The sequence below is a fragment of the Dendropsophus ebraccatus genome, chromosome 5 (genome assembly GCF_027789765.1).
Source record: "Dendropsophus ebraccatus isolate aDenEbr1 chromosome 5, aDenEbr1.pat, whole genome shotgun sequence".
Classification (NCBI taxonomy): domain Eukaryota; kingdom Metazoa; phylum Chordata; class Amphibia; order Anura; family Hylidae; genus Dendropsophus; species Dendropsophus ebraccatus.
In genome coordinates this window covers 14,177,052-14,249,140 of record NC_091458.1, presented here as the reverse complement: position 1 = coordinate 14,249,140, position 72,089 = coordinate 14,177,052, and the positions used below count along the sequence as shown (strand labels likewise).

The 72,089-nt window shown below is 45.6% G+C and overlaps 1 protein-coding gene across 3 annotated transcripts; it reads left to right on the top strand.

The window, feature by feature from the left end:
- Positions 1-15,453: 15,453 nt before the first annotated feature.
- On the top strand, positions 15,454-41,016 carry TSKU (tsukushi, small leucine rich proteoglycan). 3 transcript variants are annotated; one of them, XM_069971945.1, is made up of 2 exons: positions 15,454-15,607; positions 39,849-41,016. In XM_069971945.1, the coding sequence occupies exon 2, from the start codon at positions 39,857-39,859 to the stop codon at positions 40,910-40,912; it is 1,056 nt and encodes a 351-aa protein (XP_069828046.1). In that variant the 5' UTR covers positions 15,454-15,607; positions 39,849-39,856; the 3' UTR covers positions 40,913-41,016. The 3 variants fall into 3 exon arrangements, with proteins under 3 accessions (XP_069828046.1, XP_069828047.1, XP_069828045.1); XM_069971946.1 differs by lacking the exon at positions 15,454-15,607 and adding an exon at positions 18,941-18,983; XM_069971944.1 differs by lacking the exon at positions 15,454-15,607 and adding an exon at positions 29,472-29,578.
- The last annotated feature ends 31,073 nt before the right edge of the window (positions 41,017-72,089 follow it).

Below are 72,089 nucleotides of genomic sequence, written 5' to 3'. Positions count from 1 at the left end.
TCTATATACTACTGGGGAAGCGCACAGGTTGGCTATATACCACTGGGGAGCACAAAGCCGGGGTCTATTTACTACTGGGAGAGCGCACAGGGGGGCTATATACTACTGGGGAGCACAAAGCGGGGGTCTATATACTACTGCGAGAGCGCACAGGGGGGCTATATGGGAGGGGGAGCACACAGGGGGTCTATATCCTCCTGGGGAGCACAAAGCGGGGGTCTATATACTACTGGGGGAGCGCACAGCGGGGCTATATACTAAAGGGGAGTGTACAGGGGTCTATATACTACTGGGGGAGCGCAAGGGGGGCTATATACTACTGGGGGAGCGCACAGGGGGGCTATATACTTGTGGGGGAGCACACAGGGGGGCTATATACTACTGGGGGAGCGCACAGGGGGACTTTATACTACTGGGAGAGCACACAGGGGGGCTATATACTACTGGTTGAGCGCACAGGGGGACTTTATACTACTGGGAGAGTGCAACATAGATAGTAAAATCTTATGAAGGTGCCTCAATACTAATACTTCACTGTCAGGATTGGTAGTAGTTCCACAGAAAACTCCTTTCAAGGGGTTAAAAACAAAGGAGAGCTACAGTAATGCAAAAACAGCTCCACCCCTGTCCCAGGTTGTGTGTGGTATTACAACTCCATTCACGTCAATGAAACCGAGATGCAAAATCATACCAAAATGGGTATAATCTGTTTAAAGGGAACCTGTCACCAAGACAACGTTATATCATCTATCGGCATCATGTTATAGAGCAGGAAAAACTGAGCAGATTGATATATAACTTCGTAGGAAAATATCTAGTATAACTTTATAAATTGTTGACTGAAATCCCTGCTCATTCAGTGTTAAGGAGTCCAGTGGGCGGGTCCCTCAATGGACGGGACTCTTTAGCATGGAAACATCAGAGATTTCAATCAATATAATATAAGTTATACTGAATCTTTTCCCATAAACATATATATATCATTCTGCTCAGCTCTTCCTGCTCTATAACATGATGCTGACAGATTAGGTAGCATTTTCATGGTGATGGGTTCCCTTTAAGAACTGTAGATAATGCATTGAGAGAATTGAAGATACAATTCTGTCTGCCTGCTGCCACCACTAGGGGGAGCTAACCGCAGATTTGTTTTTAATTGAATTAAAATGGGGCAGCATAATGTAGCGACTAACTGATGGCTCTCTAAGTGCTGCAAAACTCTGCAAAACTACAACTCCCAGCATGCCCTGACAGCCTGCGGCTGTCAGGGCATGCTGGGAGTTGTAGTTTTGCAACAGTTGGAAAGCAAAAGGCTGAAAATCACTCCCATAGTGGTAAGCCAGCTCTCTTCTCATGCATCATATTAGTGCCCCTATGGTTGGTATACCCCTCCACTCCCACTATATCCACCTCTGCTCCCCCACACTAAGTATATAGATTATCCCAAGCCCCTCATACGTATACACAACGTTTCTTATAACCTTGGCGAGCTGAGGTGAATGCATTCCTGTCGTCTATTAATAAAAGGATAATGTTCTATGAGATTCTGGCTGTTACAGTCGGCGGGGAAGACGCTTTTCGCCAGGGAACTGCATTAGGCCCATTTACCTCCATTGTTTCTAATTAAAAGGAAGTTAATGGGATTCTGTCATAAATGGACACCGGATGTCTGCGCAGCCGAGGAATTCTGAACATTTAAAGGGACAAGAAACTGCAAAAAGTAAGAAAACTTTAACCTAGTAGGTATTTGTGCAAAGTCTGGAAAGAAACTGACACAGGTCCTTCTGCATCTTCTACTGGAGACCATAGGCATGGAGCTCAGCTAAGGGGGGGGAGATTATTTTAAGGCATGAAGATTAGATAAAGGGGTGGGGCATATTTAAAGGGATCAATGTTAAAGGGTTGGGGCTGATTTAAAATGATGGACGATAAAGGGGTGGGGCTTATTTAAAAGGATGGATGTTAAAGGGGTGGGGCTTATTTTAAAGGATGATGTTGAAGGGGTGGAGCTTATTTTAAGGAATAGAGCTTATTTAGAGGGTTGAGACTTATTTAAAGGTCTTTAGATTAGTTAAAGATGTGGAAGAAATGTGGGAGATTAGTTATTGGGGTGGAGCCTTTTTAAAGGAGTGGAGATTAGTTGAAGGGGTATTCCACTCAGACATAACTTTTGATATGTTGCTGCCCATGGTGCAACTAACAATTCCTTCCATACTTGTTATTATCTATTCAGTCTCCTTCTCCCAGTTCTGAGTTGCTGCTTTCTGCTGAAGACACAAAAATCAATGTGTGAGCTTTTCTCTCTGTCTCCCCCTCCTCTCCCACCTCTCTTCTAAGAGGGCTGATGTAAACAAGTCCCTGGCTGGCTGTATCTGCAACATTGTAGCTTCTCTGTAATGCTGGGAGGATTAATCTACAAAGAAGCTACAAAGTTGCAGATAAAGCCTGCCATGGACTTGTTAACATCAGCCATCTCAGAAGGGAGGTGGGGGAGACAGAGAGAAAAGCTCACACATTGATTTTTGTGTCTTCAGCAGAAAGCAGCAGGAGGAAAAGCTTAAGCACTGATTTTTATGTCTTCAGCAGAAAGCAGCAACTCAGAACTGGGGGAAGAAGACTGAATAGATAATAACAAGTATGGAAGGAATTGATAGTCTCACCATGGGCAGCAACATATCAGAAGTTCTGTTTGAGTGGAATGCCCCTTTAAAGGGGTAGAGCTTATTTAAAGGCTTGTAGCTTAGTTAAAGGGATGAACCTTATTTAAAGGGATGTAGATTACTTAAAGGGGTGGAGCTTATTTAAAGTCTTGGAGCTTAGTTAAAGGTGTAGAACATAGCTCATCTGTCCGCAGACATGGAGGGGAGGATGGATAACACTAATTCTTAAGCTGTGTACTCACATGCATAGGAACACATACGTTTACAACCACGCCCCCTAGTGCTCCCCAGCAACATCATGTGGCTACCGGTAAAGAAGTGGGGGTGTGGTTTCAGCATGTGGGAACACAGTCGCATACATTCAGGCCACACCCCCTTTCAGCAGAGCCACTCCCCTTTCTTAATAAACCACACCTTTTATGGGACAAGACACAAAACACATAATAGTTGATAAATGTGACAATGGTATGGTCCTATTGGGGCTACACTGAGGCATCCTGGGAGTTCCCTGCAGTCCAGGGTGAAAGGTCAAGCACTAGAGGTCCTCCTGGACCAGGCGATCAGTTTAGTCCTTGTTGGTGCATAATGCAATGATAGTTTTTTGTCTGCCACCAGTCACCACTAGGGGGAGCTCACTGTACGCATGTTTACATATCTCCTATTAGAGTGAATGAGAGCCATGTAAACATACAGTATGCTGCGAGCTCCGCCTAAGGGCAGCTGCCAGGATCCTTCGTCCTGTATTAAAGAGCCACAGCGGCTTACCCCTTTAAGTGACTGCGACTTTACTATTCCGTGATGACAGTCGTCAGACATGTGGGCGTTTTAGTAATCTTCCTAACACGTGAGGAGCGCAGCTCTGGGAGACAACATCATAGCGCAGCCTTCATCTATGCTAATGGATCCACTTATTAAATTGATGCATTTTCTGAGCAGAAATTCAGACATAAATGGCGTCTAGAGATGTGAGGTGGCGTCTCTGGGGGACGGGGATTGTTTCTTCTCAGGCACCCGGCTTCTGGAATGGGATTGCTGGATCCGTCAGCCGTGTCACCTCACACACGCTGCACCCTGTATTCTCCGCTATCTGCTCATTCTGTGTACTTGTGGGATTATTCTCCTGCCAGATGGGATGTATGGTGATAGAGCAGGTCTGTGTGATGTATGGTGATAGAGCAGGTCTGTGTGATGTATGGTGATAGAGCAGGTCTGTGTGATGTATGGTGATAGAGCAGGTCTGTGTGATGTATGGTGATAGAGCAGGTCTGTGTGATGTATGGTGATAGAGCAGGTCTGTGTGATGTAAGGTGATAGAGCAGGTCTGAGTGATGTATGGTGATAGAGCAGGTCTGTGTGATGTATGGTGATAAAGCAGGTCTGTGTGATGTATGGTGATAGAGCAGGTCTGTGTGATGTATGGTGATAGAGCAGGTCTGTGTGATGTATGGTGATAGAGAAGGTGAGTGTACTATTGTGTAAGGTATGGTGATAGAGCAGGTCTGTGTGATGTATGGTGATAGAGCAGGTCTGTGTGATGTATGGTGATAGAGCAGGTCTGTGTGATGTATGGTGATAGAGCAGGTCGGTGTGATGTATGGTGATAGAGCAGGTCTGTGTGGTGTATGGTGATAAAGCAGGTCTGTGTGATGTATGGTGATAGAGCAGGACTGTGTGATGTATGGTGATAGAGCAGGTTTATGTGATGTAAGGTGATAGAGCAGGTCTGTGTGATGTATGGTGATAGAGCAGGTCTGTGTGATGTATGGTGATAGAGCAGGTCTGTGTGATGTATGGTGATAAAGCAGGTCTGTGTGATGTATGGTGATAGAGCAGGACTGTGTGATGTATGGTGATAGAGCAGGTCTATGTGATGTAAGGTGATAGAGCAGGTCTGTGTGATGTATGGTGATAGAGCAGGTCTGTGTGATGTATGGTGATAGAGCAGGTCTGTGTGATGTATGGTGATAAAGCAGGTCTGTGTGATGTATGGTGATAGAGCAGGACTGTGTGATGTATGGTGATAGAGCAGGTCTGTGTGATATATGGTGATAGAGCAGGTCTGTGTGATGTATGGTGATAGAGCAGGACTGTGTGATGTATGGTGATAGAGCAGGTCTGTGTGATGTAAGGTGATAGAGCAGGTCTGTGTGATGTATGGTGATAGAGCAGGTCTGTGTGATGTAAGGTGATAGAGCAGGTCTGTGTGATGTATGGTGATAGAGCAGGTCTGTGTGATGTATGGTGATAGAGCAGGTCTGTGTGATGTATGGTGATAGAGCAGGTCTGTGTGATGTAAGGTGATAGAGCAGGTCTGTGTGGTGTATGGTGATAGAGCAGGTCTGTGTGATGTATGGTGATAGAGCAGGTCTGTGTGATGTATGGTGATAGAGCAGGTCTGTGTGATGTAAGGTGATAGAGCAGGTCTGTGTGATGTATGGTGATAGAGCAGGTCTGTGTGATGTATGGTGATAGAGCAGGTCTGTGTGATGTATGGTGATAGAGCAGGTCTGTGTGATGTATGGTGATAGAGCAGGTCTGTGTGATGTAAGGTGATAGAGCAGGTCTGTGTGATGTATGGTGATAGAGCAGGTCTGTGTGATGTATGGTGATAGAGCAGGTCTGTGTGATGTATGGTGATAGAGAAGGTGAGTGTACTATTGTGTAAGGTATGGTGATAGAGCAGGTCTGTGTGATGTATGGTGATAGAGCAGGTCTGTGTGATGTATGGTGATAAAGCAGGTCTGTGTGATGTATGGTGATAGAGCAGGACTGTGTGATGTATGGTGATAGAGCAGGTCTGTGTGATGTAAGGTGATAGAGCAGGTCTGTGTGATGTATGGTGATAGAGCAGGTCTGTGTGATGTAAGGTGATAGAGCAGGTCTGTGTGATGTATGGTGATAGAGCAGGTCTGTGTGATGTATGGTGATAGAGCAGGTCTGTGTGATGTAAGGTGATAGAGCAGGTCTGTGTGATGTATGGTGATAGAGCAGGTCTGTGTGATGTAAGGTGATAGAGCAGGTCTGTGTGATGTATGGTGATAGAGCAGGTCTGTGTGATGTATGGTGATAGAGCAGGTCTGTGTGATGTATGGTGATAGAGCAGGTCTGTGTGATGTATGGTGATAGAGAAGGTGAGTGTACTATTGTGTAAGGTATGGTGATAGAGCAGGTCTGTGTGATGTATGGTGACAGAGCAGGTCTGTGTGATGTATGGTGATAAAGCAGGTCTGTGTGATGTATGGTGATAGAGCAGGACTGTGTGATGTATGGTGATAGAGCAGGTCTGTGTGATGTAAGGTGATAGAGCAGGTCTGTGTGATGTATGGTGATAGAGCAGGTCTGTGTGATGTATGGTGATAGAGCAGGTCTGTGTGATGTATGGTGATAGAGCAGGTCTGTGTGATGTATGGTGATAGAGCAGGTCTGTGTGATGTATGGTGATAGAGCAGGTCTGTGTGATGTATGGTGATAGAGCAGGTCTGTATACTTCTGTGTGATGTATGGTGATAGAGCAGATGTGTGTGATGTATGGTGATAGAGCAGGTCTGTATACTTCTGTGTGATGTATGGTGATAGAGCAGATGTGTGTGATGTATGATGATAGAGCAGGTATGTATACTACTGTGTGATGTATGGGGATAGAGCAGATCTGATACACTACTTTATCACTATAGACCCCAGACTGGATAACAGCGCACCCTCTGGCTGTTTTCTCCTAAAGAATAAATAGATCTCTGTTTGCTGTCAGTGGATGAAACTATCCGGATAATGTATAGTCTATTCCTGCTCTAGTCTTATCTGAAGGTTGTCTACATTTGTATAGAGTCTAGACAATGCTCTGTGAGCTCTACAGCCTGGACCCCAGACTGATACATTGTACATAGCTAGTCCTGCTCTCAGCTGTATCCAGTGTAGACAATGCTCTGTGAGCTCTACAGCCTGTACCCCAGACTGGTACATTGTACATAGCTAGTCCTGTCTATAGACAATGCTCTGTGAGCTCTACAGCCTGGAGCCCAGACTAATACATTGTACATATCTAGTTCTGCTCTCAGCTGTATCCAGTGTAGACAATGCTCTGTGAGCTCTACAGCCTGGACCCCAGACTGATACATTGTACATAGCTAGTCCTGTCTACAGACAATGCTCTGTGAGCTCTACAGCCTGGACCCCAGACTGATACATTGTACATAGCTAGTCCTGTCTATAGACAATGCTCTGTGAGCTCTACAGCCTGGAGCCCAGACTGCAGCAATAATATGTACATTTGATCCCTGTGCCCCATCTGCCCCAGAATGCCCACACATAAACCAGACACGCCTACTTTGGGGCATACAGTACCTGCATAGACCCGACATTTAGATATATTTTCAGGCTGAGATGTATATATTACTGATTCGATGGACTGGAGCTGGTGGCGCTGTTGCACTTGTGTCTATGGAAAGGATTTGCTGCCACAGTGGTGAAGAGTGGTACTGCAAGTCATAGTAAATGCCAGTGTAGTGATTGGCAGCTCATACAGGATCTATAACAATAACTGTGGAAACCAGCAAAACAATAACAAATAGTACTGGTGGTGACAACACCCACTCACATGATTACAGTGGGATTGTGCTGGTCTACATCCTAAATTAAGGGCAGCTGCCTAGATTAGTATAATGGGGCTCACATGTCTATGCCTCATTATATGGCAGTCAGTAGGGCAGGGGTGCGGTACTATTATATAGCAGTCAGTAGGGCGGGGGTGCGGTACTATTATATGGCAGTCAGTAGGGCAGGGGTGCAGTACTATTATATGGCAGTCAGTAAGGCAGGGGTGCAGGACTATTATATGGCAGTCAGTAGGGCGGGGGTGCAGTACTATTATATGGCAGTCAGTAGGGCAGGGGTGGGGTACTATTATATGGCAGTCAGTAGGGTAGGGGTGGGGTACTATTATATGGCAGTCAGTAGGGCAGGGGTGGGGTACTATTATATGGCAGTCAGTAGGGCAGGGGTGCAGTACTATTATATGGCAGTCAGTAGGATAGGGGTGCAGTACTATTATATGGCAGTCAGTAGGGCAGGGGTGCAGTACTATTATATGGCAGTCAGTAGGGTAGGGGTGCGGTACTATTATATGGCAGTCAGTAGGGCAGGGGTGCGGTACTATTATATGGCAGTCAGTAGGGCGGGGGTGCAGTACTATTATATGGTAGTCAGTAGGGTTGGGGTGCAGAACTAGTATATGGCAGTCAGTAGGGTAGGGGTGCAGTACTATTATATGGCAGTCAGTAGGGCGGGGGTGCGGTACTATTATATGGCAGTCAGTAGGGTAGGGGTGCAGTACTATTATATGGCAGTCAGTAGGGCAGGGGTGGGGTACTATTATATGGCAGTCAGTAGGGTAGGGGTGGGGTACTATTATATGGCAGTCAGTAGGGTGGGGGTGCAGTACTATTATATGGCAGTCAGTAGGGCAGGGGTGGGGTACTATTATATGGCAGTCAGTAGGGCAGGGGTGGGGTACTATTATATTGCAGTCAGTAGGGTAGGGGTGGGGTACTATTATATGGCAGTCAGTAGGGTGGGGGTGCAGTACTAGTATATGGCAGTCAGTAGGGTATGGGGTGGAGTACTATTATATGGCAGTCAGTAGGGTGGGGGTGCAGTACTATTATATGGCAGTCAGTAGGGCAGGGGTGGGGTACTATTATATGGCAGTCAGTAGGGTAGGGGTGGGGTACTATTATATGGCAGTCAGTAGGGCAGGGGTGCAGGACTATTATATGGCAGTCAGTAGGGCAGGGGTGCAGTACTATTATATGGCAGTCAGTAGGTCTTGGGTGCAGTACTATTATATGGCAGTCAGTAGGGCAGGGGTGGGGTACTATTATATTGCAGTCAGTAGGGTAGGGGTGGGGTACTATTATATGGCAGTCAGTAGGGCGGGGGTGCGGTACTATTATATGGCAGTCAGTAGGGCGGGGGTGCGGTACTATTATATGGCAGTCAGTAGGGCAGGGGTGCAGTACTATTATATGGCAGTCAGTAGGGTGGGGGTGCAGTACTATTATATGGCAGTCAGTAGGGCAGGGGTGCAGTACTATTATATGGCAGTCAGTAGGGTGGGGGTGCAGTACTTGTATATGGCAGTCAGTAGGGCAGGGGTGCAGTACTATTATATGGCAGTCAGTAGGGCAGGGGTGGGGTACTATTATATGGCAGTCAGTAGGGCGGGGGTGCAGTACTATCATATGGCAGTCAGTAGGGCAGGGGTGGGGTACTATTATATGGCAGTCAGTAGGATTGGGGTGCGGTACTATTATATGGCAGTCAGTAGGGCGGGGGTGGGGTACTATTATATGGCAGTAAGTAGGGCGGGGGTGGGGTACTATTATATGGCAGTCAGTAGGGTGGGGTTGCAGTACTATTATATGGCAGTCAGTAGGGCAGGGGTGGGGTACTATTATATGGCAGTCAGTAGGATTGGGGTGCGGTACTATTATATGGCAGTCAGTAGGGCAGGGGTGGGGTACTATTATATGGCAGTCAGTAGGGCGGGGGTGGGGTACTATTATATGGCAGTCAATAGGACAGGGGTGGGGTACTATTATATGGCAGTCAGTAGGGCGGGGGTGCAGTATTATTATATGGCAGTCAATAGGGTTGGGTGGGGTACTATTATATGGCAGTCAGTAGGGCAGGGATGCAGGACTATTATATGGCAGTAAGTAGGGCGGGGGTGGGGTACTATTATATGGCAGTCAGTAGGGTGGGGTTGCAGTACTATTATATGGCAGTCAGTAGGGCGGGGGTGGGGTACTATTATATGGCAGTCAATAGGACAGGGGTGGGGTACTATTATATGGCAGTCAGTAGGGCGGGGGTGCAGTACTATTATATGGCAGTCAATAGGGTTGGGTGGGGTACTATTATATGGCAGTCAGTAGGGCAGGGATGCAGGACTATTATATGGCAGTCAGTAGGGTTGGGGTGGGGTACTATTATATGGCAGTCAGTAGGACAGGGGTGGGGTACTATTATATGGCAGTCAGTAGGGCGGGGGTGCAGTACTATTATATGGCAGTCAGTAGGGCGGGGGTGCAGTACTATTATATGGCAGTCAGTAGGGCAGGGGTGCAGTACTATTATATGGCAGTCAGTAGGGCAGGGGTGGGGTACTATTATATGGCAGTCAGTAGGACAGGGGTGGGGTACTATTATATGGCAGTCAGTAGGGCGGGGGTGGGGTACTATTATATGGCAGTCAGTAGGGCAGGGGTGGGGTACTATTATATGGCAGTCAGTAGGGTAGGGGTGGGGTACTATTATATGGCAGTCAGTAGGGCGGGGGTGGGGTACTATTATATGGCAGTCAGTAGGGCAGGGGTGCAGGACTATTATATGGCAGTCAGTAGGGTTGGGGTGGGGTACTATTATATGGCAGTCAGTAGGGCGGGGGTGCAGTACTATTATATGGCAGTCAGTAGGGTTAGGGTGGGGTACTATTATATGGCAGTCAGTAGGACAGGGGTGGGGTACTATTATATGGCAGTCAGTAGGGCGGGGGTGCAGTACTATTATATGGCAGTCAGTAGGGCGGGGGTGCAGTACTATTATATGGCAGTCAGTAGGGCGGGGGTGCAGTACTATTATATGGCAGTCAGTAGGGTTGGGGTGGGGTACTATTATATGGCAGTCAGTAGGACAGGGGTGGGGTACTATTATATGGCAGTCAGTAAGGCGGGGGTGCAGTACTAGTATATGGCAGTCAGTAGGGCGGGGGTGGGGTACTATTATATGGCAGTCAGTAGGGTAGGGGTGCGGTACTATTATATGGCAGTCAGTAGGGCGGGGTGGGGTACTATTATATGGCAGTCAGTAGGACAGGGGTGGGGTACTATTATATGGCAGTCAGTAGGGCGGGGGTGCAGTACTAGTATATGGCAGTCAGTAGGGCGGGGGTGCAGTACTATTATATGGCAGTCAGTAGGGCGGGGGTGGGGTACTATTATATGGCAGTCAGTAGGGCGGGGGTGGGTTACTATTATATGGCAGTCAGTAGGGCAGGGGTGGGGTACTATTATATGGCAGTCAGTAGGGCGGGGGTGGGGTACTATTATATGGCAGTCAGTAGGGCGGGGGTGCGGTACTATTATATGGCAGTCAGTAGGGCGGGGGTGCAGTACTATTATATGGCAGTCAGTAGGGCAGGGGTGGGGTACTATTATATGGCAGTCAGTAGGGCAGGGGTGGGGTACTATTATAGGGCAGTCAGTAGGGCGGGGGTGCGGTACTATTATATGGCAGTCAGTAGGGTAGGGGTGCGGTACTATTATATGGCAGTCAGTAGGGCAGGGTTGGGGTACTATTATATGGCAGTCATTAGGGCGGGGGTGCAGGACTATTATATGGCAGTCAGTAGGGCGGGGGTGGGGTACTATTATATGGCAGTCAGTAGGGCGGGGGTGCGGTACTATTATATGGCAGTCAGTAGGGCGGGGGTGCAGGACTATTATATGGCAGTCAGTAGGGCGGGGGTGGGGTACTATTATATGGCAGTCAGTAGGGCGGGGGTGCGGTTCTTTTATATGGCAGTCAGTAGGGCGGGGGTGCGGTACTATTATATGGCAGTCAGTAGGGCGGGGGTGCGGTACTATTATATGGCAGTCAGTAGGGCGGGGGTGCGGTACTATTATATGGCAGTCAGTAGGGCGGGGGTGGGGTACTATTATATGGCAGTCAGTAGGGCGGGGGTGGGGTACTATTATATGGCAGTCAGTATGGCGGGGGTGCAGTACTATTATATGGCAGTCAGTAGGGCGGGGGTGCGGTACTATTATATGGCAGTCAGTAGGGCGGGGGTGCGGTACTATTATATGGCAGTCAGTAGGGCGGGGGTGGGGTACTAATATATGGCAGTCAGTAGGGCGGGGGTGCGGTACTATTATATGGCAGTCAGTAGGGCGGGGTGCAGTACTATTATATGGCAGTCAGTAGGGCGGGGGTGGGGTACTATTATATGGCAGTCAGTAGGGCGGGGGTGCGGTACTATTATATGGCAGTCAGTAGGGTAGGGGTGCGGTACTATTATATGGCAGTCAGTAGGGCAGGGTTGGGGTACTATTATATGGCAGTCAGTAGGGCAGGGGTGGGGTACTATTATATGGCAGTCAGTAGGGCGGGGGTGCGGGACTATTATATGGCAGTCAGTAGGGCGGGGGTGGGGTACTATTATATGGCAGTCAGTAGGGTATGGGGTGGAGTACTATTATATGGCAGTCAGTAGGGCGGGGGTGCAGTACTATTATATGGCAATCAGTAGGGCAGGGGTGGGGTACTATTATATGGCAGTCAGTAGGGCGGGGGTGCAGTACCATTATATGGCAGTCAGTAGGGCGGGGGTGGGGTACTATTATATGGCAGTCAGTAGGGCAGGGGTACTATTATATGGCAGTCAGTAGGGCGGGGGTGGGGTACTATTATATGGCAGTCAGTAGGGCGGGGGTGGGGTACTTTTATATGGCAGTCAGTAGGGCGGGGGTGGGGTACTATTATATGGCAGTCAGTAGGGCGGGGGTGGGGTACTATTATATGGCAGTCAGTAGGGCGGGGGTGGGGTACTATTATATGGCAGTCAGTAGGGCGTGGGTGGGGTACTATTATATGGCAGTCAGTAGGGCAGGGGTGGGGTACTATTATATGGCAGTCAGTAGGGCAAGGGTTCGGTACTATTATATGGCAGTCAGTAGGGTTGGGGTGCGGTACTAGTATATGGCAGTCAGTAGGGTTGGGGTGCGGTACTATTATATGGCAGTCAGTAGGGCGGGGGTGGGGTACTATTATATGGCAGTCAGTAGGGCGGGGGTGGGGTACTATTATATGGCAGTCAGTAGGGTTGGGGTGCGGTACTAGTATATGGCAGTCAGTAGGGTAGGGGTGCGGTACTATTATATGGCAGTCAGTAGGGCGGGGGTGGGGTACTATTATATGGCAGTCAGTAGGGCGGGGGTGGGGTACTATTATATGGCAGTCAGTAGGGAAAGGGTGGGGTACTATTATATGGCAGTCAGTAGGGCGGGGGTGGGGTACTATTATATGGCAGTCAGTAGGGCGGGGGTGCAGGACTATTATATGGCAGTCAGTAGGGCGGGGGTGGGGTACTATTATATGGCAGTCAGTAGGGCGGGGGTGGGGTACTATTATATGGCAGTCAGTAGGGCGGGGGTGCAGTACTATTATATGGCAGTCAGTAGGGCGGGGGTGGGGTACTATTATATGGCAGTCAGTAGGGTGGGGGTGGGGTACTATTATTCGGCAGTCAGTAGGGCGGGGGTGGGGTACTATTATATGGCAGTCAGTAGGGCGGGGGTGCAGGACTATTATATGGCAGTCAGTAGGGCGGGGGTGGGGTACTATTATATGGCAGTCAGTAGGGTAGGGGTGCGGTACTATTATATGGCAGTCAGTAGGGCAGGGTTGGGGTACTATTATATGGCAGTCAGTAGGGCAGGGGTGGGGTACTATTATATGGCAGTCAGTAGGGCGGGGGTGCGGGACTATTATATGGCAGTCAGTAGGGCGGGGGTGGGGTACTATTATATGGCAGTCAGTAGGGTATGGGGTGGAGTACTATTATATGGCAGTCAGTAGGGCGGGGGTGCAGTACTATTATATGGCAATCAGTAGGGCAGGGGTGGGGTACTATTATATGGCAGTCAGTAGGGCGGGGGTGCAGTACCATTATATGGCAGTCAGTAGGGCGGGGGTGGGGTACTATTATATGGCAGTCAGTAGGGCAGGGGTACTATTATATGGCAGTCAGTAGGGCGGGGGTGGGGTACTATTATATGGCAGTCAGTAGGGCGGGGGTGGGGTACTTTTATATGGCAGTCAGTAGGGCGGGGGTGGGGTACTATTATATGGCAGTCAGTAGGGCGGGGGTGGGGTACTATTATATGGCAGTCAGTAGGGCGGGGGTGGGGTACTATTATATGGCAGTCAGTAGGGCGTGGGTGGGGTACTATTATATGGCAGTCAGTAGGGCAGGGGTGGGGTACTATTATATGGCAGTCAGTAGGGCAAGGGTTCGGTACTATTATATGGCAGTCAGTAGGGTTGGGGTGCGGTACTAGTATATGGCAGTCAGTAGGGTTGGGGTGCGGTACTATTATATGGCAGTCAGTAGGGCGGGGGTGGGGTACTATTATATGGCAGTCAGTAGGGCGGGGGTGGGGTACTATTATATGGCAGTCAGTAGGGTTGGGGTGCGGTACTAGTATATGGCAGTCAGTAGGGTAGGGGTGCGGTACTATTATATGGCAGTCAGTAGGGCGGGGGTGGGGTACTATTATATGGCAGTCAGTAGGGCGGGGGTGGGGTACTATTATATGGCAGTCAGTAGGGAAAGGGTGGGGTACTATTATATGGCAGTCAGTAGGGCGGGGGTGGGGTACTATTATATGGCAGTCAGTAGGGCGGGGGTGCAGGACTATTATATGGCAGTCAGTAGGGCGGGGGTGGGGTACTATTATATGGCAGTCAGTAGGGCGGGGGTGGGGTACTATTATATGGCAGTCAGTAGGGCGGGGGTGCAGTACTATTATATGGCAGTCAGTAGGGCGGGGGTGGGGTACTATTATATGGCAGTCAGTAGGGTGGGGGTGGGGTACTATTATTCGGCAGTCAGTAGGGCGGGGGTGGGGTACTATTATATGGCAGTCAGTAGGGCGGGGGTGCAGGACTATTATATGGCAGTCAGTAGGGCGGGGGTGGGGTACTATTATATGGCAGTCAGTAGGGCAGGGGTGGGGTACTATTATATGGCAGTCAGTAGGGCGGGGGTGGGGTACTATTATATGGCAGTCAGTAGGGCGGGGGTGGGGTACTATTATATGGCAGTCAGTAGGGCGGGGGTGCAGGACTATTATATGGCAGTCAGTAGGGCGGGGGTGGGGTACTATCATATGGCAGTCAGTAGGGCGGGGGTGCAGGACTATTATATGGCAGTCAGTAGGGCGGGGGTGCAGTACTATTATATGGCGGTCAGTAGGGCGGGGGTGGGGTACTATTATTCGGCAGTCAGTAGGGCGGGGGTGGGGTACTATTATATGGCAGTCAGTAGGGCGGGGGTGGGGTACTATTATATGGCAGTCAGTAGGGCGGGGGTGCAGGACTATTATATGGCAGTCAGTAGGGCGGGGATGGGGTACTATTATATGGCAGTCAGTAGGGCGGGGGTGGGGTACTATTATATGGCAGTCAGTAGGGCGGGGGTGGGGTACTATTATATGGCAGTCAGTAGGGCGGGGGTGTGGTACTATTATATGGCAGTCAGTAGGGCAGGGGTGGGGTACTATTACATGGCAGTCAGTAGGGCGGGGGTGCGGTACTATTATATGGCAGTCAGTAGGGGGTCCCCCAGGTATGACTATATTAGCTGAGGTGGGATTATCCCTATAAGGTTGTATAGTGAGGGGGGCCCTGTAATAATGGGGGCCCATATTGCCGCCTGCTCCCGCCTCACTGGGGTTGATGGGAGTTTTTATTGCATTTATAGGAAACATTTCCTCATTTTTAGGAAGAGATTTAAAGGGATTTTCTCTGCTTGGGGATTTCTATTGAAACCTCCTTCTTCTTTGTCTAAGGATTCCAGGCAGCTAAAGGAATTCACCAAAAAGCCTCAAAGAACATAAAAAGCTCCTGAGTGTGAGGGGTTAATGCGGGCCTCCCGTGTGAGGCGGCGTCCAATAGGAGCACGATCCCTTGGTGACGGTGCCTGGGCTGTGTGCGCTGCTCCCCGGCCCCGCGCTTGGTAGACGCTCCCTGAGTCAGGCTGCTGAGGAGCAGGAGAATGCAGGGCTGGCGGCAGGGCAGCGTTCACACTCACATCCATGAGAGCCGCATGTGCTGAGGATGAGCCCGGACTGTCCGCCCTGATGACCCGGAGCCCGCTGATCCCTCTGCAGGTAAGAGGAGCGGGGCTGGGAGGACTACAAGCCCCAGGAAGTTCTCTGCACGGCGGGCACGGCTCTGCTAACTTCACTGCACGATCCTATAGGAGGATTAACCCCTGGATAGCCGGCACAGACCCACATACAGTGTATACAGCCCCCATACAGTGTATACAGCCCCCTATACAGTGTATACAGCCCCCTATACAGTGTATACAGCCTCCCATACAGTGTATACAGCCCCCCATACAGTGTATACAGCCCCCTATACAGTGTATACAGCCCCCCATACAGTGTATACAGCCCCCCATACAGTGTATACAGCCCCCATACAGTGTATACAGCCCCCTATACAGTGTATACAGCCCCCTATACAGTGTATACAGACCCCTATACAGTGTATACAGCCCCCCATACAGTGTATACAGCCCCCATACAGTGTATACAGCCCCCTATACAGTGTATACAGCCCCCTATACAGTGTATACAGACCCCTATACAGTGTATACAGCCCCCCATACAGTGTATACAGCCCCCTATACAGTGTATACAGCCCCCCATACAGTGTATACAGCCCCCTATACAGTGTATACAGCCCCCTATACAGTGTATACAGCCTCCTATACAGTGTATACAGCCCCCCATACAGTGTATACAGCCCCCTATACAGTGTATACAGCCCCCCATACAGTGTATACAGCCCCCTATACAGTGTATACAGCCCCCTATACAGTGTATACAGCCCCCCATACAGTGTATACAGCCCCCCATACAGTGTATACAGCCCCCCATACAGTGTATACAGCCCCCCATACAGTGTATACAGCCCCCCATACAGTGTATACAGCCCCCTATACAGTGTATACAGCCCCCCATACAGTGTATACAGCCCCCCATACAGTGTATACAGCCCCCCATACAGTGTATACAGCCCCCTATACAGTGTATACAGCCTCCTATACAGTGTATACAGCCCCCCATACAGTGTATACAGCCCCCTATACAGTGTATACAGAGCTCACACCGCACAGTACAGTGTATACAGCCCCCCATACAGTGTATACAGCCCCCTATACAGTGTATACAGCCCCCCATACAGTGTATACAGCCCCCTATACAGTGTATACAGCCCTCACACCACACAGTATAGTGTATACAGCCTGATCACTGCCATACATACTTTGTATAAATCTATATACTCTGCCTGATCTCTGCCATTACATACTGTGTATACACCTATATACCCCACCTATATACTCTGCCTGATCACTGCCGTACATACTGTGTATACCTCTATATACTCTGCCTGATCGCTGCCATGCATACTGTGTATACCCCTATATACTCTGCCTGATCGCTGCCATTACATACTGTATATACACCTATATACCCCGCACATGGCTGCTCTAACTTCCTATACATTATATGATGCTTCCCTACAACTCTTTCTAGGCATAGTGTTAACCCCTTGATGACCCTCACACATTCCTCTGCTAATACTGTGCTCTTCTTATACATCGCATTAACCCCTTAGTGCCTGACATTCCTCAACTCTCGGCATTGGGCTTATACACTGCCTGCTATTCCCTGCACCTCCCTCAGGCCGTGTTCACACTATGTGGTTAAATAATGGGTTTTTTGCAGCTGTTAGTCGGACATTGTAGCTGTCTGGCTGCACCGTGTGATTGATGTGTCGTGGTGTTACTTACAGATGCTACATAGCGTACCAGGGGGGTTACATAGTGTACCGGGGTTATCCCCAGAAGTGGCCATACTATGGGGGTGGGGGGGGAGGCTCCGGATAGTCAGTCTCCTTCCTCTTCTTACAGCTGCACATGAAGTCTCCTCAGCCTTACCTGCATATAGTGCCCCCCAATGGTGGCGACTGAGCGCGTAGGCCCGCCCAATGGTGACGACTGAGCGCGTGCGCCCGCCCAATGGTGGCGACTGAGCGCGTAGGCCCGCCCAATGGTGGCGAATGAGCGCGTGCGCCCGCCCAATGGTGGCGACTGAGCGCGTAGGCCCGCCCAATGGTGGCGACTGAGCGCGTGCGCCCGCCCAATGGTGGCGACTGAGCGCGTGCGCCCGCCCAATGGAGGCGACTGAGCGCGTGCGCCTGCCCAATGGTGGCGACTGAGCGCGTGCGCCCGCCCAATGGAGGCGACTGAGCACGTGCGCCTGCCCAATGGTGGCGACTGAGCGCGTGCGCCCGCCAATGGTGGCGACTGAGCGCGTGCGCCCGCCCAATGGTGGCGACTGAGCGCCTGCGCCCTTCCAATGATGGCGACTGAGCGCGTGCGCCTGCCCAATGGTGGCGACTGAGCGCGTGCACCTGCCCAATGGTGGCGACTGAGCGCGTGCACCTGCCCAATGTTGGCGACTGAGCGCGTAGGCCCGCTCAATGGTGGCGACTGAGCGCGTGCGCCCGTCCAATGGTGGCGACTGAGCGCGTGCGCCCGCCAATGGTGGCGACTGAGCGTGTGCGCCCGCCCAATGATGGCGACTGAGCGCCTGCGCCCTTCCAATGATGGCGACTGAGCGCGTGCACCCTCTTAATGATGGCAACTGAGCGTATGTGTCCCCTTATGAGGTGGTCGTGCGCATTGCTATACACTGTGAACACCAGGTGGCGCCGTACTAATACAGAATGTGTTGGAATAATTCAGTATACAACCTGTGTGATTTATTTATTCTATATTAGGTCTCCATAGGGTATCCCCCCCCCCCCTGCATGGCACAGCCCCCACATATTCCTCTGCTATCTCGGCCCCTCTCCCGCACTCTCAGCACCGCCCCCTATAGATCTGGAGAGTTCGGAGTGTTTGTAAATATCTTTTGCATCTTTGTTTCCAGTTCACGCTCTGAATGTTACAGTGTTTATTCTTGTTTCATAATAACTGCAACCTCGGTGTTGGGTGTGCCTGGCCGGGAATCACATGTGGTCACCCCCAGTAGAGTGGTTTTGGGGTTGCCATTAGATTATATTATGAGGAACCTTGGGCCCTCCAGCTGTCCAGGCATAATGGGAATTGTAGTTCTCCGACAACTGGAGAGCCCAAGATTCCCCAAGCAGGACGTTCCAAATCTTTGGAGTTAAATGTGTGGAGTTATGTGTCTGGTTACTGACCCCATCTATTATAGGTCCAAGTCTGTGACAAGCTTAAAGGGGGTCTCCATGATCAGTAAAAGGGGGTTCCCCTAGGATGAACATAAGCATTGTACCTGCCTATAGCAGTGCTGGGCCGCCGCCTTCTGCCTGTCCCCTTGGTCCGCAGCCATGTCAGGTGACCAGGCGGGTGAGGTGTCCACCCATAGTGACCCCCTGGGGTTATTACATGACTCCAGACATTGGGACAGCACACACACAGAGGCGGCACAGGAACCGGATTAGGTGCGTGGGTTGTTTTGTGCACTGTTTTTGGTATTTTTTTTATGTCTCATGGACTCCCCCTTTTAAAGAACTTTGAATACTTTGCTGCTTTTCTGGAACCTTCCTTGCCTCAGGCTGGTTTTTCCCAATTTTTTGAAGCTCTTGCCCTAAAGGATAAAAAACTGAAGGGTCAGGGAGTGGTTGGGAGGGCTCGCCCTGCAGTCAGGTGTCGGCCGCTGTGGGGGAGGCTGGAGTGGTTTGTATGGTTTATACTGGGGGGGAGGGAGGTTGTTTTTGTTATATTTGCAACTTTGTTTCCAGTTTTTGCAACTTAGTAACAGTGACCCCAGGACTGTCTGACAAATCGAAGGGCAGTGTGGTATATAGGGTGGCCTGTGGGCTGTATATAAAAAATGGTCTATATAGGCTGTGTATAGAGTGGTCTGGTGTATAGGAGTGTATATAGGGTGGTCTATGGGCTGTATATATGGTGGTCTATGGGCTGTGTATAGGAGGGTATATATGGCGGTCTATGGGCTGTATATAGGGTGGTCAATGGGCTGTATATAGGGTGGTCTATGGGCTGTATATAGGGTGGTCTATGGGCTGTATATAGGGTGGTCTATGGGCTGTATATAGGGTGGTCTATGGGCTGTATATAGGGTGGTCTATGGGCTGTATATAGGGTGGTCTATGGGCTGTATATAGGGTGGTCTATGGGCTGTATATAGGGTGGTCTATGGGCTGTATATAGGGTGGTCTATGGGCTGTATATAGGGTGGTCTGGGCTGTATATAAGGTGGTCTATGGGCTGTGTATGTGAGGGTATATAGGGTGGTCTATGGGTTGTATATAGGGTGGTCTATGGGCTGTGTATAGGAGTGTATATAGGGTGGTCTATGGACTGTATATAGGGTGGTCTATGGGCTGTATATAGGGTGGTCTATGGGCTGTATATAGGGTGGTCTATGGGCTGTATATAGGGTGGTTTATGGGCTGTATATAGGGTGGTCTATGGGCTGTATATAGGGTGGTCTGGGCTGTATATAAGGTGGTCTATGGGCTGTGTATGTGAGGGTATATAGGGTGGTCTATGGGCTGTGTATAGGAGTGTATATAGGGTGGTCTATGGACTGTATATATGGCGGTCTATGGACTGTGTATAGGAGGGTATATAGGGTTGTCTATGGGTTGTATATAGGGTGGTCTATGGGCTGTGTATAGGAGGGTATATATGGCGGTCTATGGGCTGTATATAGGGTGGTCTATGGGCTGTGTATGTGAGGGTATATAGGGTGGTCTATGGGTTGTATATAGGGTGGTCTATGGGCTGTGTATAGGAGTGTATATAGGGTGGTCTATGGACTGTATATATGGCGGTCTATGGACTGTGTATAGGAGGGTATATAGGGTTGTCTATGGGTTGTATATAGGGTGGTCTATGGGCTGTGTATAGGAGGGTATATAGGGTGGTCTTTGGGTTGTATATAGGGTGTACTTCTGGCTGTATATAGGGTGGTCTATGGGTTGTACATAGGGGGGGTCTCAGAGTTGTGGGCACTGTGTGAGTTTTGCCTCTTATTAGAAGTGTATATAGGGTAGTCTTTGTATAAAGGATGGTCTCTGGGCTGTATATAGGGTGGTCTGTGGGCTGTGTATATAGGATGGTCTTTGGGCTGTATATAGGATGGTCTCTGGGCTGTATATAGGGTGGTCTGTGGGCTGTGTATATAGGATGGTCTTTGGGCTGTATATAGGATGGTCTATGGTTTGTATATAGGGTGGTCTCTGTTGTGGGCACTGTGGGAGTTTTGCCTCTTGCTAAGACTGTGTATAGGAGTGTATATATGGTGGTCTATGGGCTGTGTATAGGAGTGTATATATGGTGGTCTATGGGCTGTGTATAGGAGTGTATATAGGGTGGTCTATGGGCTGTGTATAGGAGTGTATATATGGTGGTCTATGGGCTGTGTATAGGAGTGTATATATGGTGGTCTATGGGCTGTGTATAGGAGTGTATATAGGGTGGTCTATGGGCTATGTATAGGAGTGTATATAGGGTGGTCTATGGGCTGTGTGTAGGAGTGTATATAGGGTGGTCTATGGGCTGTGTGTAGGAGTGTATATAGGGTGGTCTATGGGCTGTGTATAGGAGTGTATATAGGGTGGTCTAAGGGTTGTATATAGGGTGGTCTCTGGGCTGTATATAGGGTGGTTTATGGGTTGTATATAGGGTGGTCTCAGAGTTGTAAGCACTGTGGGAGGACTGTGTATATAGGGTGGTCTATGGGTTGTATATACTGTAGGGTGGCCTCTTGCTAGGACTGTGTATATAGGGTGGTCTATGGGCTGTATATAGGGTGGTCTATGGGTTGTATATAGGGTGGTCTATGGGTTGTATATAGGGTGGTCTCTGGGCTGTATATAGGGTGGTCTCTGGGCTGTATATAGGATGGTCTATGGGCTGTATATAGGATGGTCTATGGGCTGTATATAGGATGGTCTATGGGCTGTATATAGGATGGTCTATGGGTTGTATATAGGGTGGTCTATGGGCTGTATATAGGGTGGTCTATGGGCTGTATATAGGATGGTCTATGGGCTGTATATAGGATGGTCTATGGGTTGTATATAGGGTGGTCTCTGGGCTGTATATAGGATGGTCTATGGGCTGTATATAGGATGGTCTATGGGCTGTATATAGGATGGTCTATGGGTTGTATATAGGGTGGTCTATGGGCTGTATATAGGATGGTCTATGGGCTGTATATAGGATGGTCTATGGGTTGTATATAGGGTGGTCTCTTGCTAGGAGTGTGTATAGAGAAGAACTTTGTGGTTTCGTTTTTTTTTCTCCCCATTTCTCGAGTGGAGTTGAATCTGCCACGGCTGCAAGTAATTTGATCAGTAGCTGCACATCCCTCCTCCTCCTCGGCTGCCCGGCGACTGCCCATAGCTGCCCAGCTGGTCTATGGCAAAACTTTGGAGGAGTCGGACGGCTCCACAACTTTGCCAAATCTCCTGTTTTGGAAGGTTGGACGGAGCTCTTTAAGGTGTTGTTCAGATTATGCTGATGTCGCAGAGCTGAAGCTTCCAGAATATCATAATGCATCAATGTAACCTGGGGACGTTTCTTGTATCTGTATTGCGGGTCTCAATGGACTGATGTCGGTTCCTGTCATCAGACCCCCAGTTAGGTTGGGATTTGTGGCTAGTGTGAACCCAGCCTAACTCGGCTCTACTACATTTGTATTTGGTTTGGTGTAAAGCGTATTTGTCATTGTAAGCATAAGTAATAAAAGGTGAAATGTCGGCCCTGGTCTCAAGAGCTGACAATCTAAGTATGGATGATACCACAGCGAATCCTGGGTGGACAAACCCTTTAAATGTTTTCTCAAGTTGACCTGTTAATCCCTAATTATATACCTGCTGCTTTTAGCTGTATAGACCTGTTACTTCTCACGACTGAGGGTTTGTTACAGTTGTCTCCAGTCTAGACACATCACCAGTCTGGGACTGAGCTCATACACTGTACTGTATCCTCAGCTGTGTGAGTAGTGCAAATGGCCGTGTCACGTGGATGATCCAGCAGGGGTTGGATGGACTACCCCTTTAAATTCTTACTTTTAGTATACAGGGTTTGGGACAGTAGCGTAGTCTCTCTTCTGTCTTGGACCTCAGGCTGACGGCTCTTATATACTGTGATTCTTTGTACCAAACCCTCAGCAGTGCAACAGACATCACATTTTTAACTTATTAGATTCTTACAAAAAAAAAAATTGTAGCAAAGTGGTAAAATGAGGAATCAGCAAAACTGAATCAGCACATGGGCTGAGAGTGTCAGTGTAGTATAGAGGAGAGACATACAGAGAGGGGAGAGAGAGGCGGGGGGGGGGGGGGGGGGGGGGGGAGAGAAAGGAGAGACACACTGGAGAGGAAGGGAAAGAGGCAGGGGGTAGAGAGAGAAAGGAGAGCAACACTTTTGGGGCAGGGAGAGAGACATGCACACAGAAAAGAGAGGAGAGACACAGGGGTCATGGGGGGGGGGAGGAGAGACCCACACAGGAAAGCGGAGAGATACAGAGAGAAGAGAGATGGAGGGGAAGAGAGAATCACATGCACACAGAGGTAAGAGAGGAGAGAGACAGAGAGTTGGGGGGTAGGCAGAGAGGGTGGGGAGAAAGAGACAAAGTGAGACCAGGCGGGTGGGGGGAGAGAGGGACAGAAACACAACAGGGGGACATAGAGAGACGGGACTGTCCAGCCTGCATCCTCTTGCCCTCTGCTCTGCAGTTCTCGGTTTCCACCTTCTCATTCACTGTCAGTAAGCAGAGATATTGCAGGTGGAGAGGATGGCGTCACATATGGTGCACACAGGACATGTATGGCTCAGGCCTCACTCATCAGATTTCACAGCACAACTTTTCTTTCCCTCCATGTAGGAGTCAGTGTGTGTGTGTGGGGGGGGGGTTATACTCCCTGCAGTCCCCCTCCCCCATTAGTCACCAAGTGGTTAACGGTTACATTGTACTTCACCTCTGATCCTCAATTACAGCGATTTCTTGATGACGAACCCTCTAATTTTCCCCCATTGCATAATTCTGCAGCAGCCTCCGTCATCCCATTTTCCAGGCTGGAGCGGTGGTTTCTGCACGCTCCGCCTCATTGGTCGCCTTAGCCGGGAGCACGTTCCCACAGCTGCCATCCCCAGAGCATACTTCTACTATTACAATATCCCCCAAAAATCCACTTGTTTCCGGATAGCGGTGGCCACTAAACAGGGGGGGGAACTACATCTCCCAGGGAAGACCTCCCTATTGTCTTTATTACATAGAACACAGTTTGTTCTCTACGAAGTTACTACCCAACTTTTCCAGAGTCCTGATAGGGATATAATGCTGCAGCATCAATTGAAAATAGTCATGAATTGATATTAAAAGTTTGTTAGAAAGTTGTTGAACTGTATCTACATGAAAGTGGACAATCCCTTTAAGGATTTTTGTTATCCTTTTTATCTTAAAGGGGACGTCTACATTGCACTACTCCTTTTTAGTATATTTCTTCACAGGTAAGCAGCCCTCGCCCCATTACCACCATACACCCTATGCACACCCTAATCTCTGAGGCCTCCAGGCCTGGCTTCCTGTGTCTGTCCTCTCCTTATCCCGTTCACCATCTCTGCCTCCCCCCAGGGTGGGAAATTCTAGTCCTGTAGTTGAGGATGTGATTGACGGGCTGTATACCCAGGAGATGTGACGGCCATTGGATAGGGTTGCAGTGACTCATTGATGTGGTGATGGATTGTGGAAGTGTCGGCTCCGAGTAATCCCTGCTGACCGCCATGATCTGATCTATGCTAAAAATAAGCCGGGACCTCTGTGTTTTCAGTGTATTATTGGGGCTCTTTGCTGTCGCTAGGCGAGGTTTGGGTGGGGTCGTAATAAAGGAGCGGGGTGACTCACATGGGGCTGAATATTGGTTCATGTAATGGTTCATATCTATAGGACCTGCTGAAGCCGACCATAGACATGCAACACCTGTCAGCAGAAAAGCAGTTCCCCCTGATATCTATGCCCTCTTTCCCTTTTCATACATAAATATCGTTGTAATGTAATGAAGTGAGGGGAATCGGCCGCTGCCAGACATCTCTATTCCCATAGGAGACGTCCAACATGACTGGACCCTCCTCCTCCAAATATCCCATAGACCACAGGTGTCAAACTCAGGCCCTCCAGCTGTTGCAAAACTACAATTCCCATTATGCCTGGACAGCCAAAGCTTTAGCTTTGGCTGTCCAGGCATCATGGGAATTGTAGTTTTGCAACAGCTGGAGGGCCTGAGTTTGACATCCTTGCCATAGACCTTAGACACGTGTCGGCTGAATGTTTCTGTTTCAGTAGGATCGGCCCACCATCTAATGTGTATCGGGGCCTTCTGGGTTAAATTTCATCCGCCTGATCCTTTTGGTCTCAGGGGAGACAAGCCACCGAAAGAGCCTGGCAGCGGCTTATCCCATTGCCTCATTCCAAATATATGAACCCTTGGCCAACAGCAATCTTATGTGTATGGCTTCTTCTAAACTATTGGCCAGTCAAACAATATCGGCAGGTTTTACCATCTATTAGTTGGCCATACACCTTAGATCGGACATTGGGACCCATTGGCCTACAGCTGTGGCAAAACTACAATTCCCATCATGCCTGGAGGGCCAAAGGGTCCCCATCCCTGCATTAGATGAACATGGGCCCCTTGAGTGTTATAATGTAAACCAGCCCTAGTTGCCCCTAGCAACCAATCACAGTCCAGCTTTTACAATGAAAAGTGAAAGCAGGCCCCTGATTGGTTGCTATAGACAACAGTTTCCTAAGTCTCCATGTTTATCTAGTCTGTCGCTCGTCGTTTTAGCGTTCCCTAGCTTTTCATAGTTTATACTGACATATCATTTCTACACATGATCTGGCTGGTGTTGTGCTCCGTCCAGAAATGTGGCGTCATCTGACGACTTTGACAAAGCCCTAACTTTATATCCAGGCTTGTGCTATATATATCGGTGAACTGCCGGACCTTGTGGCGTATCAGGGGTTAAGCGTTATACCGCAGTGGGCTGTGGCGGGCGCCGGGCCGTTATTGAGGTTGTTACGTAAGATCAGCATGATCGGGGAGACGGATCTGTCCTGACTGATTAGATCACAGGACGTCTTGTAACTCTCTAGTTAGTGAAATTTAAAGGCGTATCCCCTGAAGATGTCTGTCCGCTGAACATGCATCATGTTTTTGGGTTCCCTCGTACTTGTGGAAGGTCAGCCGTCAGTCATCAGGAGGTATGATGCTCCTCTAACACATAAAGACATGAGTGACATCATCATAACCGAGAATGATGTCACAAATAGGCGTGGTCAAGGACAGTAAATGGAAACTGAATACCGTAAAGGGGAGCGGTTCTTTTAATTGACGTTATTATATCATCCATTGTGGTGCGAAGAAAACGCAATTGGATCATTGTACTGTAGATAGGATGGGAATCCATAAGTGTATGGGGCCGTACATTATCTCTGTATGCCTCCATTCCTTATGGATTAAACATGGCAGGCTCCATCTACAGGTGTCTATGGCCTTATGCAAGGCTTCTGTATCTGGATAGCCCAGTATGGAACTGGTCTTGGGTCCCTGTTGTCTTCACAGGAGCCCCCTTCAGCCTCTATTCCAGGGGTCCACACTAGAGATGAGCGAGTCTCGAGCAGGAGCGGGCCCATCTGAGCCCCAGCGTGCGGCATTTGGTTACCGCTGGATGTCGCTCTGGGGAGTCCTGGGTTCAGATGGACCTGAGCGTGCTCAGGATTCTCTCATCATTTAGAATTTTTTTTTTTCTTTCACAGAGAATTTCACTTTTTGTCCCATAGGACCCATAGGCTATACTGGTGCCACTAGGCCTTGGTGGGACCCGACCATAGATCTGCTTACATTGTCTGGGGAGTTGGCTTGATTCTGTGAACCCCACTTCACTATGCTCCCCACAATCTCTTAGGACCACACGCTACATAATTGGCCTATTAATACCTCCCCAAGCTGTATACCATCAGCGGGCTTGCCCCCTCCCTGCTGTATACCAATGGTGGGCTTGCCCCCTTCTCTGTTTTATACCATCAGCAGGCTTGCCCCCTCCCTGCCGTATACCATCAGCAGGCTTGCCCCCTCCCTGCCGTATACAATCGGTGGGATTGCCCCCCTCCCTGCCATATACAATTGGTGGGATTGCCCCCCTCCCTGCCGTATACAATCGGTGGGATTGCCCCCCTCCCTGTCATATACAATTGGTGGGATTGCCCACCTCCCTGCCGTATACAATTGGTGGGCTTGTCCCATTGCTAGGCTCTTTCGGGGCCTATACCAGCACCTGCACCTCCCCCTGTGGCAGGAGCCCCTAGACTTCCATGGGCCACAAGGATCCAACACCTCTACCCCCCCCTCCTGCAATAAAACAACATCATCACAAAGAAGTGCAAATAAAAGCATGGCGGTAGCAGCCAGCCCCTCGGATGCAGAGTTTATAGAAAGTGACTATATACAGTGGGTACACTTCTCAGGTTTACTGGACAGCACTTTCCCCCGGTTCTCCGCTCCTCGCACCATCCCGGCCGCTGCGGCTCATGTTGGATCTTGTCCTGTTTGCACAATGCCGGAGTGTCTGGCAGCTTCCAGCCTTGGCTCCCGATCCGTTCTCCTGCTGGGGGAGTGTGGGCCGGAATACTAAGTGCCCCTGCTGTTTATGGCCCCTGTTCAGTATGTAAGATCCTGTTTTATGGTGGGCGACAACTTGTAAAACAGTTGCCAGTGTTTAGTAGACTATAGGGGGACGGCGCTGAATAGGTCTCCACTATTGTGGGAAATGGCCACATCCTTCAAGTGGTGACTACTGATTAATAGACCCTCCGGCGGGCGTCCTCTCTGACCCTCACTGCACACGTTTAGGGTGCGTTCACACGTACAGGATCTGCAGCAGATGTGTGACAACCAATATGGCTGCTGTGGGTGTTATCACCCAGCTTTCCTATTCTACTGAGAGGTAACACTGACTACTAAAGCATTGACATATCCTCCACTCCAGTCTAGATAACCCAATAAACAAGCCATACCCCATATCTCTGCCCGGTGTGAAGGGGTGCCCTCTGATGCAATCATTTCAGTGGGCTTCATGTAATACTTTATTTCCCCAGTGGTGGCGCTGCAGGTAAATTGAACACTTGCTGTCAGGCTTCTTCCCAGATTACAGCTGATCACTGGAGATCAGTGTTTGGCTACCTTTTGGGGGACTCCTTGTTAGGTAAGAGTAGAGAACCCCTTTAAATTTTTTCCTGGTCATAGCGGTGATGTAATTCTAGCCATAACATTACATGTAACCTGGTACCCCGCCCTGACAATTACACCCACTCATCCTAGTAAACCTGACGCTGCCTCTTCCATCTCAAGCATTTTTTTTTCCATTTGAAGGTTTTAATAGAATGGGCTCGATTTTTCTCAGGGTAGACGGCGTCTAACATAGTCCATGACCCTATAGGGCTACTGAACTGGAGGGATCCTTTAAAGGGGTCCTCCAGCGCTACAAAAACATGGCCACTTTCTTTCAGAGACAACACGACTATTGTCTCCAGTTCAGGTGCGGTTTGCAATTAAGCTCCATTCACTTCAATGGAACTGAGCAGCAACACCCCTCCCAATCTGGAGACCAGAGTGGGGCTGTCTCTGGAAGAAAGTGGCCGTTTTTGTGTAGCGCTGGATAACCCCTTTAATATTCCCAGAAACATAGAAGATTGTGGGCAGGTAAAGCCCCCTGGGTCCATCTAGCCTGGCCTCTTAGTATTTCCCTTCTTATCTTAGAATAGATATATGTATATCCCAGGCAGGTTTACATTCAGTAAGGCTGCACAGACGGACGTCACACGGACGTGGAGTGCCTGTAACGACATTTGAAAGAAGTTCAGTTTTTTTTATTAAAAACACTTCCCTCCTGAACCTTGTTTAGTCCTTTAACATATTTGATAACCTGATGGTACATTCGCTTTAAGTCCTGTCCATGGATAGAAGCCGGTGCCACAGTCCTTTGTTTGAAGTGCGAACTGGTTCCCGTGTACAGCGCCATTCTGTTGATGGGCACCGGCCGGGAGTGAAGCACTGGAGGTGCCAGTGGGAGGACCCCCCCCCCCCCTATGATGCGACTCATTAGAATCATAGAGGGGCGGGCCCGCCTTCAGTGCTTCACCCCTGGCCGGTGGCCGTGAATACAACGGCGCTGTACTCGGGATGCAGTCACGGTTCAAAAAAGGACAGTGGCACCGGCTTCCCCACGACGGCGCCATTCTGATCTTCGGGCGAATGTTTCTAAGGAGTTGTCTAGGATCAGTAAAACATGGCTGCTTTCTTCCTGCGCCACTCTTATCCTCAGGTTGTGTGCAGTATTGCAGCTCTGTTCCATTGAAGTAAATGAAACCAAGTTGTAATACCACACACAGCCTGAGAACAGGGGTGGTGCTGTTTCTGTAACTAAGCAGCTGTGTTTTTCTAATCTGGATAACATAATATTTTTTTATAAATATATATATATAATTTTTTTTTTTATTATTATTTATTTTAACCCATTTCTGATGGGAAGGGAAGCCTTATGATGATGGCAGATTCCAGTAATTTTTGTCGTTGTGTCTTGTGGTCCGTTGTTTCCGTGAATCCATCTGGACTGTAATAGATGCCGGGTGGATGGTGGAGACAGAGGAAGAAATCATTTGTATTCAGTGCAGAGTAAGGGAATTAAAGGGCCCCCTCCCGGGCCGCCCCCTCCCCGCTCCTGGTGGCACACAGGGGGCTTTTGTCTCATTGGTGCAGGAGACCTAAGTGACTCCTTCTTCCACTTTCACAAGTTTGTGTCACTTTGCCTTTTGTTCCTGGGCTATAAAACAACAGGGTCTTGTTATGTGTGGGGCAGGCGCTGAGCGGACTCTGCTCCACCAGAGACACCACATGACTCACACTGTCTGAACTTTAACCACCCTGCAAACTGGAGGCAGATGGAGCAGAGCTGGGTTTGTCCTTAGACATGCTGGATGTGGTTTTGCATAGGACTGCAGGTAAATATATTACCTTATCGTTCCTATATGATGCTCCATTGCACCGGTGTCAAACATGCCGCCCACCAACTACAACTCCCATCATGCTTGGACAGCTACAGCTTTGGCTCTCCAGGCATGATGGGAATGGTAGTTGTGCGGGAGCTTGTTTGACACTCCTGCCTATTGTATAGGGATGACTGCAGGAACACAAGGCTGGTCGGGTGATAATGGGAGTTGTAGTTTTTCAATAACTAGAGGGTTGAGTAACGCTGCTATGTAAGAATCTGCGGGGCATGTTGAGTGTTGTAGTTCTGGATAGATGGAGACAGCTTAGGTGCAACTACATTATAGTACTCTGCAGGCTGTTGGGGCATGTTGAGAGTTGTAGTTCTGCAACAGCTGAAGGTCCACAGATTGGGTAACCCTGCTTTATAGTAATCTGCAGTGCATGCTGGGAGTTGTAGTTTTGCAAGAGTTGAAGAGCCACAAGTTTAGATTTGCTTTAGAGCAGAGATGGGGACCCTTCGGCGCTCCATAACTACAATTCCCATCATGCCTAGACAGCCAAAGCTTTAGCATTAGGGGGGTAGCACTATAGATTGTTCTCAGCACCCATTGAGACCCCCAAACAATAGATGATTAATGATTATGGATGATACTAAACCAACCAGGATGGAAATCTTCTCAGCTAAAGCCGATTTTATCCATTAGCTTCCATGAATCAGAGCTGCAATACCGGTCACTACCACTAAACAATAGTGGCGCAGTTTCTGGAAAACCCTTAGTAACCTTGTACAACCCCATCTATGTGCAGTGGATGAGATGGCTGCACCTCCAGGCGTTGCTGTATTTTTTACGTGTCGGTTTTCCCATGCTTTTGTAGCTATTGGAGGATAATCCAGGACAGTCATGTTATCAGGGAGTCACCATAGTCTGTGTGTAACCCCCCCCTCCCCCGCACCTGGATGAGCCCCGGGTGGTCCAGTTGTATCGGCCTAGATGTCTGAATTCTCCCACCAGATACAGATGAGGAATCTCTCTTCCTTCCAGGAACAACAGAGAGGGAAACCTTCCCTTAAAGGCGTTTTATGCCAAATGCAACTTTCTATGATACTTTGCATTTACATTTTTTGCCATTATTTAAAGGGGAACTCTGGTGATTTTTTTTTTTTTTAATCATCTGGTTCCAGAGACTTGTAGTTTACTTCTATTTTAAAAATCTCCAGTCGTCCAGTACTTATCAGCTGCTGTATGTCCTGCAGGAAGTGGTGTATTCTCTCCAGTCTGACACAGTGCTCTGTGCTGCCACCTCTGTCCATGTCAGGAACTGTCCAGAGCAGGAGAGGCTTCAATGGGGATTTGTGGACAGTTCCTGACATGGACAGAGGGGGCAGCAGAGAGCACTGTGTCAGACTGGAAAGAATACACCACTTCCTGCAGGACATACAGCAGCAGATAAGTACTGGATGACTGGAGATTTTTTAATAAAAGTAAATAACATATCTCTGGCACTTTTTGGGACCAGTTGGTTTGAAAGAAAAAACTTTTAAATGGAGATTTTTAAACTGAAGAAATTTACAAATCTGTATAACTTTCTGACACTGGTTGATTTGAAATTTTTTTTCCCCCTCCTTTAAGATCTCTGCTTGCTGTCAGGGAATTGGAAGTTATTTTCTTGGAAAAACAGCGCCACCCTTGTCTCCAGGTTGTGTGCTGTATTGCAGTTTAGCGCCATTTGTTTAAATGGAACTGAGCTGCAAAACTCACACCTAACCTGAGGATAAGAGTGACGCTGTTTCTGGTAGAAAGCTGCCATGTTTTTCTAAGCCTGGATAACCCCTTTAAGCCAAGGAATTGCACGTTACGATGTATGGGTGCAGGTAAAATGTAAAAAAGTATCAGAGCAAGAGAGAATATTGAATCTAGACCAGGGGTGTCCAACCTGCGGCCCTCCAGCTGTTGCAAAACTACAAGCCGAAGGCTGTGCAGGCATGATGGGAGTTGTAGTTTTGCAGACTCAGCAGCTGAGGAGCCCTCCCTATCACATTGCCCTGGGAAGCTGGAGGTTATGGAGTATACAGATTCCCTGTCCTGCAGTGACTGATGCTGGGGAGAGTCGCCCGTCCTGTGTAACTATTTCACTAATTTCCCCATAGGGTTGCAGCTGTCTTGTCTATATCAGATATTAGCGTCATGCACATAGCAGAGCCGTGTGTGCGGAGTCCATAGAACAACACGTGGCCTCCCTGCGGCTCTGCAGTACAGACCTAGAGGCGCTCCAAGTGCTTCTATACAACCAGATATTCTCCACTGCTGCAGGCTATGTAGATGTAGCAGAGCCATGTGCGCGGAGGCCGTATGACAACACACTGTGGCTCTGTAGTATAGAGCCCTCTTGCGTCTCTCTTCATTTTCCACTATGATTTATGAAAATGCAGATGTAGCAGAGTTTGTCATTTGAAGGGGTTCTGCACAACAACAAAAAAATTTTTTAAATCAACTGGTGCCAGGAAGTTATATAGATTTCTAATTTATTTAAAAAAAAATGTCCCATATTCCAGTACTTATCAGCTGCTGTATGTCTTGCAGGAAGGGGTGTATTCTCTCCAGTCTGACACAGTGCTCTCTGCTGCCACCTCTGTCCATGTCAGGAACTGTCCAGAGCAGCAGCAAATCCCCATAAAAAAACCTTTCCTGCTCTGGACAGTTCCTGACATGGACAGAGGTGGCAGCAGGGAGGACTGCGTCAGACTGGAGAGAATACACCACTTCCTGCAGGACATACAGCAGCTGATAAGTACTGGAAAACTGGAGTTTTTTTTAATAGAAGTAAATTACAAATGTCTGCCATTTGATTTGAAAGAAAAAAAAATTGGTGATCTACCCGTTTAAGTAGTAAGGGGCTGTAGAATAATTAATCCGCTTTACCTGCAGATCTAATACCCAGGCGGCAGAGTTTGTTCTTCCCATCTGGAAGTGACGGCGTTTCCTTATGGAATCCTTCCACTATGTCAATAAAGCCTAATCCGCTCATAATGAAACCGTCTGCAGCTGTAATGGACGTCTAATTCCTCATCTATAAGATCTCATTTACACCTCACAGCTGAGGGTTTGGTACAGTTGTATCCAATCTGCTGAGATCTAATACATTGTAACAATCAGGTTATGAGTTCTAGATGTTGCAAAACTACAACTCCCAGCATGCTTGGAGTTTTAGTTTTGCTACATCTGACTAGGAGGCGGTCAGTGGTATAGTACATAGCACTTGCTAAGTAAACAAGTTGCCCCATTGTAATACAGTGATAGCGCCCCCCAGAGGAGGCGTTCCTAGGACACCCACTATCAGTATTTGTTCAGGATTCAGCTGTTCTCACCTCCTGGGGTGACGCTTCCCCTTTAAAAGTGAGCGCATCAGCAACTTCCCAGTATAGACATCTGGCCGACACCTGCGAGAAAACACTGAGCGCTGCTGGCCGTGTCCTCAATACCTGCACAGCTGCTCCCAGACGGAGGAACGCTCCGCAATTACTGAGGGTTATTATATCTCATTTATTTTATTTACCTTGGTGCTTCTTCTTCTTCTTATTATTATTATTATTATTATTTATAATTTTTTTTCTCTTGTTTTTGTATTTTCACTCACTTTGTTTCCTATTTTTATTATGATTATTATAGTATATTATATTTTATTTATTTGTTTATTATTTATTTGTTTTGTTTGGTCTTAGGCAAAATTCACACGTTCAGTAGTTTTTCAGGACCGTATATGATGTCTGCCATCATCTGCAATCCGAAGAAAATTCATCCGTAGTGCATCCGTATTTTTTGCAGAACAGCAAAAAGGGGCAGGTGATTTGTTAAAGGGGTAGTTCATCAACTGGTTATATAGATTTGTCATTTACTTCTATTCAAAAAATCTCCAGTTTTCCAGTACTTATCAGCTGCTGTATGTCCTGCAGGTAGTGGTGTATTTTCCAGTCTAGAGAGCAGGAGGGGTTTTCTATGGGGATTTTCTGCTGCTCTGGACAGTTCCTAACATGGACAGAGGTGGCAGCAGAGAGCACTGTCAGACTGGGGAGAATACACCAGTGCCTGCGGGACTTACAGCAGCTGATAAGTACTGGAAAATTGGAGATTTTTTTTTTTAATGGAAGTAAATTACAAATCTCTTGCACTTTCTGGGAAAGTCTGAGTCATTAGAAGGAGCTGGGAGAAGCACTTGGCTTAGTGCTTCACTCTCTGGCCAGTTGCAGGAGACATGTTCCATAGACTTACGTTGGATCCTACAGCTGAGCACGATCTGACTGATCAGACGTGTGTGACATGTCGGACGTTTTTTTTTTTGCTGGGATATGCTATCTAGTTTCAAACCTAGGCGGGCCTGACTTCTTTGATCCCTGATAGCTTCTTATAATCAGTGGTCGATCAAACCTTAAAGGGGATCTCCACTTTTGCAATCCCTACTGAATAGATGGCTTCCCTGACAAGCGTCCTCCTGCGGGGATCAGCTGTGATCTGTGGGAACTTAGCAGTAACAGTGGCGCTGTTTCTGAAAGAAAGCAGCCATGTTTGTCTAATCCTGGAAGCCCCTTTAAGCCAGGACACAGGCACATTATATTCGGATGCAGTTTCCCTTTAAGAGGCTTGGCCGGGTGCTGGATTCCTCCTTTGCTTTCTCTTACAGCAGAAGTTTGGCTCGCAGGAAAAGCGAGAAATAGGTTTATTGATTGAAGATGGTTGCGTTTCATCATGGCTCCTCGGCGGTGACAGTCCCCGTATATCCAGTAACCGCCGGGGGCACAATTATCAGATCGCCGACGGTTTTCTTACATCCCTGATGAAAATCCTTACATGGAAACCTAAGACGTCTTCATCCTAAGGAGGAGATCTGCTCATCCTGCTGTAGATGATCAGTAAGGGATCTGGAGTTACATCCAGAGCTGCATTCACAATTCTGCTGCTCCCCTCACTATAGCCCCCTGCGGGTTTGTCTGTTCAGGCCTGTGGAGAGGCTCTCTATTGTTTCTACTGTGTATGTGGTCACATAGGCTTGGGACTGAGTGATTTTAGGCGACTGCAGAACTTTGAATACAGCTCTGGAGGTGACGTAGACTTTGTGTATTTTATAGATTAAAAGGCTTTAGTGTAGCAGCTGGGATTCCACGTCTTGATGTAACTTTGGGGGGAGATCCAGCTGAGTTATAGAGTCTTGCAGGGTAATACCACGAGTCGTGTTACAAGGGTCAGACATGACTTAGAGGGCATCTTCCTTTAGATGGCGCTAGAGAGTTCTCTTCCTTCTGGTAGAGGGCTGATTTTCATATTCCTATCATATTGCCTGTAAGATCCAGCTGGTATATGGAGTCTTAAAGGCAATATGATAGAAATATGCAAATCAGTCCTGTAAAAACAGAGACCACCCCATCTGGTGTAACATCTTGGCGCCATTGAAGTTAGTAGGGGCTGAGATGCAATAAAACATGCAGCCTGTGAACATGTGCGCCACAGTTCTAGGAAGGAATCGGCCATGTTTTTGTAATCCTAGACATGCCCTTAAAGGGATTTTCCCTAGTAGGATGATGAGTGTCTTGATAGTTGGGGGATTGACCACTGGGACCCCCGTTGATCACATGCCCCTTGGTTGAATGGAGTGGCAGCTGGATGATCATTGCTGATCTATTGATTTGTTATAGGGCCGATCTATTGGAATTTCCCTGTGTGGCTGGGAGGCCTGGTGTGGTGTAATTATAGATTTCAGCTCTGCAGCTGTCTGGATGTTAGTGTAACCCCCAGATCCTTTCACCTTTTGATCCAGGACCTGTGTAAACATTCCTGGCATAGTTCTCCCCGGGGACGGCCCTGGTGTCAGTCCCTGCAGGACGTGGTGTAAAGTGGAGCAGGAATCCTGCCTGGACCAGTTTCCACATCAATTATCACCTCCCGTCTCTTATCTCACCCACTGGAGATCCAAGGAGGATTCCCCAGTGACAAGTGATGGAGAGTGCTGCTCCTGAGAACACAATGTGCCCTGTAATTGTAGACAAGTCCTGATGATCTGACTTCTGTATGGTTGGTGTATGAGTGTAATGCAGTGCAACTTCTAATAGAGTCTTCTTAAAGGAGTACGCCAGCGAAATTTATTTGGGTTTCAAAAGGTTTTGTAGTTAAACTCTTAACTTGGTTCTCCTCTGTCCTCCTCTCCTCCTGCACGCTGCTGCTGACAGCCCCTCCCCCTCCTGTACTTCACTGTCCGGCATACCTTGTATGAGGAGGAGAGAGGGTCCTATTCCTCGGAATAGAGACAATGATCAGCCGATCGTGTCGTCGGCTGATCGTTTAGGTTCAAACCTAAAATCATTGGGCACCCACCGTGCATCTCTGCGTAGAATAGCGATGCGCAGCCGGCGATCGACAATCTCACAAGCACCATACTTTACCTACACGTGTTCCAGGTCTTCTCCTGCGCTCCTTCTTCCTCCTGGTCCTGCGCGCAGCAGCAGCTTCGGTGCGGCCTGTCTGAGCTGACAGACCGCTCAGCAAATCACTGACCAGGACCGCCGTGGCCAGTGATTTGCTGAGCGGTCTGTCAGCTCAGACAGGCCGCACCAAAGCTGTTGCCGCGGTCGGGACTGGGAGGAAGAAGGAGCGCTGGAGAAGACCTGCGACATGCTTAGGTAAAGTATGGTGTTTAAGGGCTGCAAGGACATTGGTAATGATGTCCCTGCAGCCCTCGCTAAACGATTATCGGGCTGTGTAATAGGCCCAAGAGTGTGTGACAGGGGCTGGAGGGATCCTGCAGGGTTATGGCTGCCAGAAGACAGGACTGTGAAGAGGAGGAACAGCAGCAGCTCTGACAGTGAGTGATTATTGTCAGTGTGTCTGTCAGGCTGCTGGAAGATAAGAGGGTGGACGGTGTAAGAGAAAGCACAGACCCCTCCCCCCTCTCTGATGCTGAAGTTTGATTGTAAGTTTATGCCTTTTTTGCCAATAACTACCCACCCCCTGTATTTCTTTATTTGTCTGCCCCCTAAGCAGCCACATACAGTACATGTCTCCCACCTGTGCAGCCACAAACAGTACATGTCTCCCACCTGTGCAGCCACATACAGTACATGTCTCCCACCTGTGCAGCCACATACAGTACATGTCTCCCACCTGTGCAGCCACATACAGTACATGTCTCCCACCTGTGCAGCCACAGACAGTACATGTCTCCCACCTGTGCAGCCACAGACAGTACATGTCTCCCACCTGTGCAGCCACATACAGTACATGTATCCCACCTGTGCAGCCACATACAGTACATGTCTCCCACCTGTGCAGCCACAGACAGTACATGTATCCCACCTGTGCAGCCACAGACAGTACATGTCTCCCACCTGTGCAGCCACAGACAGTACATGTCTCCCACCTGTGCAGCCACAGACAGTACATGTCTCCCTCCTGTGCAGCCACAGACAGTACATGTCTCCCACCTGTGCAGCCACATACAGTACATGTCTCCCACCTGTGCAGCCACATACAGTGCATGTCTCCCACCTGTGCAGCCACATACAGTACATGTCTCCCACCTGTGCAGCCACAGACAGTACATGTATCCCACCTGTGCAGCCACAGACAGTACATGTATCCCACCTGTGCAGCCACAGACAGTACATGTCTCCCACCTGTGCAGCCACAGACAGTACATGTCTCCCACCTGTGCAGCCACATACAGTACATGTCTCCCACCTGTGCAGCCACATACAGTGCATGTCTCCCACCTGTGCAGCCACAGACAGTACATGTCTCCCACCTGTGCAGCCACAGACAGTACATGTCTCCCACCTGTGCAGCCACAGACAGTACATGTCTCCCACCTGTGCAGCCACAGACAGTACATGTCTCCCACCTGTGCAGCCACAGACAGTACATGTATCCCACCTGTGCAGCCACAGACAGTACATGTCTCCCAACTGTGCAGCCACAGACAGTACATGTCTCCCAACTGTGCAGCCACAGACAGTACATGTATCCCACCTGTGCAGCCACAGACAGTACGTGTCTCCCACCTGTGCAGCCACAGACAGTACATGCCTCCCACCTGGGCCCATTTGTTCTGTCCCTTATTCGTGCTGTTCTGGGGTCACTGCCACACTATATATTCTCAGAAGGGAGGGGGAGAGAGCAGCTCACACACAGATTTTTGTAGGTTCAGGAGAAAGCAGCAGCAGAATTGTTAAGGCCCCGTTACAAGGAACGATTATCGTCCGTATTTGGCCGATATCAGCTGTCACGGCTTATAATCGTCCAGTGTATTAGAAGGCAATGATCAGCCGACATGAATGATGCAGTATACAGCAACGATCTTCTGCTGTCGCTCCGTGAAATAGGAGACCGCTGCTATCCCCTATGGGCTGCCCGGACGATCTAGCAATCACCCGGGCAGCTCCCTGCGGCCCCTCTTTTACTCAAGCACTCGCTGCCGCCATTATTACACGCGGCGGGGAACGAGGAGCAAACGAGCGCCGACAGCTCCTCTCAGTCCCCCTGTGTGATAGGGGCTTTAGTCTCCCCATGGGCAGCAACATATCAGAAGTTATCTTTGAGTGGAATACCCCTTTAACTTTCTGCTGCTGTTATGGCGGCCATATTGGTAGTCACCACACTTTTTCATATAACTTTGATACTCAGTTGTTTTTTCTTTAAGGAGTGATTCTGGCAGCGTATAAATAGTCCTGCATATAATGGAGCCGCCTCATCCACAATAATCCGAGATGAGGAAACGTTTCCTTCTGTCTCTGGAATATGAAAGCCGCTCTCTCTCCCGGCAGATAATGGGGCCCCATCCCTTTGTGCTCCGGCGGTAATTGCTTAATATTTACACTTGTGGCGCAGGAGACGTCCCGAGGTGCCGGGTAATGGGGGCGCCTGCTGTGCCCGGGCCGATCTGCCATCATAAAACATGGGCTCTTTCTAGGACACGGGTGTTATCAGGAGCTGGTTACCGCACTGCCACTCACTCTGCCAATTATAGAAGGGACTAATGGCCTCATCCACATACTGCCCGCTGTGCCCGCTCCGTCATCAGGAGGCCGGCGGGACTGGGAACCATCAGTCAGGGGACGGGGCTGATAGTACAGGAGGACAGATCACCTCTTCTTACTATAGTGGGGACTGGAAAGAAAGCTTATTATAGCAACACATGTGGAGCCATGCTGGTATCTCCTGTATATAGTGATATATATGTACAGCTGGTATAACCTGGGGATCCCCTGTATATAATTATATATGTACAGCTGGTATAACCTGGGTATCTCCTGTATATAATTATATATGTACAGCTGGTATAACCTGGGTATCCCCTGTATATAATTATATATGTACAGCTGGTATAACCTGGTGTCTCCTGTATATAATTATATATGTACAGCTGGTATAACCTGGGTGTCTCCTGTATATAATTATATATGTACAGCTGGTTTAACCTGAGGATCTCCTGTATATAGTGGTATATATGTACAGCTGGTATAACCTGGGTATCCCCTGTATATAATTATATATGTACAGCTGGTATAACCTGGGGATCTCCTGTATATAATTATATATGTACAGCTGGTATAACCTGGGTATTTCCTGTATATAATTATATATGTACAGCTGGTATAACCTGGGTGTCTCCTGTATATAATTATATATGTACAGCTGGTTTAACCTGAGGATCTCCTGTATATAGTGGTATATATGTACAGCTGGTATAACCTGGGTATCCCCTGTATATAATTATATATGTACAGCTGGTATAACCTGGGGATCTCCTGTATATAATTATATATGTACAGCTGGTATAACCTGGGTATTTCCTGTATACAATTATATATGTACAGCTGGTATAACCTGGGGATCTCCTGTACATAATGATATATGTACAGCTGGTATAACCTGGGCATCTCCTGTATATAGTGATTATATGTACAGCTGGTATGACCTGGGGATCTTCTGTATAAAGTGATATATGTACAGCTGGTATAACCTGGGGATCTCCTGTATATAGTGACATATGTACACCTGGTATAACCTGGGGATCTCCTGTATATAGTGATATGTAGCATTCTGGTACAACCTGGGGATATCATGTATATAGTGATATGGAGTATGCTGGTATAACCTGGGGGTCTCCTGTATATAGTGATATGGAGCATGCTGGTATAACCTGGGGATCTCCTGCATATAGTGAATGGAGCATGCTGGTATAAACTGGGGATCTCCTGTATAGCTATATTGATATTGTTTCTGCTCTTTCCTCCAGGTATAACCATGGGGCTGTTTCCTTGGTACATTGTACTGTTCCTCACCAGCATCGTAGCTGGTAGCCGGCCTTGTTCCCCTGGATGTTCCTGTGACGTGGAAACCTTTGGATTGTTTGACAGCTTTAGCCTGACCAAAGTGGATTGTAGTGGCGTGGGATCCCACATTGTCCCGGTCTCTCTCCCGCTGGACACGTCTTACCTGGACCTCTCCTCCAACAAACTGGAACATGTCAACGAGTCTGTGTTGTCCGGCCCCGGATACACCACGTTAGTCAACCTAAACTTGAGTTATAACCAAATAGTAAAAATTCCTTCCACAACGTTCTCCAAATTAAGATACTTGGAGTCTCTGGACCTGAGCCACAACCGCCTGGAGACTCTCCCAGACCGAAGCTTTTATTACTCCCCTCTTGTAGAGCTGGATCTAAGTTATAACCAACTGGTGGAGGTCAAAGTGGGCGCCTTCACCTCCCAGAATAATGGGAAAGCCATAAATATCGACCTCTCCAACAACTTGATCAGTGCCCTATCCAAGGCGTTGGAGAACCCTCTGCCAAATATTCGGAGCTTGGACCTGTCGGGGAATAGACTACCATCAGTCCAAGGTCTTCAAGGAATCCAGTTACAGTCTCTTAACCTGGACAAAAACCCAATTTCCAAAATCGAGGAACATGATTTTCTGGGGCTTAAGAGTTTGACCCATTTGTCGTTGCGGAGTATGCCGAATCTGAAAGAGATCGCTCCCCGGAGCTTCCGAGAATTACCGTCTCTCCAAGTGGTCGACCTCTCCAATAACCCCAACCTGGTGTCCCTCACCGAGGAGGTCTTCTTTGGGTTGAGATCCTTACAAGAGCTGAACTTGTTGAATTCCGGGGTGGTGTCCTTACCCAAGGATACGCTCCACCAGTTACCGGCCATGAAAAGCATCACCTGGGGAGACAACATCCACTGTATAAAGACAATGAAGGAAGACCAGTTCCATCTCCAGAACGGCCTGGTCCGCAGGGAGGTCCTGGTGTGCCGGAATGACCGTGGTGCTGTATCAGCACAGGATGTTTTGTAACCTTCTCTTCTTACCGTTTCTCGTGTACAGTTTGCTGCCTTTTTCGGGGAGATGACGTGCCTTTTTTTGGAAAATAAAAATTGTGGATAATTTATTTATAAAAATTTTTATGGGCAATTTTACTTGAGGTTATAATGGCTGCACATTTTTCTACAGAGTAACAGATTCATTCCAATTCCATTTCTTATCAATTTCATTCAATTTTATTTTTATTTTTATTTTTTTCATTTTTTTACTTGTTATATTTCAATAAAAAAGCTTAAAATTGTAGACAGTGTCACGATGAAAAAATCTGCTCATACAGCAATTTGTAGTGTGCCTAATAGTACTGGTTCTTTGTAAGGGCCCCATTGGATCAGATAGATCAGTGCATGTGACAATCGTACAGGAAGGGCCGCACCAATGATGGCTGGATTGTTTGTGCGGCCCCTTTGTAAGCCACCAGATAATGAATAAGGCCCTATTCCACTGGCCGACAGTGAGGAGCAGCGTTCGTTTGCTCCTAGTTCCCCGCTTGCTGCTGCCCCTTTTCCATGCCGCAGCAGCGAGCGGGTGAGTTCGGAGGCTGCCCGGGTGATTGCTGATCGTCCGGGCAGCCCATAGGATATAGCGGAGCTCTGCTGCCACCACTCCTATTACTGCAGCAGATCATTGCTATATAAGTCGTTTGTCTTTTAACATGGTTGAAAGACAAACGACTTCAACGATCAGCTGACATGAACGATGTCGGTTGATCGTTGCCACCTAATCCACAGGACGATTATCGGCCGAATACGAACGATAATCGTTCCGTGGAATAGGGCCTTAAGTGTTTGCTTGTTTGTGGGTTGATCGCTGACCCTGTTATACAGGGTGACTTTGGCCTTAATTGTCGCCCATATAATAGACTAAAGCTCTATTCATATCACATTTGGCTATCCTGTTGAAACTTGCTTAAAGGGGTAGCCAGGATTAGATAAACACAGCTACCTTCTTGCAAAAAAAAATTAAAATAAAACAGCACCACCCCTGTCCTCAGGTTATGTGTGGTATTACAGTTAAGCTTCATTCAAGTCAGTGGAAAAGAGTCGCAAAACCCACCCCCAAACTGAGAGTGGTGCTGTTCCTGGAAGTATTCACTGTGTTTTAACCCCTATAAAGGGGTTATCCCGGATTAGAAAAAGCCTTGCAAAAAACAGCACTACCCCTGTTCTCAGGTTGTGTGTGGTATTACAATTAAAGGGGCATTTTCTTTCTCCTTTCGAATCAACGAGTGCCAGAAATTTGTAATATATATCTATTTAAAAAAAAAAACTCTTCTAGTACTTATGAGCTGCTGTATGTCCTGCAGGAAGTGGTGTATTCTCTCCAGTCTGACATAGTGCTCTCTGCTGCCATCTCTGTCCATGTCAGGAACTGTCCAGAGCAGCAGAGGTTTTCTTTGGGGATTTGCTCCTGCTCTTTCCTCCTGGTACAACCATGGGGCTGTCTCCTTGGTACACTGTACTGCTCCTGACCAGCATCTTAGCTGGCCTAGTTCCCCTGGATGTTCCTGTGACGTGGAAACCTTTGGAAGTAAATTACAAATCTTTGCCACTTTCTGGGACCAGCTGATTTGAAAGTATTTTTTTTTTCTCTACTGAACTACCCCTTTAAGCTCCACTTCATTGATACTGAGCTGCCATACCACACCCAAGCTAAGGAGACACGTGGGGCTGTTCCTGAAAGAAAGCAGACAAGACAAACACCTCTTGGATTTCCTTTTTTGCCCATAAAATGCCACCACTATTCCTGCAGTGTCATCTGTTTCATCCCAGCTCTTCTTTATCTTTGTCATGTGACCTCTCATCATCTGATCAGCCACCATCTTGACTTTCAAATTTTAAACTGCACTATTTTTCTTTTAGATCTTCCATCAATCCCCTAATGCCTCAGCACATCATCACATGGGCAGCTAGAGCCAGTACCATCTCTGCCCTCTTAGGAGCCGTGTAATGATATATATATATATGATATTACAGTCGATAAAAGAAATGCACCATATGGCGGCACACACAATGTACATACAGTTTGAAAATGTGACTGTAGGCTGACGCCGGCCTTGGACCCCCTTCCCTGTGTATGTGTCCCCAGACAGGTCAGGACATTGATAGAAGCTATAATTATATTAACTTTGTATTGTATATTCAGCATTGTTGATCCAAGGCCCCTCATTGTATGGGTAGTGTACAGGACCCCTCATTGTATGGGTAGTGTACAGGACCCCAGACCCCTCATTGTATGGGTAGTGTACAGGACCCCTCATTGTATGGGTAGTGTACAGGACCCCAGACCCCTCATTGTATGGGTAGTGTACAGGACCCCAGACCCCTCATTGTATGGGTAGTGTACAGGACCCCAGACCCCTCATTGTATGGGTAGTGTACAGGACCCTCATTGTATGGGTAGTGTACAGGACCCAAGGACCCTCATTGTATGGGTAGTGTACAGGACCCAAGGCCCCTCATTGTATGGGTAGTGTACAGGACCCAAGGCCCCTCATTGTATGGGTAGTGTACAGGACCCCAGACCCCTCATTGTATGGGTAGTGTACAGGACCCCTCATTGTATGAGTAGTGTACAGGACCCCAGACCTCTCATTGTATGGGTAGTGTACAGGACCCCAGACCTCTCATTGTATGAGTAGTGTACAGGACCCCTCATTGTATGGGTAGTGTACAGGCCTCTCATTGTATGAGTAGTGTACAGGACCCCTCATTGTATGGGTAGTGTACAGGACCCCTCATTGTATGAGTAGTGTACAGGACCCCAGACCCCTCATTGTATGAGTAGTGTACAGGACCCAAGGCCCCCTCATTGTATGAGTAGTGTACAGGACCCCAGACCTCTCATTGTATGAGTAGTGTACAGGACCCCTCATTGTATGAGTAGTGTACAGGACCCCTCATTGTATGGGTAGTGTACAGGACCCCAGACCTGCTGCACTGTTTGCTGAGTTTCCATACAATAAACCATTGTTAGAGGTTGTTAGTCGGTCAACAAGAGCTGAAATCAAACTCCAGCTGATAAGTCTATTTGTCTGTGATAAAACCCCTAATCCCGCAGGCTTTGATCCTCGCCAGAGAGACCTGAGGTTACACAGTGTTCTTGCTGAGGGGGCGGAGTGGGACACAGGGCTCTCTATGGCGGTTATATAATCCTTGTATCATACACCGACCCATAACACACAATATCAACAGCATCAAAATAATCTACATAGAGAGGGGGAGGTCATAAGAATGATTAACCCACCTGCTGGAAGGTAATGTTATCAGGTGATGGAGCGCCCCCTGCTGGAAGGTAATGTTATCAGGTGATGGAGCGCCCCCTGCTGGAAGGTAATGTTATCAGGTGATGGAGCGCCCCCTGCTGGAAGGTAATGTTATCAGGTGATGGAGCGACCCCTGCTGGAAGGTAATGTTATCAGGTGATGGAGCGCCCCCTGCTGGAAGGTAATGTTATCAGGTGATGGAGCGACCCCTGCTGGACGGTAATGGTATCAGGTGATGGAGCGACCCCTGCTGGAAGGTAATGGTATCAGGTGATGGAGCGCCCTCTGCTGGAAGGTAATGTTATCAGGTGATGGAGCGACCCCTGCTGGAAGGTAATGTTATCAGGTGATGGAGCGCCCCCTGCTGGAAGGTAATGTTATCAGGTGATGGAGCACCCTATGCTGGAAGGTAATGTTATCAGGTGATGGAGCGACCCCTGCTGGAAGGTAATGGTATCAGGTGATGGAGCACCCCCTGCTGGAAGGTAATGGTATCAGGTGATGGAGCGCCCTCTGCTGGAAGGTAATGTTATCAGGTGATGGAGCGCCCCCTGCTGGAAGGTAATGTTATCAGGTGATGGAGCGCCCCCTGCTGGAAGGTAATGTTATCAGGTGATGGAGCACCTCCTGCTGGAAGGTAATGTTATCAGGTGATGGAGCACCTCCTGCTGGACTGGGGTAATCCACATACATATCACAGGGATGGAGTGCATGGATTTGGCATTTTTCTATTCTCCATTTAATTCTAATACAACTATGATTTACAGCCCGGACCCCAGACTGATACATTGTACATAGCTAGTCCTACTGTCAGCTGTATCCAGTGTAGACAATGCTCTGTGAGCTCTACAGCCCGGACCCCAGACTGATACATTGTACATAGCTAGTCCTGCTCTCAGCTGTATCCAGTGTAGACAATGCTCTGTGAGCTCCAGACTGATACATTGTACATAGCTAGTCCTGCTCTCAGCTGTATCCAGTGTAGACAGTGCTCTGTGAGCTCTACAGCTTGAACCCCAGACTGATAAATTGTACATAACTAGTCCTGCTCTCAGCTGTATACAGTGTAGACAATGCTCTGTGAGCTCTATATCCTGGACTCCAGACTGATACACTGTACATAGCTAGTCCTGCTCTCAGCTTTATCCAGTGTAGACAATGCTCTGTGAGCTCTATATCCTGGACTCCAGACTGATACATTGTACATAGCTAGTCCTACTGTAAGCTGTATCCAGTGTAGACAATGCTCTGTGAGCTCTATATCCTCGACTCCAGACTGATATATTGTACATAGCTAGTCCTGCTCTCAGCTGTATCCAGCGTAGACAATGCTCTGTGAGCTCCAGACTGATACATTGTATATAGCTAGTCCTGCTCTCAGCTGTATCCAGTGTAGACAATGCTCTGTGAGCTCCAGACTGATACATTGTACATAGCTAGTCCTGCTCTCAGCTGTATCCAATGTAGACAATGCTCTGTGAGCTCTACAGCCTGGACTCCAGACTGATACATTGTACATAGCTAGTCCTGCTCTCAGCTGTATCCAATGTAGACAATGCTCTGTGAGCTCTACAGCCTGGACTCCAGACTGATGCATTGTACAGTCATGGCCAAAAGTTTTGAGAATGACACAAATATTATATTTCACATGATCTTCTGCCCTCTGGTTTTTATCTGTGTTTGTCAGATGTTTTTATCACATACAGAAATATAATTGCAATCATATGATGAGTAACAAAAGCTTTTACTGACAGAATGAGTTACTGCAGCAAGTCAATATTTGCAGTGTTGCGGCTTCTTCTTCAGGACCTTAGCAATTCTCCCCGGCTGCTCTCAATCATCTTCTGGACCAAATCCTGACTGATAGCCGTCCATTCTTGCACAATCAATGCTTGCATTTTGTCAGAATTTGTTGGTTTTTGTTTGTCCACCCGTCTCTTGATGATTGACCACAAGTTCTCAATGGGATTAAGATCTGGGGAGTTTCCAGGCCATGGACCCAAAATCTCTATGTTTTGTTCCCTGAGCCATTTAGTTATCACCTTTGCTTTATGGCAAGGTGCTCCATCATGCTGGAAAAGGCATTGTTGATGGCCAAACTGCTCTTGGACGCTTGGGAGAAGTTGCTCTTGGAGGACATTCTGGTACCATTCTTTATTCATGGCTGTGTTTTTAGGCAAGACTGTGAGAAGCAACCCCACACATGAATAGTTTCAGGATGACGGTTACAGTTGGCATGAGACAAGACTGGTGGTAGCGCTCACCTCGTCTTCTCCCAATAAGCTGTTTGCCAGATGTCCCAAACAATCGGAAAGGGGATTCATCAGAGAAAATGACTTTCCCCCAGTCCTCAGCAGTCCACTCCCTGCACCTTTCCCCCAGTCCTCAGCAGTCCACTCCCTGGACCTTTTGCAGAATATCAATCTGTCCCTGATGTTTTTTCTGGAGAGAAGTGGCTTCTTTGCTGCCCTCCTTGAGACCAGGCCTTGTTCCAAGAGTCTCCGCCTCACAGTGCAGATGCCCTCACACCTGCCTGCTGCCATTCCTGAGCAAGCTCTGCACTGCTGGTAGCCCCATCCCGCAGCTGAAACACTTTTAAGAGACGGTCCTGTCGCTTGCTGGTCTTTCTTGGGCGCCCTGGAGCCTTTTTGGCAACAATGGAACCTCTCTCCTTGAAGTTGTTGATGATGCGATAGATTGTTGACTGAGGTGCAATCTTTCTAGCTGCGATACTCTTCCCCGTTAGGCCATTTTTGTGCAGTGCAATGATGACTGCACATGTTTCTTTAGAGATAACCATGGTTAACAGAAGAGAAACAATGATGCCAAGCACCAGCCTCCTTTTAAAGTGTCCGGTGGTGTCATTCTTACTTAATCGAAAAAAAGGGACATTTTGGCAGCACATCTATGACTCTGTTCACACTGCAGGTTGCACGCTGCTTGTGGCTTAAGTACAGACAAAAAACAAAGGGTGCAACAGCAACCCACAGGTGCAAGGGCTTACCTTATATACTCCTCCCAGCGTAAACACGACAAACACCTGCTCTGTAGATATTAAAAATTAAAATATAACTTTTTTCTTTTTTTTTTTTTTAAAGTGAGGATCTTAGCAAACTATTTGATCAAACAGAGCGTACCATGTCGCCACGTTAAGGCGTCCTCCAAGACATGGCTCCCATCTGCCCAGTTGTAGGCTTATTCATCCCAGGAGAGGCCATTGCTAGTGTGAAAATTCTAGGGTAGGGACCGTGTCTCGAGAAGCAGTAGACTTTGTAAAAATTAATATTTGTATCATTCTCAAAACTTTTGGCCATGACTGTACATAGCTAGATACAACTTTATCCAGTCTAGACAATGCTCTGTGAGCTCTACTGCCTGGTTCCCTAGGCTCCTAGCCCTGACACTGTGTCATTTCTATAGATAACAGCCCACACAATGTATACAGGAATCTATATACTGTTTATGCTGATTCCCATAGATAACATTATGTTGATTTTCCGCCCTGGTGAAGAACTGATCCAGATGAATCTGCAGACACAACATGTCACCGTGGCTCCTGCCCGCTCTTCCTCTACCAGCTCAGGAAGTTCTGCTGTTAAGATTCCCAGGCGAAGGAAAGTTCTGGAATATCGACAGGAAGACATAGGAAGCGGTATGGGAGAGAGCAGAGGAATCTCAGGGCGGTAGAATAAAGTTTATTCATTGATGTTTTACACTGTCCTTGTCATACATCTATATGATAGTGCCACAGAGTATATGAATAATAGTGCCATATAGTAACAGCATCATGCACTAACTATATAATAGCGCCTTATACTAACAGTATCATCCACTCTCTATATGATAGTGCCATAGTGTGTCCAAGTCTTATCATAAAGCACTCAAATAATGCCCCCATATAGTGTCCCTCATCCTGACCGCACACCCCAGGCTTCTCCAGGATCATTGAGCCACAAGACTGCAGGATGAATGGTGAAAGACATATCCCTATATTATTCCAGCAAGTAATAAGATCTCCCACCAGCCATGACCGATCCACGCTCCCCCTCTAATTGTTCAATAATTTCCTTTGGCATACCGCCTAACAACAGTATGAGGAGGAATCTACCGCATGATGGCTTCTCCTCTCAGCGTCCCTGCACACACCGCCAAACCTCAGCCACCATGACACTCAGCTACTATTCTCTGCCAGACCAAGTCACTCATCTCCGAAAGAGAGTCCTTATAAGAGGGTCATCTACACATCCCCCCATAACACAGTGTCATCTACACATCCCCCCATAACACATCTACACATCCCCCCATAACACAGTGTCATCTACACATCCCCCATAACACAGTGTCATCTACACATCCCCCCATAACACATCTACACATCCCCCCATAACACATCTACACATCCCCCCATAACACATCTACACATCCCCCCATAACACATCTACACATCCCCCCATAACACATCTACACATCCCCCCATAACACAGTGTCATCTACACATCCCCCCATAACAGTGTCATCTACACATCCCCCCATAACAGTGTCATCTACACATCCCCCCATAACAGTGTCATCTACACATCCCCCCATAACAGTGTCATCTACACATCCCCCATAACAGTGTCATCTACACATCCCCCCATAACAGTGTCATCTACACATCCCCCATAACACAGTGTCATCTACACATCCCCCCATAACACATCTACACATCCCCCCATAACACAGTGTCATCTACACATCCCCCCATAACACATCTACACATCCCCCATAACACAGTGTCATCTACACATCCCCCCATAACACAGTGTCATCTACACATCCCCCCATAACACAGTGTCATCTACACATCCCCCATAACACATCTACACATCCCCCCATAACACAGTGTCATCTACACATCCCCCCATAACACATCTACACATCCCCCCATAACACATCTACACATCCCCCCATAACACAGTGTCATCTACACATCCCCCCATAACACAGTGTCATCTACACATCCCCCCATAACACATCTACACATCCCCCCATAACACAGTGTCATCTACACATCCCCCATAACACACCTACACATCCCCCCATAACACAGTGTCATCTACACATCCCCCCATAACACAGTGTCATCTACACATCCCCCCCATAACACATCTACACATCCCCCCATAACACATCTACACATCCCCCCATAACACAGTGTCATCTACACATCCCCCCATAACACATCTACACATCCCCCCATAACACAGTGTCATCTACACATCCCCCCCATAACACATCTACACATCCCCCCATAACACAGTGTCATCTACACATCCCCCCATAACACAGTGTCATCTACACATCCCCCCCATAACACATCTACACATCCCCCATAACACATCTACACATCCCCCCATAACACATCTACACATCCCCCCCATAACACAGTGTCATCTACACATCCCCCCATAACACATCTACACATCCCCCATAACACATCTACACATCCCCCCATAACACATCTACACATCCCCCATAACACATCTACACATCCCCCATAACACATCTACACATCCCCCATAACACAGTGTCATCTACACATCCCCCCATAACACATCTACACATCCCCCCATAACACAGTGTCATCTACACATCCCCCCATAACACATCTACACATCCCCCCATAACACATCTACACATCCCCCATAACACATCTACACATCCCCCATAACACATCTACACATCCCCCATAACACAGTGTCATCTACACATCCCCCCATAACACATCTACACATCCCCCCATAACACAGTGTCATCTACACATCCCCCCCATAACACAGTGTCATCTACACATCCCCCATAACACAGTGTCATCTACACATCCCCCCATAACACATCTACACCCCCCCCATAACACATCTACACATCCCCCATAACACAGTGTCATCTACACATCCCCCCATAACACATCTACACCCCCCCCATAACACATCTACACATCCCCCATAACACAGTGTCATCTACACATCCCCCCATAACACATCTACACATCCCCCCATAACACAGTGTCATCTACACATCCCCCCCATAACACAGTGTCATCTACACATCCCCCATAACACTGTGTCATCTACACATCCCCCCATAACACATCTACACCCCCCCCATAACACATCTACACATCCCCCATAACACATCTACACATCCCCCCATAACACATCTACACATCCCCCCATAACACAGTGTCATCTACACATCCCCCCCATAACACAGTGTCATCTACACATCCCCCCATAACACAGTGTCATCTACACATCCCCCCATAACACATCTACACATCCCCCCATAACACATCTACACATCCCCCCATAACACATCTACACATCCCCCCATAACACAGTGTCATCTACACATCCCCCATAACACATATACACATCCCCCATAACACATCTACACATCCCCCCATAACACAGTGTCATCTACACATCCCCCCATAACACAGTGTTATCTACACATCCCCCCATAACACATCTACACATCCCTCCATAACACATCTACACATCCCCCATAACACAGTGTCATCTACACACAGTGGCGGTCTTTGGCACCAAGCACTCCAAGCGATCGCTTGGGGCCCCCAACATCCAGGGGGGCCCCACGCCCCGCTCTTGTGCTCAAGACCGCTGGGCAGGGCCGCTGCCCCGCTCACTGCTGCCATCTGAACTGTAACTATGAGCACTCGTAATGACTGCTCATAGTTACATGCAGCCGCACTGACAAGGTGGGAGACATTGGCCCCCTTACTGTCAGTCACTCTTGTGGCCGCAGGAAGGGTTTTCCCTGCGGTCACAAGTGGCAGCTTTGTCCTTGTGGTGCCGGCGCTCCAGTGACATTACTGGAGCATCGGCGCCAGGACAAGGGGAGTGCGGTCTCTTCCTGCGGCCACAAGAGTGAAGAGAAGAGGAGACGCCCGGACCCAGGTGAGTATAAGTATTTGTTTTATTGTGTTATATACTATATGGGAGGGGGAGCACACAGGGGTCTTTTTAACTTAGGGTGTCTATCGGGGGTCTATATAAATGGGGGGAGCACACAAGGGGGCTATATAAAAGGGGGAGCACACAGGGGGGCTATAGACTACTGGGGCTTCACAGAGGGGTCTATATACTACTAGGGCAGCACACAGGGGGTCTATATACTACTTGGGGCAGCAGAATGGGGTCTATATACAACTTGGAGAGCACACAGGAGGTCTATATCCAAGTGGGGGAGCACACAGGGGGTCTATATACTAATGGTAAGGCACACACGGGGTCTATATACTACTGGGGGAACATACAGGTGGTCTATATACTACTTGTGAGGCACACAGGTGGTCTATATATAACTGGGGGAGCACACAGGGGTCTGTATACTATATAATACTATATATACTATGCTATATACTACTGGGTGAGCACACAGGGGTCTATATACTACTGGTGGGGCACACAGGGGGTCTATATACTACTGGGGGAACATACAGGGGGTCTATATACTACTTGTGAGGCACACAGGTAGTCTATATAATACTGGTGGGGCACACAGGGGGTCTATATACTACTGGGGGAACCACACAGGGGGTTTATATACTACTGGAGGAGCACACAGGGGTCTATATCCAAGTGGGGGAGCACACAGGAGATCTATATCCAAGTGGGGGAGCACACAGGGGGGCTAAATACCCCTGAGGGAGCACACAGGGGGCCTATACACTAGTGGGGGAGCACACAGGGGGTATATACAACTGGGGGCAGCACACAGGGGGTCTATATACAACTGGGGCAGCACACAGGAGGTCTATATACTTCTGGGGGAGCACACGGGGGGCTATATAAAACTGGGGGAACACACAGGGGTCTATATACTACTTGGGGAAGCAAACAAGGGGTATATACTACTGGGAGCAGGACACAAGGGGTATATACTATTGGGGGCAGCACACAAGGAGTATATATTACTGGCGGTAGCGCACAAGGGGTATATACTACTGGGGGCAACACACAGCAGTCTATTGTTTTGGAACGCGTGTCGAGGGGGGGGCCCAGACATAACTTCACTTGGGGCCCCAGAAATGCCAAGACCGCCCCTGTCTACACATCCCCCCATAACACATCTACACATCCCCCCATAACACATCTACACATCCCCCCATAACACAGTGTCATCTACACATCCCCCCATAACACAGTGTCATCTACACATCCCCCCATAACACATCTACACATCCCCCCATAACACATCTACACATCCCCCCATAACACAGTGTCATCTACACATCCCCCCATAACACATCTACACATCCCCCCCCATAACACATCTACACATCCCCCCATAACACATCTACACATCCCCCCATAACACAGTGTCATCTACTCATCCCCCCATAACACATCTACACATCCCCCCATAACACATCTACACATCCCCCATAACACATCTACACATCCCCCCATAACACATCTACACATCCCCCCCCATAACACATCTACACATCCCCCCATAACACATCTACACATCCCCCCATAACAGTGTCATCTACACATCCCCCCATAACACATCTACACATCCCCCCATAACACAGTGTCATCTACACATCCCCCCATAACACATCTACACATCCCCCCATAACACATCTACACATCCCCCATAACACATCCCCCATAACACATCTACACATCCCCCCCATAACACAGTGTCATCTACACATCCCCCCATAACACATCTACACATCCCCCCATAACACATCTACACATCCCCCCCATAACACAGTGTCATCTACACATCCCCCCATAACACATCTACACATCCCCCCATAACACATCTACACATCCCCCATAACACATCCCCCATAACACATCTACACATCCCCCCCATAACACAGTGTCATCTACACATCCCCCCATAACACATCTACACATCCCCCCCATAACACATCTACACATCCCCCCCATAACACAGTGTCATCTACACATCCCCCCATAACACATCTACACATCCCCCCCATAACACATCTACACATCCCCCATAACACATCTACACATCCCCCCATAACACATCTACACATCCCCCCATAACACAGTGTCATCTACACATCCCCCCATAACACATCTACACATCCCCCCATAACACATCTACACATCCCCCCATAACACAGTGTCATCTACACATCCCCCCATAACACATCTACACATCCCCCCATAACACAGTGTCATCTACACATCCCCCCATAACACAGTGTCATCTACACATCCCCCCATAACACATCTACACATCCCCCCATAACACATCCCCCCATAACACATCTACACATCCCCCCATAACACATCTACACATCCTACCATAACACATCTACACATCCCCCCATAACACATCTACACATCCCCCCATAACACATCTACACATCCCCCATAACACATCTACACATCCCCCCATAACACAGTGTCATCTACACATCCCCCCATAACACATCTACACATCCCCCCATAACACATCTACACATCCCCCCCATAACACATCTACACATCCTACCATAACACATCTACACATCCCCCCATAACACAGTGTCACCTACACATCCCCCCATAACACATCTACACATCCCCCCATAACACAGTGTCATCTACACATCCCCCCATAACACATCTACACATCCCCCATAACACATCTACACATCCCCCCATAACACAGTGTCATCTACACATCCCCCCATAACACATCTACACATCCCCCCATAACACATCTACACATCCCCCCATAACACATCTACACATCCCCCATAACACAGTGTCATCTACACATCCCCCATAACACATCTACACATCCCCCCATAACACAGTGTCATCTACACATCCCCCATAACACATCTACACATCCCCCATAACACATCCCCCATAACACATCTACACATCCCCCCCATAACACAGTGTCATCTACACATCCCCCCATAACACATCTACACATCCCCCCATAACACATCTACACATCCCCCCCATAACACATCTACACATCCCCCCATAACACATCTACACATCCCCCCATAACACATCTACACATCCCCCCCATAACACAGTGTCATCTACACATCCCCCATAACACATCTACACATCCCCCCATAACACATCTACACATCCCCCCATAACACAGTGTCATCTACACATCCCCCCATAACACATCTACACATCCCCCCATAACACATCTACACATCCCCCCATAACACATCTACACATCCCCCCATAACACAGTGTCATCTACACATCCCCCCATAACACATCTACACATCCCCCCATAACACATCTACACATCCCCCCATAACACATCTACACATCCCCCATAACACAGTGTCATCTACACATCCCCCCATAACACAGTGTCATCTACACATCCCCCCATAACACATCTACACATCCCCCCATAACACATCCCCCCATAACACATCTACACATCCCCCCATAACACATCTACACATCCCCCCATAACACATCTACACATCCCCCCATAACACATCTACACATCCCCCCATAACACAGTGTCATCTACACATCCCCCCATAACACATCTACACATCCCCCCATAACACATCCCCCCATAACACATCTACACATCCCCCCATAACACATCTACACATCCTACCATAACACATCTACACATCCCCCCATAACACATCTACACATCCCCCCATAACACATCTACACATCCCCCATAACACATCTACACATCCCCCCATAACACATCTACACATCCCCCCCATAACACATCTACACATCCTACCATAACACATCTACACATCCCCCCATAACACATCTACACATCCCCCCATAACACAGTGTCATCTACACATCCCCCCATAACACATCTACACATCCCCCCATAACACAGTGTCATCTACACATCCCCCCATAACACATCTACACATCCCCCCATAACACATCTACACATCCCCCCATAACACAGTGTCATCTACACATCCCCCCATAACACATCTACACATCCCCCCATAACACAGTGTCATCTACACATCCCCCCATAACACATCTACACATCCCCCCCATAACACATCTACACATCCCCCCCATAACACATCTACACATCCTACCATAACACATCTACACATCCCCCCATAACACAGTGTCACCTACACATCCCCCCATAACACATCTACACATCCCCCCATAACACAGTGTCATCTACACATCCCCCCATAACACATCTACACATCCCCCATAACACATCTACACATCCCCCCATAACACAGTGTCATCTACACATCCCCCCATAACACATCTACACATCCCCCCATAACACATCTACACATCCCCCCATAACACATCTACACATCCCCCATAACACAGTGTCATCTACACATCCCCCATAACACATCTACACATCCCCCCATAACACAGTGTCATCTACACATCCCCCATAACACATCCCCCATAACACATCTACACATCCCCCCCATAACACAGTGTCATCTACACATCCCCCCATAACACATCTACACATCCCCCCATAACACATCTACACATCCCCCCCATAACACATCTACACATCCCCCCATAACACATCTACACATCCCCCCATAACACATCCACACATCCCCCCATAACACAGTGTCATCTACACATCCCCCCATAACACATCTACACATCCCCCCCATAACACATCTACACATCCCCCCATAACACATCTACACATCCCCCCATAACACATCTACACATCCCCCCCATAACACATCTACACATCCCCCATAACACATCTACACATCCCCCCATAACACATCCACACATCCCCCCATAACACAGTGTCATCTACACATCCCCCCCATAACACATCTACACATCCCCCCCATAACACATCTACACATCCTACCATAACACATCTACACATCCCCCCCATAACACATCTACACATCCTACCATAACACATCTACACATCCTACCATAACACATCTACACATCCTACCATAACACATCTACACATCCCCCATAACACATCTACACATCCCCCCATAACACATCTACACATCCCCCCATAACACAGTGTCATCTACACATCCCCCCATAACACATCTACACATCCCCCCCATAACACATCTACACATCCTACCATAACACATCTACACACCCCCCCATAACACATCTACACATCCCCCCATAACACAGTGTCACCTACACATCCCCCCATAACACATCTACACATCCCCCCATAACACAGTGTCATCTACACATCCCCCCATAACACATCTACACATCCCCCATAACACATCTACACATCCCCCCATAACACAGTGTCATCTACACATCCCCCCATAACACATCTACACATCCCCCCATAACACATCTACACATCCCCCCATAACACATCTACACATCCCCCCCATAACACATCTACACATCCCCCCATAACACATCTACACATCCCCCATAACACATCTACACATCCCCCCATAACACAGTGTCATCTACACATCCCCCCATAACACATCTACACATCCCCCCATAACACATCTACACATCCCCCCATAACACATCTACACATCCCCCATAACACAGTGTCATCTACACATCCCCCATAACACATCTACACATCCCCCCATAACACATCTACACATCCCCCCTATAACACATCTACACATCCCCCCATAACACATCTACACATCCCCCATAACACATCTACACATCCCCCCATAACACAGTGTCATCTACACATCCCCCCATAACACATCTACACATCCCCCCCATAACACAGTGTCATCTACACATCCCCCCATAACACATCTACACATCCCCCCCATAACACAGTGTCATCTACACATCCCCCATAACACAGTGTCATCTACACATCCCCCCATAACACATCTACACATCCCCCATAACACATCTACACATCCCCCCATAACACATCTACACATCCCCCCATAACACATCTACACATCCCCCATAACACATCTACACATCCCCCCATAACACAGTGTCACCTACACATCCCCCCATAACACATCTACACATCCCCCCATAACACAGTGTCATCTACACATCCCCCCATAACACATCTACACATCCCCCATAACACATCTACACATCCCCCCATAACACAGTGTCATCTACACATCCCCCCATAACACATCTACACATCCCCCCATAACACATCTACACATCCCCCCATAACACATCTACACATCCCCCCCATAACACATCTACACATCCCCCCATAACACATCTACACATCCCCCATAACACATCTACACATCCCCCCATAACACAGTGTCATCTACACATCCCCCCATAACACATCTACACATCCCCCCATAACACATCTACACATCCCCCCATAACACATCTACACATCCCCCATAACACAGTGTCATCTACACATCCCCCATAACACATCTACACATCCCCCCATAACACATCTACACATCCCCCCTATAACACATCTACACATCCCCCCATAACACATCTACACATCCCCCATAACACATCTACACATCCCCCCATAACACAGTGTCATCTACACATCCCCCCATAACACATCTACACATCCCCCCCATAACACAGTGTCATCTACACATCCCCCCATAACACATCTACACATCCCCCCCCTAACACAGTGTCATCTACACATCCCCCATAACACAGTGTCATCTACACATCCCCCCATAACACATCTACACATCCCCCATAACACATCTACACATCCCCCCATAACACATCTACACATCCCCCCATAACACATCTACACATCCCCCATAACACATCTACACATCCCCCCATAACACAGTGTCACCTACACATCCCCCCATAACACATCTACACATCCCCCCATAACACAGTGTCATCTACACATCCCCCCATAACACATCTACACATCCCCCATAACACATCTACACATCCCCCCATAACACAGTGTCATCTACACATCCCCCCATAACACATCTACACATCCCCCCATAACACATCTACACATCCCCCCATAACACATCTACACATCCCCCCCATAACACATCTACACATCCCCCCATAACACATCTACACATCCCCCATAACACATCTACACATCCCCCCATAACACAGTGTCATCTACACATCCCCCCATAACACATCTACACATCCCCCCATAACACATCTACACATCCCCCCATAACACATCTACACATCCCCCCTATAACACATCTACACATCCCCCCATAACACATCTACACATCCCCCATAACACATCTACACATCCCCCCATAACACAGTGTCATCTACACATCCCCCCATAACACATCTACACATCCCCCCCATAACACAGTGTCATCTACACATCCCCCCATAACACATCTACACATCCCCCCCATAACACAGTGTCATCTACACATCCCCCATAACACAGTGTCATCTACACATCCCCCCATAACACATCTACACATCCCCCATAACACATCTACACATCCCCCCATAACACATCTACACATCCCCCCATAACACAGTGTCATCTACACATCCCCCCATAACACATCTACACATCCCCCCATAACACATCTACACATCCCCCATAACACATCTACACATCCCCCCATAACACAGTGCCATCTACACATCCCCCATAACACTGTGTCATCTACACATCCCCCCATAACACATCTACACATCCCCCCCATAACACAGTGTCATCTACACATCCCCCCATAACACAGTGTCATCTACACATCCCCCCATAACACATCTACACATCCCCCCATAACACATCTACACATCCCCCCATAACACATCCCCCCATAACACATCTACACATCCCCCCATAACACATCTACACATCCCCCCATAACACATCTACACATCCCCCCCATCACACATCTACACATCCCCCCATAACACAGTGCCATCTACATCCCCTCAGGCTTATCTGCCCTTATTCTTTTATCTCTATTTATTCTACTTTATTGGATTGTAGGAGATGAACACGAGACGCTGTCTTTTTAAAATCCTGAAACGGTTTTGCCCCCGATCCAGGTTGGAGGCAGAAAGAACAGTTATAACAGGAAATTGACAGCTGTGTTCCTGCAATTATCCTAATGAGAGTCATTGTGGGGCTGAGTGTTACCGGGACGTCTTCTCTATGAATCACAGTGTAAGGACCCCGCCGCCCCCTCCCCCCTCTATGGAGGGACCAGTAACAATAGCGCCTTCTACCTGTGATTCATCACCTTTCATCCCGACACTTTCATATGTTCCAGTTATAATCTACAAAGAGCTCGATGGGAAATATCATTACAGGTTCCCGACCTTTACATGACACCGCTATATCCCATCCGCCGAAACATCTTCTATCGTATATCAAAGGCGCCTGCTGAGACTCCGCTCCGCTCCTCCTCTCATCCAGCTCTTGTCTCGTCCACCCAAAAAGATCTATAGAAGATCACAGCAGACACGACCTGAAGACGCCTCATCGCACTAATCTTATATATAACCGAGCCAAAAATAACTAACATCATACCGCTATATAGTAACATCAGTATGATAGGACACGGCCAGGCATCAGGAGCCATAGCTATATACTTGTATATAGGAGCTATATTATAGTAGTTATATTCCTGTATATAGGGGCAGTATTATAGTAGTTATATTCCTGTATATAGGGGCAGTATTATAGTAGTTATATTCTTGTATATAGGAGCAGTATTATAGTAGTTATATTCCTGTATATAGGGAGCAGTATTATAGTAGTTATATTCCTGTATATAGGGGGCAGTATTATAGTGGTTATATTCTTGTATATAAGAGCAGTATTATAGTAGTTATATTCTTGTATATAGGAGCAGTATTATAGTAGTTATATTCCTGTATATAGGAGCAGTATTATAGTAGTTATATTCCTGTATATAGGAGCAGTATTATAGTAGTTATATTCCTGTATATAGGAGCAGTATTATAGTAGTTATATTCTTGTATATAGGAGCAGTATTATAGTAGTTATATTCCTGTATATAGGGAGCAGTATTATAGTAGTTATATTCTTGTATATAGGAGCAGTATTATAGTAGTTATATTCTTGTATATAGGAGCAGTATTATAGTAGTTATATTCTTGTATATAGGAGCAGTATTATAGTAGTTATATTCCTGTATATAGGAGCAGTATTATAGTAGTTATATTCTTGTATATAGGGAGCAGTATTATAGTAGTTATATTCTTGTATATAGGAGCAGTATTATAGTAGTTATATTCCTGTATATAGAAGCAGTATTATAGTAGTTATATGCACAAGCCAAAAAGACAGGAATGGCTGCACATCGCACCCATGACTGACACGAAAGCTTATTCAGCTACATTTAAAACCAACATCAGAAGTTAGTATATAATTTGGCCAAACCATATTGCCTCATGTACCACGTGCAGGTCTTCTGATACACGAGTCCCTAACCAAAAAACATCACTGTGCCGGTCACCGACCACAATCCCTGCAAAGCGTGCGCAAACAGAGAGGGGGGGCCACCGAATGGCCCTGCAACCCCATTGTCACAGGACCAGACCCTAAAGGGGTATTATAGTAGTTATATTCCTGTATATAGGAACAGTATTATAGTAGTGATATTCCTGTATATAGGAGCAGTATTATAGTAGTTATATCCTTGTATATAGGAGGCAGTATTATAGTAGTTATATCCTTGTATATAGGAGCAGTATTATAGTAGTTATATTCCTATATATAGGGGGCAGTATTATAGTAGTTATATTCTATATAGGAGCAGTATTATAGTAGTTATATTCTTGTATATAGGGGGCAGTATTATAGTAGTTATATTCCTGTATATAGGGACAGTATTATAGTAGTTATATTCCTGTATATAGGAGCAGTATTATAGTAGTTATATTCCTGTATATAGGGAGCAGTATTATAGTAGTTATATTCTTGTATATAGGAGCAGTATTATAGTAGTTATATTCCTGTATATAGGGAGCAGTATTATAGTAGTTATATCCCTGTATATAGGGGCAGTATTATAGTAGTTATATTCCTGTATATCGGAGCAGTATTATAGTAGTTATATTTCTGTATATAGGAGCAGTATTATAGTAGTTATATTCTTGTATATAGGAGCAGTATTATAGTAGTTATATCCCTGTATATAGGGAGCAGTATTATAGTAGTTATATTCCTGTATATGGGGAGCAGTATTATAGTAGTTATATTCCTGTATATAGGAGCAGTATTATAGTAGTTATATTCTTGTATATAGGAGCAGTATTATAGTAGTCATATTCTTGTATATAGGAGCAGTATTATAGTAGTTATATTCTTGTATATAGGGGGCAGTATTATAGTAGTTATATTCCTGTATATAGGAGGCAGTATTATAGTTGTTATATTATTGTTTTCAAATCAACTGATTCAGGTCCATTCATGTCAATGAAACGAAGTTGCAACAGCCTGTGCCATGTGCTGCAAAAAAACAGCACCACGCTGTCCTCAGGTTGTGTGTGATCTTACAATTAAAGGAGTATTCCAGCAATTGTTTCTTACAATTCAACTGGTTTCAGAAAGTTATACAGATTTGTAATTTACTTCCATTTTAAAATCTCCAGTCATCCAGTACTTATCAGATGCTGCATGTCATGCAGGAAGTGGTGTGTTCTCTCCAGTCTGACACGTTGCTCTCTGCTGTCCAGGTTAGGAACTGTCCAGAACAGGAGGTTTTCTATGGAGATCTGCTCTTGCTCTGTACAGTTCCTGACATGGACAGAGGTGGCAGCAGAGAGCAGTCTGGAATGAAAACACATTAGTCTTGGGGGTATCTGAGTACTGAGAGTGGAGCCACAGTTATGACCCAGGAAAGGTGACCTCTATAGGTGAGATCCATTTCTGTTATGTTTTGATGAGGAACAGCACCACTTTTGTCTTTGGGTTATGTCTGATACTGCTGGTCATACTTGCAATCGATCACAGAGCACATGGTCATTTAAAGGGGTAATTCATAAAAAAACAAATCATTCAAATATACTGGTGCCAGAATGTTATATAGATTTGTAATTTACATCTAGTAAAAAAATATCCTGTCTTCCAGTACTTATCAGCTGCTGTATGTTTTGCAGGAAGTGGTGTATTTAACTCAGCATGGGGCGTGCTCTCAATATAGGAAACCATAAGATAATACCCTGAATACAGAGAAGCCAGAGCTTGGGGTGGATCTCAGATTCAACACAATGAATCTTATGCAACCAGCGACGGAGAGAACAAAATAAAAAAAAAAAAAAAAAAAAAAAAAAATCTTTGGATCTTTTGTGATTTTTCTTGTAGGAAGAAACATCTCTACAATCTCAGTATGAGGAGTGATGGAGCCGCCGCCGCCGGTGCGCCGTGCCTTTAAGGATGGCGAAGACTATAAAAGAAGTAGCTGAAGAAAACACAAGGAAGTTTCTTTTCTTGGCGTTGAATAGAACAGTCGGGCGCCCCGACAGCAAAGCCTTGTGGGAGAACAACATGTGCGGATAATGAGGACGGAGCGAGCAGCAGGCGACACCAAATGCTCTTGTTTTATTCGGAGTCTCCGAGTGCCAAAATGTTGTCAGCAAACTGCTAGCAGCAGCATTATAGCGGGGGTCCCATCACTCACCGGAGGGAGAGACATCAACGCTGGGAGACAGGGCAGCATGGACACTCACCTGAGAATACCAGATTACTGATGGGACCCCCTCTCCTGAAATACTCTGTGCTGCTCGGATCCTTTTCCTTATGTTACTCTCACCGTCACCTGCAGCCCTGTCCTCAGTAACATTATCACATGGACATAGACTAGACACATTGTTCTCCTGAAACACTCTGTGCTGCTGGGCACCTGCTTCTCCCACTATGTGCCTGGTACTCTGAGACCTCCCACTATAATATACTGCCCCCTCCCATTACATCACTGCACCTGCCAAGATAGATAGGAGATAGATAGATAGATAGGAGATAGATAGATAGATAGATAGATAGATAGATAGATGATAGATAGATAGATAGATGATAGATAGATAGATAGATAGATAGATAGATAGATAGATAGATAGGAGATAGATAGATAGGAGATAGATAGATAGGAGATAGATAGATAGGAGATAGATAGATAGGAGATAGATAGATAGGAGATAGATAGATAGGAGATAGATAGATAGGAGATAGATAGATAGGAGATAGATAGATAGGAGATAGATAGATAGGAGATAGATAGATAGGAGATAGATAGATAGGAGATAGATAGATAGGAGATAGATAGATAGGAGATAGATAGATAGGAGATAGATAGATAGGAGATAGATAGATAGGAGATAGATAGATAGGAGATAGATAGATAGGAGATAGATAGATAGGAGATAGATAGATAGGAGATAGATAGATAGGAGATAGATAGATAGGAGATAGATAGATAGGAGATAGATAGATAGGAGATAGATAGATAGGAGATAGATAGATAGGAGATAGATAGATAGGAGATAGATAGATAGGAGATAGATAGATAGGAGATAGATAGATAGGAGATAGATAGATAGGAGATAGATAGATAGGAGATAGATAGATAGGAGATAGATAGATAGGAGATAGATAGATAGGAGATAGATAGATAGGAGATAGATAGATAGGAGATAGATAGATAGGAGATAGATAGATAGGAGATAGATAGATAGGAGATAGATAGATAGGAGATAGATAGATAGGAGATAGATAGATAGGAGATAGATAGATAGGAGATAGATAGATAGGAGATAGATAGATAGGAGATAGATAGATAGGAGATAGATAGATAGGAGATAGATAGATAGGAGATAGATAGATAGGAGATAGATAGATAGGAGATAGATAGATAGGAGATAGATAGATAGGAGATAGATAGATAGGAGATAGATAGATAGGAGATAGATAGATAGGAGATAGATAGATAGGAGATAGATAGATAGGAGATAGATAGATAGGAGATAGATAGATAGGAGATAGATAGATAGGAGATAGATAGATAGGAGATAGATAGATAGGAGATAGATAGATAGGAGATAGATAGATAGGAGATAGATAGATAGGAGATAGATAGATAGGAGATAGATAGATAGGAGATAGATAGATAGGAGATAGATAGATAGGAGATAGATAGATAGGAGATAGATAGATAGGAGATAGATAGATAGGAGATAGATAGATAGGAGATAGATAGATAGGAGATAGATAGATAGGAGATAGATAGATAGGAGATAGATAGATAGGAGATAGATAGATAGGAGATAGATAGATAGGAGATAGATAGATAGGAGATAGATAGATAGGAGATAGATAGATAGGAGATAGATAGATAGGAGATAGATAGATAGGAGATAGATAGATAGGAGATAGATAGATAGGAGATAGATAGATAGGAGATAGATAGATAGGAGATAGATAGATAGGAGATAGATAGATAGGAGATAGATAGATAGGAGATAGATAGATAGGAGATAGATAGATAGGAGATAGATAGATAGGAGATAGATAGATAGGAGATAGATAGATAGGAGATAGATAGATAGGAGATAGATAGATAGGAGATAGATAGATAGGAGATAGATAGATAGGAGATAGATAGATAGGAGATAGATAGATAGGAGATAGATAGATAGGAGATAGATAGATAGGAGATAGATAGATAGGAGATAGATAGATAGGAGATAGATAGATAGGAGATAGATAGATAGGAGATAGATAGATAGGAGATAGATAGATAGGAGATAGATAGATAGGAGATAGATAGATAGGAGATAGATAGATAGGAGATAGATAGATAGGAGATAGATAGATAGGAGATAGATAGATAGGAGATAGATAGATAGGAGATAGATAGATAGGAGATAGATAGATAGGAGATAGATAGATAGGAGATAGATAGATAGGAGATAGATAGATAGGAGATAGATAGATAGGAGATAGATAGATAGGAGATAGATAGATAGGAGATAGATAGATAGGAGATAGATAGATAGGAGATAGATAGATAGGAGATAGATAGATAGGAGATAGATAGATAGGAGATAGATAGATAGGAGATAGATAGATAGGAGATAGATAGATAGGAGATAGATAGATAGGAGATAGATAGATAGGAGATAGATAGATAGGAGATAGATAGATAGGAGATAGATAGATAGGAGATAGATAGATAGGAGATAGATAGATAGGAGATAGATAGATAGGAGATAGATAGATAGGAGATAGATAGATAGGAGATAGATAGATAGGAGATAGATAGATAGGAGATAGATAGATAGGAGATAGATAGATAGGAGATAGATAGATAGGAGATAGATAGATAGGAGATAGATAGATAGGAGATAGATAGATAGGAGATAGATAGATAGGAGATAGATAGATAGGAGATAGATAGATAGGAGATAGATAGATAGGAGATAGATAGATAGGAGATAGATAGATAGGAGATAGATAGATAGGAGATAGATAGATAGGAGATAGATAGATAGGAGATAGATAGATAGGAGATAGATAGATAGGAGATAGATAGATAGGAGATAGATAGATAGGAGATAGATAGATAGGAGATAGATAGATAGGAGATAGATAGATAGGAGATAGATAGATAGGAGATAGATAGATAGGAGATAGATAGATAGGAGATAGATAGATAGGAGATAGATAGATAGGAGATAGATAGATAGGAGATAGATAGATAGGAGATAGATAGATAGGAGATAGATAGATAGGAGATAGATAGATAGGAGATAGATAGATAGGAGATAGATAGATAGGAGATAGATAGATAGGAGATAGATAGATAGGAGATAGATAGATAGGAGATAGATAGATAGGAGATAGATAGATAGGAGATAGATAGATAGGAGATAGATAGATAGGAGATAGATAGATAGGAGATAGATAGATAGGAGATAGATAGATAGGAGATAGATAGATAGGAGATAGATAGATAGGAGATAGATAGATAGGAGATAGATAGATAGGAGATAGATAGATAGGAGATAGATAGATAGGAGATAGATAGATAGGAGATAGATAGATAGGAGATAGATAGATAGGAGATAGATAGATAGGAGATAGATAGATAGGAGATAGATAGATAGGAGATAGATAGATAGGAGATAGATAGATAGGAGATAGATAGATAGGAGATAGATAGATAGGAGATAGATAGATAGGAGATAGATAGATAGGAGATAGATAGATAGGAGATAGATAGATAGGAGATAGATAGATAGGAGATAGATAGATAGGAGATAGATAGATAGGAGATAGATAGATAGGAGATAGATAGATAGGAGATAGATAGATAGGAGATAGATAGATAGGAGATAGATAGATAGGAGATAGATAGATAGGAGATAGATAGATAGGAGATAGATAGATAGGAGATAGATAGATAGGAGATAGATAGATAGGAGATAGATAGATAGGAGATAGATAGATAGGAGATAGATAGATAGGAGATAGATAGATAGGAGATAGATAGATAGGAGATAGATAGATAGGAGATAGATAGATAGGAGATAGATAGATAGGAGATAGATAGATAGGAGATAGATAGATAGGAGATAGATAGATAGGAGATAGATAGATAGGAGATAGATAGATAGGAGATAGATAGATAGGAGATAGATAGATAGGAGATAGATAGATAGGAGATAGATAGATAGGAGATAGATAGATAGGAGATAGATAGATAGGAGATAGATAGATAGGAGATAGATAGATAGGAGATAGATAGATAGGAGATAGATAGATAGGAGATAGATAGATAGGAGATAGATAGATAGGAGATAGATAGATAGGAGATAGATAGATAGGAGATAGATAGATAGGAGATAGATAGATAGGAGATAGATAGATAGGAGATAGATAGATAGGAGATAGATAGATAGGAGATAGATAGATAGGAGATAGATAGATAGGAGATAGATAGATAGGAGATAGATAGATAGGAGATAGATAGATAGGAGATAGATAGGAGATAGATAGGAGATAGATAGGAGATAGATAGGAGATAGATAGATAGATAGATAGATAGATAGATAGATAGATAGGAGATAGATAGATAGAAGATAGATAGGAGATAGATAGATAGATAGATAGATAGATAGATAGATAGATAGGAGATAGATAGGAGATAGATAGATAGATAGGAGATAGATAGATAGATAGATAGATAGATAGATAGGAGATAGATAGATAGATAGATAGATAGATAGATAGATAGGAGATAGATAGGAGATAGATAGATAGATAGGAGATAGATAGATAGATAGATAGATAGATAGATAGATAGATAGGAGATAGATAGATAGATAGATAGGAGATAGATAGATAGATAGGAGATAGATAGATAGAAGATAGATAGGAGATAGATAGATAGATAGATAGATAGATAGATAGATAGGAGATAGATAGATAGATAGATAGATAGATAGATAGGAGATAGATAGATAGATAGATAGATAGATAGATAGATAGGAGATAGATAGATAGATAGATAGATAAATAGATAGATAGGAGATAGATAGATAGATAGATAGATAGATAGATAGGAGATAGATAGATAGATAGATAGGAGATAGATAGATAGATAGATAGATAGATAGATAGATAGATAGGAGATAGATAGATAGATAGATAGATAGATAGGAGATAGATAGATAGATAGATAGATAGGAGATAGATAGATAGATAGATAGATAGGAGATAGATAGATAGATAGATAGATAGATAGATAATAGATAGATAGATAGATAATAGATAGATAGATAGATAGATAGATAGATAGGAGATAGATAGATAGATAGATAGATAGGAGATAGATAGATAGATAGATAGATAGATAGATAGATAGATAGATAGGAGATAGATAGATAGATAGATAGATAGATAGGAGATAGATAGATAGATAGATAGATAGATAGATAGATAGATAGGAGATAGATAGGAGATAGATAGATAGATAGGAGATAGATAGATAGATAGATAGATAGACAGATAGATAGATAGATAGGAGATAGATAGATAGATAGATAGGAGATAGATAGATAGACAGGAGATAGATAGATAGATAGATAGGAGATAGATAGATAGATAGGAGATAGATAGATAGGAGATAGATAGATAGAAGATAGATAGGAGATAGATAGATAGATAGATAGATAGATAGATAGATAGATAGATAGGAGATAGATAGGAGATAGATAGATAGATAGGAGATAGATAGATAGATAGATAGATAGATAGATAGATAGATAGGAGATAGATAGATAGATAGATAGATAGATAGATAGATAGATAGGAGATAGATAGATAGATAGATAGATAGGAGATAGATAGATAGATAGATAAATAGATAGATAGATAGGAGATAGATAGATAGATAGATAGGAGATAGATAGATAGATAGATAGATAGGAGATAGATAGATAGATAGATAGATAGATAGATAATAGATAGATAGATAGATAATAGATAGATAGATAGATAGATAGATAGATAGATAGAAGATAGATAGATAGATAGATAGATAGGAGATAGATAGATAGATAGATAGATAGGAGATAGATAGATAGATAGATAGATAGATAGATAGATAGGAGATAGATAGATAGATAGATAGATAGATAGGAGATAGATAGATAGATAGATAGATAGATAGATAGATAGGAGATAGATAGATAGATAGATAGATAGATAGATAGATAGGAGATAGATAGATAGATAGATAGATAGATAGATAGATAGATAGATAGATAGATAGATAGGAGATAGATAGATAGATAGATAAATAGATAGATAGGAGATAGATAGATAGATAGATAGATAGATAGGAGATAGATAGATAGATAGATAGATAGATAGATAGATAGGAGATAGATAGATAGATAGATAGATAGATAGATAGATAGATAGATAGGAGATAGATAGATAGATAGATAGATAGATAGATAGATAGGAGATAGATAGATAGATAGATAGATAGATAGGAGATAGATAGATAGATAAATAGGAGATAGATAGATAGATAGATAGATAGATAGATAAAAAATTTTCTATATTTATGAAGAGGTCTCTGTTTGACATTTCAAGTATCTTTTTATGGACACTCCTTTTCACATGTGGGAATATTATTCGCAGGATTGCGATCGTACTGCACTTGGATTTTGTTCACTCGATTCAATCATCACACATGCTGAATAATTAGCTTGTTTTACTTTTGACCAATGATTTGCTGTTTGTAATTGCTACACCTGTATAAATACTTGCTCTGTTCACTGTTTTGTACGCTTGAAAATGATGATGGAGATCATCGAAACGTCGCGTCACTTTTGCTGCATGTTTTCTACACTGATGGAATAAATTTCACTTTTTTACACCTACTTTTTTTGTGTGCTGCGGGATTTATACTTTTGGACTAGCTACAGGAATCCTTGGTCTGGATTTACCGCTGGCACCACAGGTTGTCTTTGGAGTGCTGCTCCTTATTTTTATAGTAGATAGATAGATAGATAGATAGATAGATAGATAGATGATAGATAGATAGATAGATAGATAGATAGGAGATAGATAGGAGATAGATAGATAGATAGATAGATAGATAGGAGATAGATAGATAGATAGATAGATAGGAGATAGATAGATAGATAGATAGATAGATAGATAGATAGATAGGAGATAGATAGGAGATAGATAGATAGATAGATAGATAGGAGATAGATAGATAGATAGATAGATAGATAGATAGATAGATAGATAGATAGATAGGAGATAGATAGAGATAGATAGATAGGAGATAGATAGATAGATAGATAGGAGATAGATAGGAGATAGATAGATAGATAGATAGGAGATAGATAGGAGATAGATAGATAGATAGGAGATAGATAGATAGGAGATAGATAGATAGGAGATAGATAGATAGATAGGAGATAGATAGATAGATAGATAGATAGGAGATAGATAGATAGATAGATAGATAGATAGATAGATAGATAGATAGATAGGAGATAGATAGATAGGAGATAGATAGATAGATAGATAGATAGATAGATAGATAGGAGATAGATAGATAGGAGATAGATAGGAGATAGATAGATAGATAGATAGATAGATAGATAGATAGGAGATAGATAGATAGGAGATAGATAGATAGATAGATAGATAGATAGGAGATAGATAGATAGATAGATAGATAGATAGATAGATAGATAGGAGATAGATAGATAGATAGATAGATAGGAGATAGATAGATAGATAGATAGATAGATAGATAGATAGGAGATAGATAGATAGATAGATAAATAGATAGGAGATAGATAGATAGATAGGAGATAGATAGGAGATAGATAGATAGATAGATAGATAGATAGATAGATAGATAGATAGGAGATAGATAGATAGATAGATAAATAGATAGGAGATAGATAGATAGATAGGAGATAGATAGGAGATAGATAGATAGATAGATAGATAAATAGGAGATAGATAGATAGATAGATAGATAGATAGATAGGAGATAGATAGATAGATAGATAGATAGGAGATAGATGGATAGATAGATAGATGATAGACAGATAGATAGGAGATAGATAGATAGATAGATAGATAGATAGATAGATAGATAGGAGATAGATAGATAGGAGATAGATAGGAGATAGATAGATAGATAGATAGATAGATAGATAGATAGATAGATAGGAGATAGATAGATAGGAGATAGATAGATAGATAGATAGATAGGAGATAGATAGATAGATAGATAGGAGATAGATAGATAGATAGATAGATAGATAGGAGATAGATAGATAGATAAATAGATAGGAGATAGATAGATAGATAGGAGATAGATAGGAGATAGATAGATAGATAGATAGATAGATAGATAGATAGATAGGAGATAGATAGATAGATAGATAAATAGATAGGAGATAGATAGATAGATAGGAGATAGATAGATAGGAGATAGATAGATAGATAGATAGATAGATAGATAAATAGGAGATAGATAGATAGATAGATAGATAGATAGATAGATAGATAGATAGGAGATAGATGGATAGATAGATAGATGATAGACAGATAGATAGGAGATAGATAGATAGATAGATAGATAGATAGATAGATAGATAGGAGATAGATAGATAGATAGATAGATAGATAGGAGATAGATAGATAGATAGATAGATAGATAGATAGGAGATAGATGGATAGATAGATAGATGATAGACAGATAGATAGGAGATAGATAGATAGATAGATAGATAGATAGATAGATAGGAGATAGATAGATAGATAGATAGATAGATAGATAGGAGATAGATAGATAGATAGATAGATAGATAGATAGATAGATAGGAGATAGATAGATAGATAGATAGATAGATAGATAGGAGATAGATAGATAGATAGATAGGAGATAGATAGATAGATAGATAGATAGATAGATAGATAGATAGATAGATAGATAGGAGATAGATAGATAGGAGATAGATAGGAGATAGATAGATAGATAGATAGATAGATAGGAGATAGATAGATAGATAGGAGATAGATAGATAGATAGATAGATAGATAGATAGATAGATAGATAGATAGGAGATAGATAGATAGATAAATAGATAGGAGATAGATAGATAGATAGATAGATAGATAGATAGGAGATAGATAGGAGATAGATAGATAGATAGATAGATAAATAGGAGATAGATAGATAGATAGATAGATAGATAGATAGATAGATAGGAGATAGATGGATAGATAGATAGATGATAGACAGATAGATAGGAGATAGATAGATAGATAGATAGATAGGAGATAGATAGATAGGAGATAGATAGATAGATAGATAGATAGATAGATAGGAGATAGATAGATAGATAG

Coding starts and splice junctions, on each gene's coding strand:
- TSKU (XM_069971944.1), top strand. CDS start 29,548: ATGCTGGATGTGGTTTTGCATAGGACTGCAG. Junction 29,579..39,848: donor GGTTTTGCATAGGACTGCAG/GTAAATATATTA, acceptor TCTTTCCTCCAG/GTATAACCATGGGGCTGTTT.